Raw genomic sequence first — 72,089 nt, forward strand, 5'->3', positions numbered from 1 at the left:
TACCAACTGAGTTACAAGGGAAGTCAGTCAATAAAGCTTTGTGAAAGTGAAAATCACTCAGTGGTGTCCTACTCTTTGCGACCCCATGGACTTATACAGCCCATGGAATTCCCCAGGCCAGAATACTGGAGGGGGTAGCCTTTCTCTTCTCCAGGGGATCTTCCTAACCCAGGAATTGAACCCAGGTCTCCCGCATTTCAGGTGGATTCTTTACCAGCTGAACCATCAGGGAAGCCCAAGAATACTGGAGTGGGTAGCCTATCCCTTCTCCAGGGGATCTTCCTGACCCAGGAATTGAACTGGGATCTCCTGCATTGCAGGCAGATTCTTTACCAAGTGAGCTACCAGGGAAGCCTTAATAAAGCTTTAAATGGTCATTAAACCTCTCACCTGGGCTGACTGACTTATCTCCAGAGAGACCCCATGAGAGGGTAAGAGATGTTTGTTATAGATGTGCACATTGACATGTGATTAAAGGAGTGATCAGGACATCTACTCCAGTCATGCACAATTGCTAGGTGGCAAGAACCTTGATATCATGATGGTATATCTTATCAAGGTCTGTAATGATGAGACCTCACACATGAAGGCAAAAGTCCAGGTCTGTCCTGAAGGGTAGAATAATTTCTGGCACCAGTAGGTTGATGAAAAAGCCAGTCTTTTTTATGCAAAGACTTTAGCCATCTGATTTGAAGAGCCGACTCATTGGATAAGACCCTGATGCTGGGAAAGATTGCAGGCAGGAGGATAAGGGGACGACAGAGGATGAAAGGGTTAGATGGCATCACCAACTCAATGGATATGAGTTTGATCAAACTCTGGGAGATGGTGAAGGACAAGGAAGCCTGGTACGCTGCAGCCCATGGGGTCACAGAGTTGGCCACAACTTAGAGACTGAACGACAGCAATCATTACTCCGCAAAGTCAGTGGGCTTGATTCGTTCATTCCAGGGTTTCTTTCAATAGTGGTAATAAACTTGTGATTGTTCATCGTCAACTCCTCTGCTGACTACTGTTGGCTTTTTAAAGAGGCAAGTCTTGTTAGAGCTGCTTTCCCAAGGGATAAATTTTTACTTGCCCAAGATCCTCCAGTGTGTTGCTCTGTCTCTGGAAATCTGATTCCATTTAATCAAAATTGACCATACTATTGAAATTTCCCAGAGTCTGACTTTCCATCCTCCAAGGTGACTGGCTGCCTGGCTGATAAATCAGCCCTATTTATGTTGTGCATGTGTGCTCAGGCGTGTCCAACTCTTTGCACCCCTATGGACTGCAGCCCACCAGGCTCCTCTGTCTATGGGATTCTCCAGGCAAGAATTCTGGAGTGGGTTGCCATTTCCTCCAGAGGATCTTCCTGACCCAGGGATCAAACCCATGCCTCCTGCAGCTCTTGCATCTCATGCATTGGCAGGCAGAATCTTTACCACTGAGCCACCTGGGAAGCTCATTTATGCGGTTTGCTGTTGCTCAGTCACTAAACTGTGTCTGACTACTGTGGTAGTAGATAGTAAGTTAATAACAACAATAATATACAAAGTACACTTTCTGCGACATTAAGGTGAATCATCATAGCACCCCTGTGAGATGGGTTGAACTGTCTCCATTTCAAAGATGAGAAAACAGAAAGTAAGCGAGCACAGAATTCAAAAGCAGAAAATCAGGATCAGAACTCAAGACCAGCTGCTCCCAAATCCACTTTTGTCTGAGTGTCCCTGATGAGATGTTTATCCCTTATTGCAAACTCTGCTCATCCAAACCGCCATATGCTTTATATTAGATATCTCTGGAAAATACAATCTTAAGTCATTTTCCCCAAAATTTGTCTAATGATAATCCATCTGGATTCATCCCAGATGGCTTCATCTTGGCTTCATCCCAGATGGCTCAGTGGTAAAGAATCTGCCTGCCAATGCAGGAGATCAAAGAGAAGCAGTTTTGATCCCTGGGTAGGGAAGCTCCCCTGGAGGAGGAAATGGCAACCATCTCCAGTATTCTTGCCTGGAAAATTCCATGGACAGAGGAGGCAGTGGGTTACAGTCCGTGGTGTCACAAAGAGTCAGACAGGACTGAGCACAAGCACAAGCATGAGGAATCCATCTGTAGATTCTTTTAAAAATACAGGTTCTGGAACCCCAGCCCAAACCACTGAATGTGGCCCCATTTAGCACAGAGGCCAGGGAAGGTGCAATTTTTAAAAATTTTTATTGGAGTATAGTTGCTTTACAGTGTTTTGTTAATTTTAGCTGTACAGCAAAGTGAATCAATTATATGTATACATATATCCCTTCTTATTTGTATTTTCTTCCCATTTAGGGCCCCATATAGCATTGAGCAGAGTTCCCTGTGCTGTACAGAAGATTTTCATTAGTTATCTACTTTGTACATAGTATCGATAGTGTATGTATGTCAGTCCCAATCTCCCAAGTCATCTCACCACTCCCGTTCCCCACTTAGTGTCCCTTTATTCTCCATGTCTGTGTCTCCATCTCTGTTTTGCAATTAGGTTCGTCTGTACCATTTTTCTATATTCCACATACACACATTAAAATACAATATCTGTTTTTCTCTTTCTGATTTACTTCACTCTGTATGACAGTCTCTAGGTCCATCCACATCTCTGCAAATGGCACAATTTTGTTCCTTTTCATGGCTGAGTAATACTCCACTGTATATATGAACCACATCTTCTTTATCCATTCCTATTTTGATGGACATTTAGTTTGCTTCTGTGCCTTGGCTATTGTGAATAATGCTGTGATGAACACTGGGGTACAGGTATCTTTTGGAATTATGTTTTTTTCTAGATATATGCCCAGGTGTGGGATTACTGGGACCTGTGGTAGGGAAGGTGCATTTTTAATCAGGCAAGCCCATTTGTGAATGACCGTTATAACTCAGACAACTCCCCATCAGTGGAATTCCTACCAGCTAGAGCACTGGGAGAAGTAAATTATTGGAGGTAGGGGAGTTCTTGCATGCATGCTAAGTTACTTCAGTCGTGACTAACTCTTTGCAACCCTGTGGACTGTAGCCTGACAGGCTCCTCTGTCCATGGGATTCTCCAGGCAAGAATACCAGAGTGGGTTACCACAAACCTCCAGGGGATATTTCCAATTTCACCTAACACAATCCTCCAGGGAGCACCCTGGAAGAAAAGAGAAAAATGAGAGCACAAGTGTATAGGCTTCCCACCCGGGGGCTTCATCTTGGCTAAAGTTTCCCAGATGCCTAAATAATGATATTTTCTTTGAATAAGAACTGTAGAATCATACTGCTTGAGTTTGTATTTTTTTTTTTTTTTTGAGTTTGCATTTTGACTCCTCAATTTCTAAACTCTATGAGTTCAGACCAGTTACCTAACCTCTCTATGCCCCAGGTTTCTCATCTGTAAACCTGGGGGTGGTAATTGTAACTACCACCTAAGGATATTATCAGAATTAAACAATATAATATTAAGATAGCTGTCCAGTACATAGTAAATATTCTACAAATATTATTATTTAGTATGATGTTATATAATAATATCATAAATACTACTAATAATAAAGTTCAAGTTTATATATTTTTATGGCCCAAAAAACTTTGACCTGTCCACTTAATTTTTTAACCTACTATACATAAGCTTCTAAAATATGTCAGGCATTGTGTCAAGAGCTTTATATATAATTTAATTTTTTTTAGGGGGGTAGTAATTTAGACTCACAGAAAGTTGGGAAAATGGTGCAGAGAGATCCATGTACCATGCCCTCAGCTTCCTCTAATGGTAACATCTTACTGAAAGTAAACATGTTAGTTGCTCCGTCGTGTCTGACTGTTTGCAATCTCGTGAACTATATAGCTCGCCAGGCTCCTCTGTTCATGGACTTCTCCAGGCAAGAATACTTGAGTGGGTAGCCATTCCCTTCTCCAGGGGATCTTACTGACTCAGGGACTGAACCCTTGTCTCCTGCATTGCAAGCAGATTCTTTTCCATATCCATACATATAATTTTGTTTCTTAAGATGAAACTTTCCAGATGAAGAAACTGAAGCTAGGACAAACAGCTTACCAAAGGACAGAACTCTAGGTCTTCAATTAAAGGAAAAAAAAAAAAAAAAACCTGCCCTTAATTTTGTGTCTGGGGAATCCGGGACAAAGAAGAGACATTCAGAAAATCGGGTTTCTTCTTTTGAAGTGCAGCAAAAAATACGTTGTTGTTCAATTGCTCAGTCGTGTCCGACTCTTTGTGACCCCATGGACTGCAGCACGCCAGGCTTCCCTGTCCTTCACTATCTCCTGGAGTTTGAGCAAACTCATGTCCATTAAGTTGGTGATGCCATCCAACTATCTCATCCTCTGCTGCCCCCTTCTCTTCCTGCCATCAATGTTTCCCAGCATCAGGGTCTTTTCTAATGAGTTGGCCTCTTTGCATCAGATGGCCAAAGTACAGGAGCTTCAGCTTCAGCAAAAAATAAATAATAAAATTTTTAAAATACATATTTTCCCAAAATGTCCAGAAGAATAGTTGTGTAAACAAGTCCCGAGTTTGTCCTTTTATTCTATATCCTCATTGTCCACGGGAAATAAACAAAAGCGTTTGGGAACTGTCATCTCCAAATGAACAGTTTGTAGGGAGAAGAGCTCTCAGTGTGCTGAATATATGGAAACCCTTCACCATGTCTTTCTAAACTCCTCTGAAATGATAGGAACCTTGCAATGAGACAAAGACACATGAACTCAGGCTTTCAGCCTGGAAGCATAGCATAGGGAACACAAAAACTGTGCAGGCCTTTTCATTGCCCAAATACCTCCAGTGAAGCCTTTATGCTGAAAAGCATAAAAGTGAATTTGGCTCCCTGTTTAAAACCCCTGGACCAAATTGGATTTACTGTTTGAGTGCAGGAAACTTTATCAAGATTATGGAAACAGAAAAGAATTTGAGATGAACACACACTGTACATTTCAGTACAGGTGGCAGGACAATTAGAAATCTAGTTAAGCTACGGAAAATCTCCATAAATCTGGGAAGGATTTAGGCCTTGGTGTGCTTTGGTGCAACCCATCATCATATGCGTGTTGTACTCGGTCTCCCTGCATCCAGACTCCCCAGGTGCGGGGGAGATGATGTAAAGGAGAAGAATAAAGAAGTGATTTTTCTCTGATCCACCTTTTGTGTGGGGCAAACGATTAGGTGGCACTGGTGCCTGCAAGGGGAACTGAGCGAGTCCCCGAGTGCTGCCTCTGTCACTGCTTCACAGGCTTCACGTTTTCCTTTTAACTAAGAAACATAGGGACTTCCCTGCTGGTCCAGTGGCTAAGACTCGGCTCCCCATGCAGGAGGCCGGGGTTCGATCTTTGGTCAGGAAAATAGATCCCACATGCTGCAACTAAGAGTTCGAGTGCAACAACAAAAAAAAAAAAAAAGATCCTGTATGCCAAAACTAAGACCCAGTGTGAACAAATAAGTAAAATAAATATTTTAAAAAATTAAAAATAGATGGTGAATTTGTCAATGCTCATTCATTGGCTTGTCTTTTCTTAAAGTCCTTGAGGACAGGGACCAGTGACAATGGCCATTGAATCTGAATGCCAGTACAATATCCAGCTCTTAGGAAGTAGTAGGAGTAGTGTTAAATGCTCAGTCATGTCTATTTGTGATCCCAAGGACTCTAGCCCACCAGTCTCTGTCCATGGGATTCTCTAGGCAAGAATGCTGGAGTGGGTTGCCATTTCCTTCTCCAGGGGAACTTCCTGACCAGGGATCGAACCCAAGTCTCCTGCATTGCAGGCAGATTCTTTACCATCTGAGCCAGCAGGAGGTTATCTGTAGAATTAATGAGTTGTACTTCAATGGCAAAAGAATAGCATCTTACACTTTGAGATACACTAAAGTTTTGGCATATGAAAAAAAATGAAAATAACAAAAGTAACAGGTAACTACTTATATGCAGATGCTTGATTTTAGAATTTGAAATAGTTGATGCACCTCTGTACATTTACCTTGGATTTGTACACTTTAGATTCTTGCAAAAAGTCTTGGGTGGTTTTGTCTTGTGTGTAAATGCTATTTATTTAGCATAGATATTAAAGAAAACCTTCTGGGGAAAAAAAGTAACTAAGAGCATTCCCACAAAATTTTAAAAGCAGCTGAAAGAAATGGCAAAAAAATGCTCAGAAGCAAAGACTACCCTTGACCATGACTGCTCTGGCCATTTCATTATCATAGTCCCCAAAATAAGAAGAAAGAAAAAGGAGAAGGAGGAAAAGAAGACACTCATTTTAACTGACAAAGAATTGAGTAAAACTACTATGCTTCAATTTGGCTCAGTGGTGAAGAATCTGCCTGCTAGTGCAGGAGATAGGGGTTCAGTCTCTGGGTCAGAAATATCCCCTGGAGAAGGAAATGGCAACCCACTCCAGGATTCTAGCCTGGAGAATTCCATGGACAGAGGAGCCTGGCAGGCTACAGTCTATAGGATCGCAAAGTTGGATGTGAATTAATGACCTAACAACAGCAACAGCAATGTCAAATCAAGGGCTTTATTTGTCTATGATCTTAACTAGTAGTGAGCACACTTTTTCTGTGAAGTGTCAGAGAGTAAACATGTTAGACTTGGAGGGTCACATGGCCTATGTCCACTACTCAGCTCTGCAGTGGCTGCCTAAAAGCAGCCAGGGATAATATGCAAATGAATGGGAGAGGCTGTGTTCCAATAAAACTTTATTTATGCTGAAATTTGAATTTCATATAATCCTCATGTGTCATAAAAGAGGATTCTTCTGATCTTCCCCAATATTTAACAATGAAAAAACCTTTCAGGGTCTGCACAAAAATGGGCCTTAGGTGGGATTTAGTCCAAGGGCTGTAGGTTGCTGACTCCTGATCTAGATCTATTCTGCCCCTTACATCTTTTTTGGAGAGAGCCTTTTAGATTGAGGTAGATGAGAGCTCCCCAGACCTGTATGGGGGTCCGTGTCCCAACTTGTTCTTGGTTAGTCGGTAAATCATATCTGACTCTTTGTGAACCCATCAACTGTAGCCTGCCAGGCTCCTCTGTCCATGGGCTTTCCCAGGCAAGAATACTGGAGTGGGTTGCCATTTCCTCCTCCAGGAGATCGAACACAAGTTTCATGCATTGGCACGTGGATTCTTCATCATTTAGCCACAGAGAAGCCCTTGTCCCAACTTGTTGGGTCACAAATCCTTTCTTCCAGATATTCTGAGCTTCTGTTCTAGCCTTCAGACTCTGACAATAGGATGCCCATTTCCAATGTCACTTGAACTCTTTTGCTAGGATTCTGTCTTACTCAGTGATTACTGTTACCAAGAATGTGTTTCCCAGGTGGCACAGTGATGAAATAATATGCCTGCAATGCAGGAGACGCAAGAGACAAGGGTTTGATCCCTGGGTTGGGAAGATCCCCTGGAGAAGGAAATGGCAAGCCACTCCATTATTCTTGCCTGGGAAATCCCATGGACAGAGGAGCCTGGTAGGCTATAGTTCATGGGGTCACAAAGAGACACGACTGAGCAACTAACACTTCACTCACTCTCTTTTTCAGTGACTACACTTTCCAAGAATGGATAAAACAGAATACAGATTTAAAGGTAGCTTGCAAGGCAGGTTTAAAATCTGGACTATGAAATTGTTTCCCAACACCAGATCTCTCAAGGGGTGTCTATAGTGGCTCTACATTGGATATTGCCAACCCACATCTTACACAGGGTGAGGATGTTTGCCTCACCCTCTGCTTGGAGAGGTCAGACTGACAGAAGTCTTTTCTCCAGCCCAAGAGCACTGAGGAATGAAAGCCCCTTACCCTCTTTATCAGGGACTTCATGTGGTTAGAATGAAACACTGCTTTAGGGTACTTAGGAAATAGATTTTTGTCTGCTCGGGCAGTCCTCCAAACGAGATGCCAGAAAACACACCTTCAGTGTCAGAAAATGGAATTTTCTACAGGGAGAGCTTTGCAAATCTTAGGAAATTCCAAGCAAGTCCTGGAGATTCAGCCCTGGTACTTAGAGCAGACATAGCTCCAATCTTGGGGTGTCTGGGCTAGCAGCAGCCTTTACTGTACCCTTAAGGGCCAAACTAGAAAAAGAAGAGAGAATTTTGCCTCATCTGGGAATGACACCATCAATGACAAGAAGGCTCTGGATAGAGAGTGAATAAAAAAGGGCTTCCACCCTGATGCTGGGAAAGACTGAGGGCAGGAGGAGAAGGGGGTGACAGAGGATTAGATGGTTGGTTGGCATCACCTACTCAATGGACATGAGTTTGAGCAAACTCCAAGAGATAGTGAAGGACAGGGAGGCCTGGCATGCTGCAGTCCATGAGATTGCGTAGAGTTGGGTAAGACTTAGTGACTGAACAATAAAGAGATTGAGGGTCTAGGAAAGGGGACAAATACAGTGACAAAGCCCAGAAAGCATCAGTGATAGGGCTTCCTCCCAACCAAAGAGGACACAGATTTACTGGAAGTTGCTTCCAGAGTTCAGTTCAGTTCAGTCGCTCAGTCGTGTCTGACTCTTTGCGACCCCATGAACCGCAGCACGCCAGGCCTCCCTGTCCATCACCAGCTCCCCAAGTCCACCCAAACCTGTGTCCATTGAGTCAGTGATGCCATCCAACCATCTCATCCTCTGTCGTCCCCTTCTTCTCCTGCCCTTAATCTTTCCCAGCACCAGAGTCTTTTCAAATGAGTCAGCTCTTCGCATGAGGTGGCCAAAATATTGGAGTTTCAGCTTCAATATCAGTCCAATGAACACCCAGGACTGATATCCAGGATGGACTGGTTGGATCTCCTTGCAGTCCAAGGGACTCTCAAGAGTCTTCTCCAACACCACAGTTCAAAAGCAGCAATTCTTTGTGCTCAGCTTTCCTTATAGCCCAACTCTCACATCCACACATGACCACTGGAAAAACCATAGCCTTGATTAGATGGACCTTTGTTGGCAAAGTAATGTCTCTGCTTTTTGAAATATCAATAACCTCAGATATGCAGATGACACCACCCTTATGGCAGAAAGTGAAGAAGATTTAAAGAGCCTCTTGATGAATGTGAAAGAGGAGAGTGAAAAAGTTGGCTTAAAGCTCAACATTCAGAAAACTAAGATCATGGCATCCAGTCCCATCACTTCATGGCAAATAGAAGGGGAAACAGTGGAAACAGTGGCTGACTTTCTTTTTGGAGGGGCTCCAAAATCACTGCAGATGGTGATTGCAGCCATGAAATTAAAAGACCCTTACTCCTTGGAAGGAAGGTTATGACCAACCAGACAGCATAGTAAAAAGCAGAGACATTAGCCCCAAGCTCAAATTCCTGTGCTTTAGGGTGGAGTTCAAGGGCACATTCCATCTCTATCTGCAGGCCAGAACACTTGTGCCTCTGGTGTAATCAGAAAGAGAAGGGGAGTCAAGGCAGCCCTATGTAGGAGGCTGAACTGATGTCTGGGCCCAGGTGAGGCTGAGCTCACAATGAAGCAGTTCCCTTCAGGCTCTGAATTGGTGTGATCACCCCTGTGACCTTTGCCTAGCTCTGCCAGAAGTTAGGCGATTTTGTTTAGTTGGTTGATTGGGTGTTGTCTACTTGTTCCTGTTGTAGAAATGTTTAAAGTTTCAAAAGCAAACCAAACTGTGCACTCCTTTTTCCAAGCAAAAGCCTGGCAGGCAATCAGGGCTGGGAGTTCACTGTTCTCACAAGAAGCAGTTACCAACAGTTAGCAGAGGGCAGAGAGAAGTCCAGAGAGAAAAGGGTCTTCTCTCCCTTGAAGACTGACAAGTTGAAGTCAGAAGCCAATAAAGAATTGAGCCTCCTTAGGGATTCCCAGGTGGTGCAGTTGGTAGAGAATCCACTTGCCAAGGCAGGAGACCCAAGAGACTTGGGTTCGATCCCTGGGTTGGAAAGATTCCCTGGAGCAGGAAATAGCAATCAACTTCAGCATTCTTGCCTGGAAAATTCTACAGACAGACGAACTTGGCAGGTTCCAAACGAATTGTCAGGAAGCAAAGATGAGACCCCATGAGAGAGTAAATAAATATTAAACTTTTCATTTTGCAGAAGATGAAACAGACCTAGAGGTTAATCAAAAGGACTGGAAAAGCAAAGGACAGGAGGAAAAAAAAGAAAGAAATTACAGTAAAATGTAATAAATAAGAATTTAAATTTACATTTTCTTCATGGGTTCCAAGTGCTCTAACTCTTTAGGTGTGTTTTCCTTTTTCCACTGATTTTAAATGCCTCCAGAATATTCTAAATGTAGGTGGGTTCCTTAACGGAATCTCAAGACTCTCCTTGAGCCACTGTGTTTTCATGCTCTGACTGCAAGGAGATCCAACCAGTCCATCCTAAAGGAGATCAGTCCTGGGTGTTCATTGGAAGGACTGATGCTGAAGCTGAAACTCCAGTACTTTGGCCACCTCATGCGCAGAGCTGACTCATTGGAAAAGACCCTGATGCTGGGAGGGATTGGGGGCAGGAGGAGAAGGGGACGACAGAGGATGAGATGGCTGGATGGCATCACCGACTCAATGGACATGTGTTTGAATAAACTCCAGGAGTTGGTGATGGACAGGGAGGCCTGGCACACTGTAATTCATGGGGTCGCAAAGAGTCGGACACAACTGAGCAACTGCACTGAACTAAACTGAACATGCTGTTTTAAATTTTGTAAATACTATATCTGAATAGCTAATAAGGGATGGAGGATGTACACATATATGTATTTTTTTTCCAGAATTGTCTCATACATTACTTCCTGCTCCAGATAAGTGTTGGAATTTTTTTTTTTTTTTTTTTGGCTTCTTGGCATATGGGATCTTAATTTCCTGCCAGGGATTGAACCCAAGCCCCCTATGATGGAAGTGTGGAAGTCAACCCCTAGACCGCCAGGGAAGTTCCTAAAATTCTTTCATTACATTAAAAATTCTTTGGGAACGTCAAGTGGTATTAAATTATATTTACTAATTATTTGGGGTGACAGTGACATCATTATGTATTAAGTTTTCCTACTCAAGAGCATGTTTTTCTTTTTATGACATTCAGTGAGATTTTATGAATTGTTAAAAAAATCTGTATATGTGATGTGGAGCTTGCCTTTTCCTTATTAAACTTATACCTAGGAATTTTATAGATTTTGTTGCTATTTAGTATGAGATATTTTTCATTTATATTTTCTAATTGATTATTGATTCTATAAAGGAAAGCCATGGATTTTTGTGTATAAATCCTATATCTGATCATGATTGTGTTTCTGAAGTATCTCATTAGTTTTAATAGTTCTTTAGATGATTCTCTTGCGTTTTTTAGAGGTTAATATTACCCAACTGAAAAATGGCAAATCTTTCTTCTTTCTCAATTATTTATTCCTCTTGTTCATTATTCTTACTGCCCAGTTAGCTCTAGCTTAATGTTGAAAAGTATAGGTAATAGTGTAAAGTTCTGCCTTGTTCCTGTCCTTAACGGGAATACTTTGAAAGAGCTGTTGTTTGTTCCTTGTAAAAACATTTTCTTAAATTAAGCAATTTTTTTTTCTACTCCTAGCTTAGTAATGGTTTTGCTGATGTTCATTGTTTTATTTAATGTTAATAATAAATAAGCAATACATTTTAATGAACGATTTTTCAGCATATGCTTCATTTTCTTGTTCTTTTAATATAGTTGATTATGTTAACAGACTTCCTAATGATGAATCATCTTTGAACAACTAGAATAAACACTATTTTCCATGATATATGATCTTTTCACACACTGAATTCAACCTGATAATAGTTATAATAGTTTCAGACTTTTTTGAGAACTGTGAAAGTTCTGAGATTTTTTTTCTGCTTGCTTGCAAGCTAGGAAGTTAACCATAGTATCATATAGACTAAAAGAATACACAAGACCGTGGGTCAAAGACAGACAACTTTATTATTCACAGCACAACAAACAGCATAAGCATCAAGTTTCCATTGGTTTCCCTTGCTCCGTAAATCCCACAATACAGGAAGGTGCTATTCAGCCAGCAGGATTGTATCACATTTGAAAAACTCCAAGGTTTAGGAAACTGAATCTTTTATGAAGAGAACTACGCAAAGACAAGCTTCCCTGGTGGCTCAGTGGTAAACAATCTGCCTACCAATGCAGGAGACATGGGTTCAATCCCTGGTCCAGGAAGATCCCCTGGAGAAGGAAATGGCAACCCACTCCAGTGTTCTTACCTGGAGAACCCCATGGGCAGAGCAGCTCAATGTGCTATGGTTCATGGAGTCAGAGTCAGACATGGCTTAGCGACTGAACAACAATAAGAAAAGATACCAGAGAGAGACATCATTTTTATCATACAGTAAGCAATTTTCCCTCTATTCCAGCTGGAAGTTCTATCACTGTCTTCCAGGGTTTTGACTATGCAAGCATCCTTGAAATCATAGCCTGGAACAAAAGGGCAGTTTTTACCTCTGTTTGCAAGATGTGTGGAAACACAAGAGTTCCACAGAGCCTGTCTCTCAATAAACTTTTGTGTATATTGGCGTATATTTGTTTTTGGCAGCACTATATGGCATGTGGAAGTTCCCTGACCCGGGATCAAACGCTTGCCCCCTGCAGTGGAAACATGAAGTCTTAACCACTGGACCACCGGGGAAGTCCTATATTGGCATATATTTGTAAGTGAAATTTGTCTGAAATTTTCCTTGGAGAGCTAGCCAGTTTAAGAGCTATCTGGATTTTGCTGGCTTCATAGAACAAAAGAATAAGTTTTTATACTTACATGTGTTTAAAGGTCTCATTGGGGTAATATGGTCTTTGAAACACCGGTAGGGCTTCTTCCTATCATGTGTGAGTTTTATTAATTGACATACAGTATTCCTAGAAATGTTTCTATTTCATCTATATATAATTATTTACTTTTGTGTAGCATTCAAAATGCAGGAATTTACTAATGTGAGGGTTTCTTTTTTTTTTTCACTGAAAACTTTTTATTGACCTTTTGGATAGAAATGGGAGTTTATTTTGCCAAGAAGAATGATCCCATTGTACTTCTGCTAGAACCAGCGAGTGGCCTCCTCTTTGCTGATTCTGTGTTTGGCCCTAATGCAGCCTGTCCTGTGGTACTGAAACCTAGCCTATCCAGCACCAGGTAGAAGCCCAGGCTATAGATTTCAAGTCTTGTGTCTTTTTTTATCCCCAGATTCATCTGTTCTTGGATCCCCAGAGTTTCCACTATCTGAGAAGTTATTTTTTCTTAACTCATATTCTTGCACTTTCAGAACTGTCTCCAGGATTTCTTCTGCCTTGAGTGAGAGTAAGCTGAAATAATCAATAGATTTAAACTTCTAAAGACTTCAGATATTGAAATTATCAGATCCAGAAGATAATATATAGAAAATACACATTTTTATATATATTTACAACATGTTTACAAAATAAAAGATGGATTATAAAGCTAAGCAATTCACAAGAGACTATCTGAAATGCTAGGGTACATTTGGAAAAGAAACAAATTGGACTTCTTGAAATGAAAAGTGTGATTATTCAAATTCAAAGATCAATAGTAGAGTAGAAAAGGTAAGCAAAGTCCAGGGAGAAATGAAGAAAGATTGAGTAACCTGGAAGGTAGAACTAATAGCATTATGGAGGATGCAAACCAGAGAGACAAGGTGATGAAACACATGACAGGGAGAGAGGGAACATATGTAGAATGAGAAATATGACATACATTAAATCATAGTCCCAGAAACAGAAAATGGAGACGATAAAGGAGAAATAGTATTTAAAGAGACAGGGGCTTTCCTGGTGGTCCAGTGGCTAAGACTCTGCACTTCCAATGCAGAGTACCCAGGTTCAATCTCTGATCAGGGAACTAGATGCTACAAGCCACAACTAAAGATCTTGTATGTCACAATTAAGACCCACTGCAGCCAAATAAAAAAATAAATAAATAAGAATAAAAGAGAAAGCTATAGGGACTTCCTTGGTGGTCCAGTGGCTAAGACTCAGTGCTTTCAATGCAGGAGTTTTGATCCCTGGTTGGGATCCCTGCATGTCACGTGGTGTGGCAAAAAAATTGAAGTAAAATAAAGTGATAATGACCATGAATTTTCCAGGGTATATAAAAGACAAGAATCTACAGACACAAGGATAGCATATACCAAGCAGAGTAAGCAAAAACAAATCCATACCTATACATATATTAGTGAAACTGTAGAACACCAAAGGCAAAGAGAATATGTTATAGCAGCCAGAGAGTAAAGACAGATCCTCTCCAGAGGAATGACATTTATTCAGACAGCTTATAACAGGAACCAGAAGATATGAAATAACATCTTTAAATAGTTGAGGGAAACTCATGTCAACCATGATTTCCATACCTTGAATATATTCTTTCAAGTACAAGGGGGAAACGGTGGATTTCTCTACAAGTAAGAATTAAAGGAGTATGTGGCCAAAAGAGGGCTTCCCTGTTGGCTTAAACAGTAAAGAATTTACCTTTTATTTATGCAGGAGACCCAGATTCCTGGGTTGGGAAGATCCCCTGGGGAAAGGGAATGGCTACCCACTCCAATATTCTTACCTGGAGAATCCCATGGACAGAGGAGCCTGGTGGGCTACAGTCCATAGGGTCAGAGGGAGTTGGACATGACTTGGCATGCAAACAAAAATTGTCTTTACAAAATAATAAAAATACTGCTTAAGGACAAGGATACTACTTCTTCAGAACTTCTTCTATTTCATCACTGGAGAAAAGAGTTCAAGGAGCTGAATTTATTTTGCATCAATCTTCACCCTCCATACCAGAATGTAGGCTCCACGAGAATAGGGTCTCTGTTTTGTTCACTGCTTCTGTCCAACACACAGAACAGTGCCTGGCACATAGAAGGACTCAATAAGCATGCACTGACTATATGAATTAATGTGTAGTTTGACTGTAAATTCATCCTCACTATTCTGGTAACTCAGTGCAAGATGTCCCACTCCCCTCTCTGGCCAGGAGTCAATCAGAAACTTTCCCTTGGAATTGTCATCTTACGTAGAGTGACACAGATACTACAGTTGGCTGCATCTCCTTCCTCCCAATGATGGGGTCCAGAGGACATCTCCTGCTGAGACCATCAGAGCTAATATGATTCTCTCCCCCCAGAAGACAGTTTTTCAGGTTTTCTTTGATTTTGTGAATTACTACATACACTCCTAGTAAATTCCTTTTCTTTGCCTCAGTTAGCTGGGATCTGTCTTGTGTGTCACCAAGAAGTCCTCAAAGGATACGGTGTTGTTGGGGTAAGGTCTGCTGCCCATCTGATTCTCCTTCCTTAGTAGGTATTATTCTTGGATTTCTAGAGTTTTACAAGTGTCCAGTCAGTCAGTCCAGTCACTCAGTTGTGTCTGACTCTTTGCAACCCTATGAACCACAGCACACCAGGCCTCCCTGTCCATCACCAACTCCCAGAGTTTACCCAAACTCATGTCCATTGAGTTGGCGATGCCATCCAACCATCTCATTCTCTGTTGTCCCCTTCTTTTCCTGCCTTCAATTGTTCCCAACATCAGGGTCTTTTCCAATAAGTCAGCTCTTCTCATCAGGTGGCCAAAATATTGGAGTTTCAGCTTCAACATCAGTCCTTCCAAAGAACACCCAGGACTGATCTCCTTTAGGATGGACTGGTTGGATCTCCTTATAGTCCAAGGGACTCTCAAGAGTCTTCTCCAACACCACAGTTCAAAAGCATCAATCCTTCGGTGCTCAGCTTTCTACACAGGCCAACTCTCACATCCATACATGACCAGTGGAAAAACCATAGCCTTGACTAGATGGATCTTTGTTGACAAAGTAATGTCTCTGATTTTTAATATGCTATCTAGGTTGGTCATAACTTTCCTTCTAAGGAGTAAGCGTCTTTTAATTTCATGGCTGCAATCACCATCTGCAGTGATTTTGGAGCCCCAAAAAATAAAGTCAGCCACTGTTTCCGCTGTTTCCCCATCTATTTGCCATGAAGTGATGGGACCGGATGCCATGATCCTAATTTTCTGAATGTTGAGCTTTAAGCCAACTTTTTCATTCTCCTCTTTCACGTTCATCAAGAGGCTCTTTAGTTCTTCTTCACTTTCTGCCATAAGGGAGGTGTCATCCGCATATCTGAGGTTATTGATATTTCTCCCAGAAATCTTGATTCCAGCTTGTGCTTCATCCAGCCCAGTGTTTCTCATGATGTACTCTGCATATAAGTTAAGTAAGCAGGGTGACAATATACAGCCTTGATGTACTCCTTTTCCTATTTGGAACCAGTCTGTTGTTCCATGTCCAGTTCTAACTGTTGCTTCCTGACCAGCATACAGGTTTCCCAAGAGGCAGGTCAGGTGGAAAATCTCTTTCAGAATTTTCCACAGTTTATTGTGATCCACACAGTCAAAGGCTTTGGCATAGTCAATAAAGCAGAAATAGATGTTTTTCTGGAACCTCTTGCTTTTTCAATGATCCAGCGAATGTTGGCAATTTGATCTCTGGTTCCTCTGCCTTTTCTAAAATCAGCTTGAACTTCTGGAAGTTCACGGTTCATGGATTGCTGAAGCCTGGCTTGGAGAATTTTGAGCATTACTTTACTAGCGTGTGAGATGAGGGCAATTATGCGGTAGTTTGATGCGTAGGTCTTCCCCCACCCCCCTAAAAAATCCCACTTGGCAGTGGGTGAGTTTCTTCCATCTGAAGATTATAAATATCAACTAATTAATTGTTAAAAGAAATACAAAATGAGAGATAATGAAACCTAGAAAGACTCTAGTCTTTCTTTTAACCTCTGGAAACATTTCTTCTGTTAGTACTTTGGTTTATCTTCTTCCGTTTCCGCCTTCTATTATAAACCTTTGGTTTCCCTTGTGTGTGGGGTTTGTTTTTCCAATTTCCTTTTCTATCTTGTTAATACTGTACAACGGAAATGAAATATGTTTTCTATATTGATTTCATAACCACTGATTTTATGGAATTATCTTACCTTGTCTCCATACGACAGCATGAATAAGAGTCTTGTAAACATGATACTTTGTGCTCAGTTGCTCAGTTAGTACAACTCTTTGCAAACCCATGGACTGTAAGCCCACCAGGCTCCTCTGTCCATGGGATTCTCCAGGCAAGAATACTGGAGTGGGTTGCCATTCCCTTCTCCAGGGGATCTTTCTGACTGTCCTGTGGCTTCTGTATTGGCAGGCAGATTCTTTACCACTGAGCCACCTGGGAAGCTAGTCATGTCATTTTTCTACTTAAAACCCTTCAACAGCTCCCCAGTGTTCACAGAACAATGTTCACAATCCTCTTCCTGGCTGACAGTGCTGTGAACAGCTCATCTCTCTGGCCTTCCTCCCTCTGTTTCCCATTTTCCACCTGACTCAAGAACATGAGTCCCAGTGACCTGCCCCCTGTCCTTTCTCACCTTGGCTGCCTACTCATACTCTATCTTTGGCTGGAGTGTCTTCTCTTTATCCATTTGGCCAGCCACACCATACACGGTCTTCAAAGATTCTCCAGACCTAAGGTTATTCCGTTGTATCTATTTCCTTCATGGAATTGTAGTTATTTATGCCATTAGTTGTCCAAAGACTATTTGTATTAATGACTATGGCAGGACAACAGGTTTTATTTGGGGTACAAGATGATTATAATTAATAAAAGAACTATAGTGGAGATTTTCAGTGGAGATAACAAATGTCAAAGAAGTTTGGTCAAGGCAACAAAGAGCAAATCAAATCCAGAATTCCCACGTTATTGCCTGTTAGCACTGCCTGAAGTGCTCCAAGATGCTGCTTGTTACGGGACCTAAGGGACCCATCCCATAAATAATGATGCCTGCCTCATTGTTGGTTCAGGTGGTTAAGAATCTGCCTGCAGTTCGGGAAACCTAGGTTCAATCCCTGGATCGGTAACACCCCCTGGAGAAAGGAATGGCAACCCACTCCTGTATTCTTGCCTGGGAAATCTCAAGGACAGAGGAGCCTGGTAGGTTACAGTTCATGGGGTCACACAGAGTCGGACATGACTGAGTGACTAACATTTTGACTTTGAAAGCACTTCTGAAATAGTGCCTAGTATATAGTAAGCAGTGTGAAGTAAAAGTGAAAGTGTTAGTCACTCAGCCGTGTCCAATTCTTTGTGAAATTTGCTCCCAATAAAATGTGATTCTCAGTGTTCATCATTCTTTCTAATTTGGGAGACCAATTCTCTGATGAATCTAAGATGAATTGTTGACTTTCAGTTTGCTCAGCTTTTTCTTAGTGTGAGCATGGAACTGATAACTTCCAAGATCTTTGCTTGTCAAAAATGAGAAGTCCCTTAATTAATAGTTCTACACCAATGACTCATAACTTAAATTTCCAGCCTAGGCTTCCCTGAGCTCCAGAATCATATGTGTTCCCACTTGAATGTCTCAGAGGTATCTCAACTCAATATATTTTACCAAATTTATGATCCCCCATACATATACACACACATTAAATAACAGCTGATCTTTTGATTTTCCTCATCTCCAAAAGAGCTCCCTCACCAGCCAGTTTCCCAGGTTATAGACCTAAAACTCATCCTTGACTCATTTCTATCTTACACATCCAATGCCTCGTCAAGTCTTGTTGATTTTATTTTCCGGATACCTTTCACAAGAATTCGTGTCCCTGGACTTCCCTGGCATCAAGTGGGAAGACTCTGCCCTCCCAGTGCAGGGGGTCTGGGTCCCATCTTTGGTCAGGGAACTAGATCCCACATGCAGCAACTAAAACAAATAAAAAAACAACAAAGAATTCATCTCTTCCTCTATTGTCACTAGTGGTTCAAGTTGCTTGCCTGAACTGCAATAATATCCTACTTTTGTCTGCTTCATTACTGAAGACCCATGACCTCAAACAACCATTCATAATGCAAATCTGATTACATCCTCACATACTGCTCTACACAGCCCACAGCCCTGATCAGCCCCTCCAGAGTGCTGGGTCCTCTTCATCGTGGAGACTTTGTCAGTTCTGCTCCCTCTGTCTAGGTTGTGCTTTCCCTCCCCTCACCTGGTCCACACCTGCCCACTTTCTCAGATCTTGATTCAAGCCTCTTGCACTCAGGAAAACCCTTCCTATGCCCCACCTTTTATGCTCATAGAACTTACCCTGCCTCCCCACCCTGCCTGGGTGCACCTTCACAGCACTCAAGCCACTTCATAATGACTTATGGCTCAGACAGTAAAGAATCTGCCTGCAGTGGGGGAGACCCAGGGTCTCCCTGGGTCAGGAAGATCTCCTGGAGAAGGGAATGGCTACCCAATCCAATATTCTTGCCTGGAGAATCCCATGGGTGGTGGCGGGGGGCATGGCGACCACAGACCAATGGGGTTGCAAAGAGCCAGACATGACACAACTGAGCAACTTTCATTTTCAGCAAGATTATTTCCTTGTTGTTGGTCTCCTCCACTAGACTATAAACTCTAAGAGAGAGGGGAACAAGTCTATTTTACTCATCATTGAATCTCCAGCCTGCTCAGGACTTGGCACAAAGTAGCTGCTAAGAAATATTTATTAAAAGACTAAATTAAATGTCTCACCCACATTCTGATACCTCCCAGATTTACATAGCGAACCTGGTCCTCCCTCCTAATCAATCTATGGACTCCAGATCCTGCTGGAAAGTTCCTCCTGGAGGACCCACAGACAGTCCCCCCTGTTCTGTATTGTCTTGGATCTGGTGAATGGTACCACCCTTTACCACGACTTGGGGCAGAACCCTGGTGTCATCTTGGAGTCCTGTTTCTTGCTCAAGCACCACACTCCGGAAATCACAGTCTGCCCCTTCCTACCTCCTAAATGTCCCCCAAACCTCCTTTTGTTTTCTTCCTTATTATCGCAACACCATTTCAGATTCACATCACTTCTTTCTTGCTACAGTAACTTTCAGAGAGGTCTCTCTAAGAATATCTTGTCCTCCCAAAGAATTCTCGACGAAGAACTCTCTATAAAATAGAAATCTGATTCATTTCTATTCCATTCTATTCTGCCCAGTTCCGTTCTATTGAAGGGTTTCCACCCCCTCCACTGCCCTGCTTGCCTAAAAACTCTGCTGTATTGTGCCCTGCCTCTGAGGGCAGCTTCTCAGTTCCCGTAGGAGCCATGAACTCTGGTTTCCAGACCTCCATTCTACTTCCGCAGCCTCCACCTCCCCATACCTCTTCCCTTCTTCCTGCCCCCTTGGCCTCAACAGCTCTTACTCTGGTCAGGGGTGGGGTCTCTCCCAGAGATTCCCACAGCACCCTGCACTTCTCCCATCAAAGCACTTTGTGCTGTTACCCCTTCTTGTCTTCTCCTCCTTCCCTAGAATGTAAGCGCCATCCTTACAGCGACCTTGATTTTCACCAGGTCTTCGATCTTTGGGTTGGGAAGATCCCCTAGAGGAGGAAATGGCAATGCACCCCAGTATTCTTGCCTGGGAAATCCCATGGACAGAGGAGCCTGGCAGACTACAGTCCATGGGGTCGCAAAGAGTCAGACACAACTGAACTTGACTTAGCACACACACTGAGCAAACACAGCGAGTAGGCATAGAAAACGGTTAGTAAAATAAAAATTAAAACAACAAAAAAAGAAAAAAATAAAGAAAAAAAGAAAGTGGTTAGTAAAAAGTGCTGAATGAAGGGCCACTAGATTTGGGAGAATCAGAATGAATTATAATGCTGCCCTTTTGGAAGAATCATAGCATGTAAGATGCTGGAAAGGAAGATCATTATCTCATAAGTGTCAGCCCCACGTCTACTTTAGCAATGGCAACAGTTCTATTATTAAGACATGTATGTTCTCAGTAGTTCCTGAATCAAGAAACTAGACATAGCAGGACATTGGGCACACAGCCTGGAAAGGCAGGGGCTGGGGTTCCACGGCTAACATTACTCCATCGTGTGTCGGCTGCACGGAAGTTAATCCCATCGAAGGAAGGCTTTTAAAAATCTCTGCTGAAGTAGCAATTCCTTGGCACTTAACCACCAGTAGGCAAAAAAAGGTGTGGTATAACAGCTGCTATGGGTGGGTTTTTTTTTTTCCTTTCCCAGACCTAGTGAAGGGGGAGAACTTGAAAGTCTTCTAGTTGAAGCGAGTGCTGGGGGGCAGCTGATGGGTTGATGATCAAAGACTCCAGGTGTTTGGCTGATACTCCAGTCCCCAGGAGAACACAGGGAGGTATGAACGCGGAAAGAAGGAAGCGATGTGTGGGGAGATGGGGACGGCTGCATTCTAAATCCAGGCTAAACATAGCGAAAATTCTTGGGGTTTTGCCCGCTTAAAACTGGAGGAGAAAGAGAACTTTTCTTTTTTATGTACTGAGTGGCGATATCCCAAATGGGCAAATGAGGTGTTTCATCAAAGTCTGGGCAAAAGGAATGCTCTGTGCCTCAGTTTCCCCACAAAGGAAGGAGGGAAAACATACTTTTGTTTTTAGATCAATAAAACAATTATTTTACTTTAAAATAGGAAGAGGGACTTCCCTGGAAGTCTAGTGGTTAGGACTCTGTGCTTCCACTGCAGGGGGCATGAGTTTGATCCCTGTTCAGGGAACTAAGATTCTTGCATGTGGCACCACTTAGCCAAAAATAAAAATAAAAAATAAAATAGGAGGAACAGACATAAATGGGTTCAGTTAAGATGGGAAAAACAACTTATAAAGGGCATCTCGAGGGGACTTGGTGGAAAAGGGGGCTGGGAGGGTGACATGCTCAGAGGACAGTTGCTCCAGAGATGAGCCTCTGAGAGAAAACCTGAAGAGATCTGGGGAATTGAGCTCTTGTGGCAGAAGGAATAACTGTAAAGACCCGAAAACAGAAGAGATTGGAATATTTGAGGGGCTGCAAAGTGGTAAGTGTCTGGAGCCAAGAAAAGGGCATTGAAGGGTAAGGACGGGAACTAGTTTAAGCAATGCCAAAAAGACCTTTGGAGTTTGCTGGTAAGGAAAGTTTCCCGAAGATTCTAAGCAGGAAAGCAATATTGTCATACCTCTTATTTAAAAGATTGTTCTGGGTTCCAAAGAGAGAAGGAGCTCAGAAAGGTAGGGATGGGTGTGAGGTGCAGAGTTGGGAGCCAGGAGTGGAGGCTGGGAGGCCAGTTTGGGGCTGCTGTGACCTCCAGGCAGGAGGCATGGTGCTGGCCCAGGAGTCTGTGGGAAGTCCTGGGCTGGAGACTAATTTTGGATCCTAGAGCCAATAGTCCCCTTTTCAGGCAAGAATATGGAATGAGAAGGGAACACAGGAAGCAAAGTAAGAGTTAGTAGGTGTTAGGAACATTTATTAACTGACTCACTGGCTCATTGGAGGTGGGAATAAGTGAACTTCCCTTTCCTGTGGGACTTCTATGGCCTCTAACAGCCAACTGTTTGCCAAGATTCCCACTCTGTTTTTGCCTTTCTATGCCTGCATGTGTGCTAATTCATATGTGTTCAGTCGTGTCTGACTCTTTGAGACCCCAAGGACTGTAGCCCACCAGGCTCCTCTGTCCATGAGATTCTCCAGACAAGAATACTGGAGTGAGTTATCATGCCCTCCTCCAGGGCATGGCAAGAGACCCTTCGGGACCCAGGTCTCTTGCGTCTCCTGCATGGGCAGGTAGGGTCTTTATCACTAGCGTCACCTGGGAATCCCTTGCCTTTCTATAATATGAGGTTAATAATACTCTCCAAGACTGTTGGGCAAACAAATAGGTAACATCGACCTCAGACTTTCTGAGAAGAAACAAGCGGAGCCTCTGTGAGTGGATGCTGAGGCCCTTCTGGAAGCTGGGGCTTCCCTGATGGCTCAGATGGTAAAGAATCTGCCTGCAGCACAGGAAACCGAGGTTCAATCCCAGGGTCGGGAAGATCCCCTGGAGAAGGGAATGGCTATACACTCCAATATTCTTGCTGGAGAATTCCATGGAGAGAGGATTCTGGTGGGCTACAATCCATGAAGTCGCAAAGAGTTGGATACACAGATTCAATATAAAATAGATGCATTAACCCTCTCAATAGCCCTGTGAAGGAGCTGTCGCTATTATCGATTTTATCCAGGAGACTGAGACCCAGGGAGTTTGCATCGACACGTTTGGGCCCCGGCTGCAGTCCCTGTGGGTCAGTCCAAGTTGGGGGAGTTGGAGGTGAGCAGTGATGTGATGGGGTGAGTTGGCATCATCTTCGGGGCTGAGAGGCAAGAGGTCCTTGTGCTTATTAATGCCCAGCTTGCTGATCCCAACCTGGAGCAGAGGCACCTGCCTTGTGGTTTGCTTAATACATTTCAAGAGAGTGAACTTCGGACTCAACGGGCATGAATTGCAGCAAACTTCGGGAGATAGTGGAGAACAGAGGATCCTGGCGTTCTACAGTCCATGTGGTCGCAAAAAGTCGCACACGACTTAGCGGCTGAACAACAAATTGGGGAGGAGGAAACTCCAACATGCTTGTGGCCTTGAACCTCCTTTGAAGAGCAGGGGACCTGGAGCCATGAGTATTGATGCCGATGTTGGCGTGGCTGGAACACGGCTAGTGCTGGAAGGGCAAGGGCGTGGGGGAAGTGACTCTAGTCATGCACCAGGGCCTGAGGCCTTGAAGACAGCTCTGCTTGAAGGTGGCTGCTTCTGTTTCTTCTGTCAGTCCAGAAGCACCAGGGCTTTGAATGAGGTGCTTGACTCCTCCCAGCAGGAACACAGCAGAGGGAAGGGGTGAAGGAGCCCTCCGCGGGGCTGCAGCCTCTCAGCCCAGCGTTGGGAAAAGACCTGCTGCTCTTCTAGGAGGCAAAGCCATTCTGCCTCCCTCACCGGAGGCTGGCAGCTGGTGGGGGAAGTTCAGCCCCACCCTGTGAATCCTCCCTTGTTGTCGTTTAGTCTCTCAGTCATGTCTGACTCTGTGACCCCGTGGACTGCAGCCCGTGAGGCTCCTCTGTCCTCCACTATCTCCCAGAGTTTGCTAAGATTCATGTCCATCGAGTCGGTGATGCCATCTGAACACATCATCCTCTGTCGTCACTTTCTCCTCCTGCCTTCAATCTTTCCCAGTATCAGGGTCTTTTCCAATGAGTCAGCTTTTCAAATCAGGTGGCCAAAGTATTAGAGCTTCAGCTTCAACATCAGTCCTTCCAGTGATTAGTTAAGGTTGATTTCTTTTCAGTTCAGTTCAGTCTCTCAGCCCTGCCCGACCATTTGCAACCTCATGGACTGTAGCACGCCAGGCCTTCCTGTCCATCACCAATTCCTGAAGTCCACCCAAACCCATGTCCATTGAGTCGGTGATGCCATCCAACTATCTCATCCTCTGTTGTCCCCTTCTCCTCCTGCCCTCAATCTTTCCCAGCATCAAGGTCTTTTCAAATGAGTCAGCTCTTCACATCAGGTGGCCAAAGTATTGAACTTTCAGCTTCAACATTAGTATTTCCAGTGAACTCCCAAGACTGATCTCCTTTAGGATGGACTGGTTGGATCTCCTTGCAGTCCAAGGGACTCTCAAGAGTCTTCTCCAACACCACAGTTCAAAGGCAACAATTCTTCAGCACTCAGCTTTCTTTATAGTCCAACTTGCACATCCATACATGACTACTGAAAAAAACCATAGCTTTGACTAGATGGACTTTTGTTGACAAAATAATCTCTCTGCTTTTTAATATGCTGTCTAGGTTGGTCATAACTTTCCTTCCAAGGAGTGTCTTTTAATTTCATGGCTGCAGTCACCATCTGCAGTGATTTTGGAGCCCCCCAAAATAAAGTCTGCCACTGTTTCCACTGTTTCCCCACCTATTTGCCATGAAGATGGATTGATTGATCTTCCCTACCCTGTGCACATCTGTTCTCAGCCCCAGCCCTGCTTGCTAAGGATCTGAATGGGTCTAGTCATCTTAGTATCTTCAGTGCCCAGCACCTGGATGCCCAAAGGGAATTAGAGAGTCAGGTAAATTTCCAATTTTATTTTCAAAGTCTGAGGTTTCAAATCAGCATCTCTGTCTAGCTTCCCTCAGCAACTTCAAAGCCTGAGAGCTGGTGATCTGCTGCAGGCTAACCCTATAAAGGAGGAAATCTCAAGGAAAAGTGACTTCTCTCTGCTTACCTTCCTGTGTCCCTGAAGAGGAGCTCCAAACACAAAAGCCAACCTCAGGGAGTTTACAAATGAGGTTCCTAAAGAGAAGTGTATAGGTGGCAGGGCAGAAACCTGGGTTCTAAGCCCACATCTGCAACCAGAAAGCTGTGTGACCTTGGGCAAGTCACTTAACTTCTCTGTTTCTCCTCTTCAAAATGGAGAGGCATTACAGTATTATAGATTAAGGGCAGGTAGGCTGTGACATCAAATGGCCTGATTTTGAATCTTATTTCAACCACTTACCTGCAGCAACTGTTTAGATTTTTGACCTTGGCTCGGTTATACAAACTTCTTGGGTCTCAGTATTCTCAATAGTAAAATGAGTAACAGTGTCTACTTCAAAGAGTTGCTGTCTTAAATTTTATATATATAGTATATACAGGCTTCCCAGGTGGCGCTAGTGGCAAAAAAAAAAAAAAAAAAAAAAACCCACCTTCCAATGCAGGAGAGGAAAGAGACAAGCGAGATTCCTTGGTTGGAAGATCCCCTGGAGGAGGACTTGGCAACACACTCCAGTATTCTTGCCTGGAGAATCCCATAGACAGAGGAGCCTCGCAGGCTACAGTCCACAGGTAAAGAGTCAGACACGATGGAAGCGACTTAGCACAGTATATATACATGTATTTTAGGACAGTGCCTGGCACCCAATAACTGAGTTATTATTATTGTAATGCTTACTTTTTTTTTAAATGATAAAGGACTGTCCTCCACGCCTCCCAGGGGTTTGGCGTTGATCCCCAGACATCATGAACTAAAAGGCTGGGAGGAATTCCATAGGTATCAAGTCTTTTTTGACCTTTTGTTTTGTTTTGTTTTCAGACCAGATAGGAAATTCCTTCTTCCTTCTGTGGTGCCAGCCACCCAGCCACGAACCCAGCTGACTGCTTTCCATGACAAAAGGCAAGGCCACAGGCCCCTGGGTCTCTACCCCAGAACCAGCAAATCCCTGCCTCAGGAAACAAGCACAGGTTTCTTTTTCATTAAAAACCTCAAGGTTTTAGCTACTGGAGCGGCTCAGGAAGACAAAGGGGGGAAAACAACAGCTTTAGGCTCTTTCCAAGTTCGAGAAAGTCTGAGGAAGGCAGAGAGTCACCGTGGAGGAGCTTCCTCTGAAGGTCAGTGGCGGTCTTTCTTCCACAGGGGGCCAAAGTTTGGCCCTGCCTTTTTGCCCCGAGTGCAAGGAGGAGCTGGGGGAGGAGTTTGGGGGCAAAGGCGCACAGTTTTCGAAGCCCCTGGGCTCCCCGGCTGTCTTTTCCCAGTAAGCTCAAGAATGAGATGAAGGATCTAAAAGTATCAAGAAGGAAACCTGAAACCTACTTATTAGTTTTTCAAACTCTCCTTTGCCCCTTTCTTATTCTTAAAGATACACTAGGTCCTAGAAGGCAGAAAGTGTTAGTCACTCACTGGTGTCTGAGGCGTGTCTGACTCTTTGCTCCCCATGGACTGTAGCCCGCCAGGCTCCTCTGTCCATGGAAACCTCCAGGCAAGAATACTTTAGTGGGTAGCCATCCCCTTCTCCAGGGGATCTTTCCGACCCAGGGATCAAACCCAGGTCTCCTGCATTGCAGGTAGATTCTTTACCATCTGAGCCACCAGGGAAGCCCAGAGAGCTGAAAGGTAGCTGCTTTAAGTTAGCCATGTGCCCAGAGGTCCTCGGCTTGGGCTGCAACTTGACACCAGGCTCTGGTCTAGGAGAACCCTGGAGAAAGAAGGGTGCTTTAACTACATGGGGTGGGGTGGGGGTAGGGAGAGAGGGACATCTTTTCCTCTGTACTGTCTCAAACAACAGAAATCACAATCTAGCTCAGGTCCAGAATTTCTGACCTGTTTCCCAGGGAGAACATGTCACAGATGCAGGAAATCGGTGCCAACTGGAGTGCTGGTGCAGACTTTGACCTGGAAACATCACAGGCAGAGGCAGCTCTGACTGTTTCCCTTTAATCCCAGGCCCAGCAGGAGCCACAACTTGCCCCCCAGCACATCTTCTTTGGTTCCTGTGAGGACTGAGCCACCCTGCTGCCCATTGTGGTTGTTTGGGAGATCAGAAGTGGATCCTTCTCTTTGCCTTTGTTCTCATAAATGCCATCTTTCTGGCATTTCATGGCTATCAAACACCCACATCTAGATGCTTCCAAATATAGGTTCATCACATTCTTTTAATATGTTTTTCTTTCCAAGATATCCTTAAGCCTGTCCTCCCCACCACCATCCCTATCAAAGAATAATAACCCAGACAGTTTACTATTGTTTGGTCAGAATTATTCCCAGTCTAGGCCTCTATTAGTAGACATAATTAGATGCCAAGAAGGAGGCTACCATAAGCATTTTTATAACAAGCAACTAAAATATGGCAGGCGTCTACCTCCGACGTGACAGGCAAACAGATAAGCCTCAGTTCTGAGAAATGCCTCGATGATTGGGCCAATCCTGCTCACAACTCATTTACAAGTCATTCTCCCCCAAACTCCCCTCCCATCCAGACTGCCACGTAGCATTGAGCAGAGTTCCATGTGCTATACAGTGAGTAGGTCCTTGTTGGTTATTCATTTTAAATATAGCAGTAAGTGGATACATGTTTATATATGGCTGAGTCCCTTCGCTATTCACCTGAAACTATCAAACATTGTTAATCGGCTATACCCCAATACAAAATAAAAACTTTTTTAAAAAAGAGAGAAAAGCCATTTCACAGGACAGAAAGTGTCTTGTACCAGAGACCTTATTCATTCTGAGCTCCACTATTAAGGACTGTGTGGGGGAGTGAGGGGCCTCCATCTTCTTATTGGCAAATTAAGAGGGTACTGGTCTAGATCAGTGGCTCTCAATCAGATCTAATTTTGTGCCCCCCATCCCCACCCTGGGACATTTGTCAATGTCTCAGGGCCTGGGAGCAGGGGCTGGGGGGTTGGGGCGGTGTGTGTATCGGGGGAAGGAAGAGGGGAAGTGCTTCCAGCCTGCTACTAAATGTTCTGTGATGCACAGGGCATCTTCTACAATGGATGATCCAGCTCCAAATATCTACACTGCTCACGTTGAGAAACCCTAGGCTAGAAACCTTATCTTTCAAGTTTTTTCTAGTTGGGGCCAAATTCAAGTTTCCTAGTGACTTCCTTAGAGACTATGGCCTGTACCCTCCATGAGGACCAGCACTGAAAGCCAGAGTTCCCCCTGAGGAGTGTGGCCAGCTGGAGTGATCTTGTGTGTTAGTTGCTCAGTCGTGCCTGACTCTTTGTGACCCCATGGACTGTAACCCATCAGGCTCCTCTGTCCTCCATGGGATTCTCCAGACAAGAATTCTGGAGTGGGTTGTCATGCCCTCCTCCAGGGGAATCTTCCTAACCCAGGTCTCCCGCATTCCAGGCAGATTCTTTACCAGCTGAGCCGTCAGGGAAGCCCAAGAATACTGGAGTGGGTTGCCATTCCCTTCTCCAGGGGATCTTCCTGACCTAGGAGGATTCTTCACCAGCTGAGCTAGACAGAAACATTACTCTGTTAAAATACAAACAAGACGCTCATGTCTAGAGATCCTCCAGAACTGATTCATTCCAATCCCTTAGGATGTGGGCAGGTAGAACAAGTCCAATAAAGAAATTGGGATCGGGGGAGAATCGATATATGTATATGTATAATTGAGTCTCTTTGCTGTTCCCCTGAAACTATCACAACATTGTTAATCGGCTACATCCCAATGCAAAATGCTTTTGTTGTTAATTGCTTGCTCTCTCAACACACAAAAATCGGGTAGCAGTTTCTGTGCCATGCTGCTTACAGCTCTATTCCTTTATAGAAAGAAGTTAAAGACAGGAAAACAAGATGCCTAAAAAGGAGCCAGAAGTCATCCCACTTAAAGTTTATTTTATGTGATTTCCAGCATGCAGTGTGCTTTCTTGGGAAAAAAAAAAAATTGTCCCAGTTCACATTATAAATTAATTTACAAATATAGAATTGTGTTAGAAACAATATTTATAAAAGTTCATATAATTTTTCTCATACAAAAATATCCATAGAAAGTGGGTTTTTTGTACACACAGCATGAGGGTAGGTAGTTTCTTTGGTTGTCTTCCTGTATAATATTTAAAAAGTAATGTTGACATTATTTATACCTCAATAGACTATTTTTTAAAAAAAACAATTTTCTATATGTATTATTTCAAACTTCCAATTTAACAACAATGCTGTGAATCTCAAATAATATACAGGGAAAAGTTAACAATTTTTTACAATTAATTTGTGTTCCTTTTCCTAAAAAAATTAAAAACCAGCAATGTTCCCATCAAAGACCAAACAACATGGTACAAGGGTAATTCATAGGACATTAACTTCATCTTAATGCATCACTATTCCAATAAAATCACACTACCTGCATTAACACTTTTTGGATAAGTTCAAACTGTGGCTGAGTGTCTTACCACATACAGACATTCTGTTGGGCACCAAGACGGTGACCATAAACTCTATTCAAATGATGACACCTCCTGAGAAGTAAAAGGGAGTGTTAAAATATATTACATTAAAAATTTTTTTGACCACAAATGTTTTCTTTTAAAAATAAAAATTCCATTTAAAAACTATTTTTAATAAAATACTAAAACTTTGTTTCAAAGATGAAAAACCCAGGACATAAGCTAAAAAAGACAGGATACCAGTTAACTAGGAGGGTCACCAGAGACCTCCGAAATATGGCAGCAAAAGTAAGGAAGAGCTGGTGTCCATCCTTCCTGCTCAGAACGTCCCAAGTGATACTGATTTCAGCCAGAATCTTTGGTCAGATGAAACCTAGCTCATTCCTACTCCTTAGACACCACTTAGTCTGCCTATGCATGTTAATGCCTTTGTTTTTCAAGGACTAGAACACAAAGATTACAAGCACAGACTCTGGAGCCAGACTGCTTTAAAATTGGATCCTGGTGAGAGTTCCCTGGTGGTCTAATGATTAGGATTTGGTGTTTTCTCTGCTGTGGCCTGGGTTCAATCCCTGATCGGGGAACTGAGGTCCCACAAGGCACACAGTGCAACCAAAACAAAACAGAAAACTAAACGCACACACACAAAAACAGACAAAAAAATAAAAAAACTAGATCCAGGCTTCATGACTTACTGTGTGGACCTAACATCTTGGCAGTTTATTGCCACCATACAGAAAATGAGGGGGAGTAACAAATACCTTTGTTCCAAGGTTGTTGTGAGGATTAAATGAGCTAATACATGGTAAGTGTCTAGAACAATGCCTGGCACAGAGGGTGTGTCTGGGCATTTCTACCGCTATTAATGTCTGACACATCCTTGACACTAAGCATAAATAGAGGTGATCTGTGAGCTGGGTAGAGAGCTTAAGGATTTGCTGTGCTTTCTGGCACAGTATCTGAAAAACTTTCCATTAGCCACAAAGAAGACAAATGGAGGTTTCCTGGAAAAATGCATGGCTCTGACTTTTCTAGAAAAAACAGATTGCTGCCAGGCAGAGAAGACCAGCTGCCCACAGCAGCCTGCAGCGGGTCGGTCCCAACCATTCCCTGCTGCTTCCAGTGCCAACTGTTACTTTTTCTGACCCAGTAACTTCATTCACTTGTTTTTGCAGCTGAAGTCTGTGCCCACTGGACTCTGACCCTGATAGGCAGTGATGAACAGACAGATATGGTCCCTGCCCTCACAGGGCTCACGGATACCATCCCAGGGCAGACTGGACTGGATTTCTCTCCAGGGAGGCCCTTTATCCAGAGAAAGCTTGCCGGGTAAAGGAAAAGTTTGCATCCACACGCTGTTCCGAGTGTGGTCAGTGGACCTTGCCGGGAGCTCTGGAGAAAATGCAATCTCAGTTCCTGCCCCAGACCTACGGCCTGGAGATCTGTATTTTCATGAGATCTCAAGTGTGTAACAGTTGAGTCTGGGAATTGGGGCTCTATACCTCGGAGCCCTCCCGAGGGTAGATGAGGCTGTTGACCATGCTGAAGTTGTAGAAAGGGCTGCCAAAGGAGCTGCTCGGGGCCCCGCTGGTGCTGGCGGGGAAGGGGCCGTAGTAGGAAGATCTCTGGCTGCTGCTGCTGCTGCTGCTGCTACTGGAGGTGTGACTCAGCTGTAAGGGGTCTGACGAGGGCTCCGGGACGGAGCTGGGGGGGAACACACCGCCTGAGGGCACCTGGGGCCCCTGGATCCCTAGTGGGCGGCCGCCAGGGAGTGCCCGCTGTGTGCTCCCACTGCCACCGACGCTTAGGGTGCTGAGGCTGCTGAAGAAGCTGTTCAGGCAAGGGGTGGAGGAAAGCATGGACACTCCCGGTGAGGAGGCAGTACTCTTGGTGTCCTCAGGAGGCTCTGGGGACTGGGAGGGTCTCAACGACGCAGGGGCGCTGTCTCCGTCTGGCTTCCCACCCACTCCAGACCCCAGTCCCGGGGAGAGCCCTTCTTCTGATTTCGAGGTCGCCACAGCCACCGAGGGGGTGCTGTTGGCTTCTGAGCGGCGCTTTCGCTTCCGACGGAAGTTCCCATTGTCAAACATCTTCTCACAGTTCGGATCCAGGGTCCAGTAATTACCTTTCCCTGCAAAGATGAGAAAGATGGGTTAGAGGAGGCGTACATACCCATGTTATCATTTAGTCACTAAGTCATGTCCAATTCTTTGGCAACTGCATGGACTGTAGCCCTGCCAGACTCCTCTGTCCACGGGATTCTCCAGGCAGGAATACTGGAGTGGGTTGCCATTTCCTTCTCCAGGGAATCTTCCTGACCCAGGGATCAAACCCGCGCCTCTGGCATTGGCTGGTGGACTCTTTACCACTGAGCCACCAGGGAAGCTCCACATGCTCAGCTTTGGGTCTGAGATGAGGGAGGCAGGCTCTCATGAAACTTGACAGAGATGCTCAATCCACTCTGTTGTTTAAATTCATCCTTTCAGGGCAGATGGCACTACCTGAACTTGAGCCTCTGTTTATCTATAAAAATAGGGATAAGAACAGTACTCACCTCACAGGTTGGCCGTGAGGGGTAAATGATAGATCTCCGCAAAGAAGCCATACACAGTGAGCAGTGAAAAGAAAAAGGTATCTATTATCATTATCATTTGCTGAAAGGGTATATTAATTGCCCTGAAAAAATACTCCACTGGAAAAATGCAACCTCCAATACCCAACCCTCTGCCTTGTCCAACAGAAAGGACAAGTTATTACTGGGCAATTGACTGTTTGAAACACACCTTGGATGGCATCTATTTGGAAGTACAAGGAAGCTCCACACCCATTCCTCACCTTGGGCAAGAGGCACCCTTGCATGTCTTCCCAGCTTTTCCTCCACCAGGCCCCATTTAATGCAAGCAGTGCATAATGCATCTCAGAGACCAGGGCCCCATTTAATGCAAGCAATGCTAGTCCCCTGCTTAGAGAAAAAGCCTCACTATCTAGCACAGTGGAAGTAAAAAAGATCTGTCATCTTTGAGGATTTTTTCACCCAATGGCTCTCATCACTTCTGGTAAAAAGAATCTTTGGCATTTGCAAATACCGTAAAGCACTTATCTTGTAGTGAGTTCTTCACATCGATAACTCTAGTTACTCCTCACGGCTCTTTGGAGACGGGTGATATCATCGCCTCCATTCTTCAGATGGGGAAATTGAGGTGCAGATTGGTTAGCAACCTGTCATTTTCCCAGTTAGCAACAGTGTGTGCGTGCTTAGTTGCTCAGTCCTGTCTGACTCTTTGTGACCCCGTGAACTGTAGCCCACCAGGCTCCTCTGGGCATTGGATTTCCCAGGCAAGAATACTGGAGTGCCTTTTCCTTCTCCAGGAGATCTTCCTGACCCAGGGATCGAACCCACATCTATCTACTGCATTGGCAGGCTGATTTTTTTTTACCACTGCACCACCTGGGAAGCCCAGTTAGCATTGGTAGAGCCAGGATATAAGCACATTGTCTCTAGACTCAAGCATTCTTAACCACTACCACACCTTTCCACATCCATTACCTCCACCAACACATTTTCTGCAAATAGTTGCAGAACAAAAACTTAATTCACGTAACTACCATCTAAACAATCAATCATACCTACTCCTACCAGAATATTTATATTGTGTCACCTAGCTACCAAAAGCTTTGACAAGACACTGGCTTGAGATCCTTGACCTTCTTAGAAAGTCCAGGAGTGTACGTGACAATTGACAGGATCACCTCAGGTGATTTAGAGGCCAAATCTGGCAGATACATCTAGAAGAGCTGCGTGCCTTGCCCAGTAACCACTAGCCACACGTGGCTGCTGGACACTTGAAAAGTGGTTCGTATCAAGTGAGATATGGTATAAAACACATACATAGGATTTTGAAGACTTAGTACCAAAAGAATAAGCTCATGGATAATTTCTTATATGCGTTACATGTTGAAACGACATTTTGGGTTACTTTAAAAAATAAATTCTCTTTTTACTTCTTAAAAAGTAAAAAGATTTTTTACTTCTTAAAATCTTTTTACTTTTTTTCACATGGCTACTAGACAATTTTTCAACCACTTGTGGTTTGTACAGCATTTCAACTGGAAAGCAATGCTCTTCATTGGAAGGACTGATGCTGAAGCTCTGATACTTTGGAAACTGATGTGAAGAGCCAACTCATTAGAAAAGACCCTGATGCTGGGAAAGATTGAAGGCAGGAGGAGAAGGGGACGACAGAGGATGAGATGGTTGGATGGCATCACCTACTCATTGGACATAAGTTTGAGCAAGCTCTGGGAGATGGTGAAGGACAGAGAGGCCTGGAGTGCTGCAGTCCATGGGGTTGCAAAGAGTGGGGACATGACTGAGCAACTGAACAATACAACTACTTCAGAGCATTTACAAAATTTACACAGAATCCTGTATCCCTCACTGATCCTTAGCCATTTCTGCACCAGGGGCTGGTCTCCTGCAAGACAATATTTTCCACCAATGCAGGGGGCAAGGGATGGTTGGGAGCGGGGCCGGGGGGTAGTCTAAGTGCATTACTTTTATTGTGCACTTTATTTCTATTATTATTACATCGACTCCCCTTCAGATCATCAGGCATTAGATCCCAGAGGTTGGGGACTCCTGCTGTAGAAGGCTACGGAACAGTTTTCTCTTTTCCCTAACCTGGTTCTCACCCCACACCCGTATTCCTGAGCTCCTTCCGAAAACCTCCTGTAAGAATCTGTTTCTGTCATTGTTGAGCTTTCCTTCACCTCATTCCTAGCTAAGAGGGAAACCACTAACAAGCCACTATCACCCAGCCCTCCTCAACTCCGGGGCTTAGATCCGCACAAAGCACATTTGGGGTTTCCACTTTTACATTTCTAAACAGATAAGGTTCGAAACGCATCTACGTACAGCGGGTCCCAACTCCCAGTCTCTACCCACCTCACTCTCCTGAAATGTGATGGGATTCTCGGCTCATCTGAATCTCTTTACAGCCATCCCTTATCTGAGAGCCCACCCGTGTTCTTATTCCTAATCCGTTTACCGGTAACTCGACCCTCCCTTCCAACCGCCTAAGGAACACCACTCAGGAGTGATTTTCGACTTAAGGATTCAGGCTTTTGACTTTTATCCCACCCTGGCCTGCCTCTGCGTGTGCGTGAGTTGCGGGGTGGGCGTAGTGGGGGGCGGGTGTGGGTAAGGGACCGGCCGGGAAGCACCTGTCCGCCCTCACCTGGGTCGTCCTCGTCGCGGGGCACCTTCTTGAAGCAGTCGTTGAGAGACAGGTTGTGGCGGATGGAGTTCTGCCAGCCCGCCTTGCTGCGCTGGTAGAAGGGGAAGCTGTCGGCCACGAACTGGTAGATGTGGCTGAGCGTGAGCTTGCGTTCGGGCGCGCTCTGGATGGCCATGGCGATGAGCGCCGAGTACGAGTAGGGCGGCCGCACCATCTTCATCAGGTCCTCGCGGCTGGCCATGGACAGCCAGCCCAGCTCCCCGGGCGCCGCGGGTCCGGCGGGTGAGGCGGGCGCGGCGGGCGCGGGCTGCGCGAAGGGCCGTTGAGCGCAGGCGAAGGTGCCGGCGGCGGTCGGCGGCTGCAGGAAGGGTCCCGGCGCGCCCCCCGGGGGCGGCGGCGGCGGCGGCGGGGCGCCCAGGTACGCGGCGGCGGCGGGGGGACCGCCCACGGCCGGCCCGTTGAGCCACAGGTAGGGGTTGGCGGCGGCGGCTGGCGGCGCGGCGTAGTCGGTGAGTCCGTAGGGCGCCCGGGCGGGTGCGGGGGCGCCTGGGGCGGCGGCGGCGGCGGCGGTCGAGGGCAGGCCGGGCTGCGAGTAAACGCCGAAGTTGTCCCCGCAGTAGAGAGCCATGTCGGCGGCCGTCGGCTGGCGCGGCGCGGCGGCGGCGGCGAGGGGCGAGCGGGGCTGACCTCTCCGCTCGGGCAAGAGCATCCCTTTGGGGGCCAACCCTGCAGCCCTGGCTCGGCGACTCGGGTCTTCGGCGAGGAGGGGCGGGGACTGATGGGTGAGCGCGGAGCGCCGACGAGCCGGCCTCTTATAACCGTCGGAGGCGCGGCTCCTCCCGGGCCGGTCGCGAGGCTGGGCGGCTGCCCGCGGGCCCCGGCTCTCCACGCCCCCGCCACGCCCCACCTGCCCGGGCGCGCATCCCGGCCCAGCGCGCGGAAACCTCGGGCCGCCCGCAGCGCCTGCCCCGCCGCTGCAACCCCTCCTCTCCGGGCCGGGGTGCCGCGGAGGGAGGCCGGGAAGAACCGGGGAAGCCCGGGGACGGCCGGCGCCTCCGAGATTCAAGCAACCGGTTCCCCATTCCTAACCATTGTGTCCTCAGCACAAGAACGAAATAAAATAACGAATATCAAAACAAAGAGAAAATCTCCAGGACAGTCCGACTGTTCTAAAAAGTCTGTGAGTTAACTCTGGGTGGCCGCTTAGCCCACCTGCCTGCCACCCCCCACCCCACCCCACCCCCCGACGCCACAACCTTTGATATTTCGACCTGGAGCCTCTACATCTTTTGTGATCAGTTGCGGGATTCACGTCCGATCTCAACTGGTCGAGAATAATAGACGGGATTTACAAGTCTTTGGAGGTACACCGTAGATATTAAGGAGCATTCATGGTGCGTCCCCTTGTCCTAGGGAATTCTTTGAATAGAAGGACCGAAATCGGTTTTTTAATTTCTCTAAACATAGCGATAGGTTCGTTCCTATCCGGGAAACAGATACGCATTTTAGGTCCAGTTTGTGCAGACTTTGGGTGTGATTTTTTTGTCTTCGAAAACAGAAGGGTAAACGTTTTCAAAGACATTTAAATAAGTGGGTTCGGAATTAGCATTTTAAAGCCAACTGTAATTTAAACTGCGGGAAGCGCTCGTTTACAAAAAACGGTCTCAACGAATTACGGCAGACGACTTGCCCTCTACTTTAATGAAGTTTTCTAATGCAGCTCCTGCCTGGAAAAACAAACAAAACCAGCAAAATACTGTGGAGACTCCAAGTGCCGCGCCAGCATTATTTATTGACTCCAAACGATAAGAAACTTGTTTCTTTTACGGTTAAATTGAGTTCTAAATATTTTCTTAAGCGGTGACAGGTCTGAGATTCTCTTTTAAGGGAGAGAGGTGAGGGAAAAAAAAAATTTTTTTTTCCTATTTGTCAGTTGCAGACTGACGGTTTAGAATATTTAATAATTCGGAACCCACCTCCCCCACCACCCCGCATTTATTTTCGTGACAGTTCCTTATGTATTTTCAGGAAAATGATCGTCTCCTGTTATAGTACTTCTTTTTTTTTTTTTTTTATAGTACTTCTTAAAAAATAAAATCCCGAGATCTTTAGGCAACTTGGGTACCTAAAATGCAACTCACACTTCAAATGTAACAGTTTTTTCTCCTCTTTTGTGAACCCGGGAAGGAATTCTTGTCACAGTTTCTTTCAATCTCCTTGCAAATGGTATAGAATAGAGTAGTGTTTGCCTTAGTTGTATTTTGAGTTAGTTTAGGTAAGCACAGTGCTTTTGTTTTCCTTCCCAAATAGCCCAGATGAAGTTGTTTTGATATTTTTCTTGGGATGTTAATAAGGATGGCAGCTGTAAGTCAAGAAATTGGAAAGCAATTTTTAGTAACTTAATAAATGCTCAAATTTAATATTTTTTCCCTAAAGTTTAAACAAAAAAAGAGAGAAAAAGTTCAAAAGAAAAGCTGGCAAACTAGATGGTAATAAATTAGGAAAGATGGGAACCTTAAGAATATAATATTCTTTAGCAAGTTGATTACCCATACATACTTTGCAGTCTTGCAGATTTTTTTTTTAGTTCAACTCTTAACCCTATATTCCAAATTATTCTGAGAGGCCATGATTAAAGATCATTGTTTCTTGCTTTGGTTAAAGGTTCTGCTTACAAGAGATATTTTGTTCCTTGACTATGCATTATCTTTTCCCGACGTTAATTTTATTAAATTAATGGAGCCACCTAGCGGCTCTTTGCTCTGTTACAGCAGATATCCAGATAGGGACCTGTGAAGTGAACAGTTCACCCCTGCTTAGGGTTGGATATCATACTTTTTTCTATTTGTTTTTAAATCACATATTAATTAGCTAAGCTTAAGACTATCATTGGTCACAGTCTTGGTTTTTAATGTCAACATTAAAATAATATCTTAAATCCGTGTGTGTGTACTCAGTCGCTCAGTCCTGTCTGATTCTTTGCGACTCCATGAACTGTAGCCTGCCAGGCTCCCCAACCCAATGGGACTTTTCAGGCAAGAATACTGGAGAGGATTGCCATTTCCTCCTCCAAGGGGTCTTCCCAACTCAGGGATGGAACCCAAGTCTCCTGTGTCTACTGCATTAGCAGGTGGATTCTTTACCACTGACTGAGCCACATGGAATTTTAAACAAATTTTTAAAACATTTGGTACACTTGAAAAAAAAAATAGAAAAGCAAATAGAATAAAACCTAGGCATAAAATGCAAGTTCCCTGTAATAATGTTTTGTTAAATTGCCTTTTCACAAAAGAATATAATTGAGACAATTGATCAATGTACCTATACCAGTGTAAAATGGTGTAAAAGAAAGGTAGATGTTAAAAAAAAAAAAAAAGAAAGGTAGATGTTGTGTGTTTTCATCACTGGAAAATAAAACATTTTGGGAAACTGTTCAACCTGAAGAAAATCTCTCATTTATTTTCCACTGATATTTGGTAACATTCTTGATGCTTCCTTGCACAACAGTAATTTACAATGCAATGTAGTCATTTTTAACAAATACTGTAATAACATGTAAAATTCTTTACACTCATTGATTTATAGCATAGAAATGTTGGCACTATGGCATTTGCTAGTATTTGTCCATATTTTTGTTGTTGTTTAGTCGGATCTAACTCTGCAACCCTATGGGCTGTAGCTTGCCAGGCTTCTCTGTCCATGGGATTTCCCAGGCGAGAATACTAGAGTGGGTTGCCATTTCCTTATCCATTTCCATATTTACTGAGGAAGAAAAAGGTAACATAAATTGGAAATAACCTCAGTGCTCTTAATTCCTTACAGCTGCAACTTATTTATGTGTTTTTGCTGTGCTGGGTCTTAGTTGTGGCTCACAGGATCTTCCTTGTGCATGCATGGGGGACCTAGTTCCCAGACCAGGGATCGTACCCAGGCCCCCTGCATTGGGAGCTTGGAGTCTTACCCACTGGACCACCAGGGAAGTCCCGTGATTGCAACTTAGAACAACATTGAACTGTGCACAGTCAGTCCTTCTCAATCTCAGTGTCGTGTTTTACTTTGTATCATCTATGAAAAAGGCCACAGGCAGAAATTATGAATTCTACCCATGTCCCCCACCTGGCTTTCTGCCTTTCACTATAGTTAGTATACCTGTCTTGACTTTTCATAAATTAGAGGCCCTTTGAAGACAAATCGTTATATGTAATTCAGTTTTTGGAAGACTTTGCCCACCAGAAGATAAACAAATATCAATTTTTGAAAAATTCATACCTCCTAAATTAAGGAACGACTACTTACAATTGTCATATTGGAATATAAATAAGCCCATTCAAAGATTAGAAAACACACACACACACACACAAACCAAACATCCAAAATGGAGCACTGGGGCCTGGAAATTTTTTCTATAGCAAAAAAGAATAGAAGCATTACTCAGGTATACGGAAAAGTCCAACTCTGAAAATGATTTACTAGAGTAATGGAAAATATTTTAGAAAATGCCCGCTTTTTTGGTCTTCAATAAGATGTAAGACATTTGGCCTTGAAGAAACAAGAAGTCACTGTAAAATAAAAACCAAACTCTGGTGCAAGTAGAGATGAAAAAGGAACAGGAGGAGGTGAGAGGAGAAGGCAAGAACTGAATCAGCTATATGTATACAACAGAAACTAAGACAATATTTTAAAGCTACTAGACCCCAAATGAAAAAAAGAAAATACATTCAAGCACACATGCAATGTTTGTAGCTCATCAATAGAGAATATTGATTGTGGTCAATTTTTAATGCAAAAAGTAATTAGAGACGTCTGCTTGTTGTTGTTCCGTCACTCAATTGTGCCTGGCTCTTGGTGACCCCATGGGCTGTAGCCAGCCAGGCTCCTCTGTCCATAGGATTGCCCAGGCAAGAACACTGGAGTGGGTTGCCATTTCTTTCTCCAGGAGATCTTCCTGACCCAGGGATCCAACACATGTCTCCTGCATTGGCAGGTGGGTTCTTTACCACTGAACCATCTGGGAAGACCAATTAAAGACTTAGCAGCTATTAAAAAATTAAAAGAAAGTGGGGAAACTCATTGTAATCAAAGAATACAGTTTGGGGGGAAATGAAGTAAGAGTAACTACCACATAGGCTAAAATATGTAAGATTTTTCTGGTGAAGAAAGGATGGATTATTGAAGAAAAGATGTTGCATCTATGGGAGCTGGACCCACCACCTCATTCCTTACTTTTTCCAACTGCTGACCACTTAATTGGTTCTCATTTGGGGGTTTCCCTGGTGGCTCAGACCGTAAAAATCTGGCCGCAATGCGAGAGACCTGGGTTTGATCCCTTGGTAGGGAAGATCCCTGGAGAAGGGAACAGCGACCCATTCCAGTATTCTTTTTTGTTTGTTTCACTCCAGTATTCTTGTCTGGAGAATCCCATGGACAGAGGAGAATGATGGGCTATAGTCCATGGGGTTGCAAGGAGTTGGACACCACTGAGTGACTCCTATATATATATATACTATATATATATGTGTGTGTATATATATATACAAACACACATATAGCAACTGGTAGTGTCATTAATGAGGACCACACTGAAGAGCCTCCGTCCCCTCCCAGTCCATCACTGCAGATGCAGCAGAAGTCAGAGGTGCTGTCCATCAGTATTTAACAAACATTTAGGCTCTACTTACTAAATCTAAGAGCTGATGGGAAACTGAGGCAGCTCTTTTCCACTCGGAGAGCAGGCTTTTCACCAACTTAGCATCTATTTTCTTTTCCAAGAACACATTTACCTGTAAGCTGTTCATGTTAACCTTGGCCAAGTTGCCCCAGCTGGTCCCCCTACTAAGCCACCTAGGAGTCAAAGAAGACTGGAGTGAGCTGCAAATACAGGGGTCTGTGTATGCTCAGTCACTCATTGGGTCTGACTCTTTGTGACCCCATGGACCATAGTCCGCTAGCTTCTCTGTCTATGGAATTTTCCATGCAAGAATACTGGAGTGAGTGGTCATTTCCTCCTCCAGGATCTTCTCGATCCAAGGATCAAACCCACATCTCCTACATCTCCTGTATTGGCAGGAGGGTTCTTTACAACCGCTGCCACCTGGGAATCCCAGATACCAGGGGTGGGGTGCAAAAGTCAAGTGCAGGGAGGCTCAGAAGCAGGGACTACCTGGCCATAGGCCAGCCTACCCCCTTGGCTTATGGCACTCTTCCCACTGCGAACATTAGGCACAGGATGCCTAGCAAAAAGGATGACTCCTTGGGATTCTTGTGGGCTGAAGCCTCTGAGGATACCACCGAAGTTCTGTGTACTTAGTCCAGAAGAATAAGAGAAATAATTTGATCCAACAGACCCTTTGAACAAAGTTACTAATACATCACTGCCTGCTTGAACCTTACACCTCTTCCCAGTGCTTCACTCTCCCCTCCCCAATCCTCTGGAATGTTTCACTGGCCTCTGGCTCTAGCTGATTAGCCCCATTCTTGAGCTTCCTCAGCTAACTTCTCAGACCCTTCCTTGTGCTCCAGACCTGTTCCCAGAGTGTCTTCAGCTCTCCTAGGAAGACGTGCCTGATAGTGTCTCTCTGTGCTCTGAAAGCATCCTGGCTCCCTGGGATCCTCCCATGGTGTCCTGAGGCTACTTTCCCCCCAACTCCTCCCTCCTCAGGGCACAAATGCCCTCCAGCCCTCCTGTCTTGCTGGATGGCTTCAGCATTGGCTTGGTAGGCTCATCCAATTCTCTGGACTCTCATTTCTAATAACCAGTTCCTCCTCTCCAGTTCAGTCACTCTCTATACTGAGTGTTATTTAAGGCTGGGGACTGTGTCTCTGTGACTCTGTGGCTCACTTTTTTTGAGTGCTTACAATTAAGGAAACATGTACTAAATGCCTGGTATTGTGCTAAGCATCTTACATGCGTTATCTCATTTACTTCTTACAGCAATTCTGTGAGATAAGAACTGTCAGTCCACATTCTACAGATGAAGTCTCAGAGAGAGAAGTTAAGTAATTTCTAAGTGTGCAGCCAAGATTCAAAGCTGATTCAGAGCCAGGCGATCAAGCCACGAAGCCCAGGCTGGGAGCCCTCGGCAATAATTATATATGCTATGCTCAGACGCTCAGTCATTTCTGACTCTTTGTGACCCCACGAACTGTAGCCCACCAGACTCCTTTGTCTATGGGATTTTCCAGGCAAGAATACTGGAGTGAGTTGTCATTTCTTTCTCCCAACCCAGAGATCGAACCTGGGTCTTCTGTGTTGCCTGGGGATTCTTTACCAACTGAGCCACCAGGGAAGCCTCATCATTAATTGTCTCCTCCAGTATTTCCCCAGTGGCTGGTTCAGTGCCTGTCACTGGTGCATGCTCAATTATTGTTTGTTGCTTAAACAAATTAAAAAGTTAAAAAGCACTAAATGATGTAAAATGGAAATAGAAGTCTCACCCCTTCAGCCTCCTATCGCCTATCAGTTTCTTATGCTTTCCTCCAGAAAATGTTTGGAGGTACTTAACCTGCACAGATACATGCCTTGAGAGCAGAGTCCATGCCATTCAGATAGCTCTGCACCTTCTACTTCCATTAATATGTTTTGGAGAACTTTCCAAAGCAGCCCATGTGTCCAGATGTCTGCCTCATTTTGTCCTCCTGGTGTTCCCCTTCATGAGATGTTCAGTGAGGACCCACCAGTATTGTTTTGTAAGAATGGTCTACAGCCTGTGTCTGTTTTAATGTGGTGATATCCCTCCATACTTGTTAGGCAATATTTTGAATTTAACCTACTTTAGATGGAGATTACAACTACCTCTTTTAATGAAAATGGCTTAAAAGCAGAGGCATTACTTTGCTAACAAAGATCCTTATAGTCAAAGCTATGGTTTTTCTAGTAGTCATGTACGGATGTGAGAGTTGGCCCATAAAGAAGACTGAGCACCGAAGAATTGATGCTTTTGAATTGTGGTGCTGGAGAAGACTCTTGAAAGTCCTTTGGACTGCAAGGAGATCAAACCAGTGAATCCTAAAGGAAATGAATCCTGAATATTCATTGGAAGGACTGAAGCTCCAATACTTTGGCCACCTGATATGAAGAGCCAACTCATTAGAGAGACCTGATGGTGACAGAGACTGAGGGCATAAGGAGAAGGGATAGACAGAAGATGAGATGGTTGGATGGCATGATTGACTCAATGAAGATGAGTTTGAGCAAACTCCAGGAGATAGTAAAGGACAGGGAAGCCTGGCGTGCTGCAGTCCACGGGGTCACTAAGTGTGGGACAGGACTTAGCGACTGAGCAACCACAACAAGTAAATTTCTAGCTGGGATTTTCTGGGTCAAAGAGTACATACCTTTAAACATTTGATTCTGACAAATGTTTCTTCAAGAGGATGCCCCAGTTTATACCACCAGCAGGTTCATTTTGGATGCCTATTTTCCTTCCCTTTTGCTAAAGCTGGATGTGTTCAAGTCTTTTTATTTACTGATCTTAAAAGCACAGAAGGATATCTCAAATGTTTCAGTTTGTCTTCCTTGATGAATGAATACCTAGTCACATGTCATGTTAATTTTTTCGTTTTGTGAACTATCTATTCTGACCTTTTGCCATTTTTCTCCTTTTTGAAAAATGGATGTGTCTGAGCTCTTTGTGATTAAAGATATTAATTTTCACCCCCAGGTGTTGCAAATGGTGGTTTCTTTGTTAAAATTATCTCTTCTGTTGGCATCTATGATAACGCTCTGTCCTGTCTTTCTTCCTTTATCTTCTGCATTTTCCTAAAGGATGTCTATCTATTTCTCATCTCATCCTTTGAATATTGTTTTTTCCCCGCTCAGGTTCCTAATTCAGTCCTCTTCTTTTCCTCCCACACATTCTTCATGAGCTGCCATATCCACTCCTGTGGCTTTATTTGTAATGGTTCATTGCAGTTGTTACTGCCTGCTTAATAGCTCTGTAAAGAAGAGCTATACTTGCCAACTTGTAAGAATTGTGTGGGATTGGCCACTGGACAGGGAAAATCTGGAGACTCAGACTTGGCCCTTGCCCAGAGTTACTTTTTCCTACACCAGTGATTTGTTTGAGGTGGGTGAATGATTTAAGATAGGTCACTTAAGTCAGAGAAGGAGAAATATCATATGACATCCCTTATATGGAGAATCTAAAAAGAAATGATACAAATGAATTGACAGAACAGAAACAAACTCACAGACACAGAGAATGAATTTATGGTTGCCAGGGGGAAGGTTGGAATGAAGGAATAATTAGGGAGTTTGAGATGGGCATGTACACACTGCTATATTTAAAATGGATAGCCAGCAGGGACCTACTGTATAGCACATGGGACTTTTCTCAATGTTCTGTGGCACTGGAAGGGAGGGGAGTTTGCAGGAGAATGGATACATGTATATGTATGGCTGAGTCCCTTCGTTGTTCCCCTGAAATCATCACAACATTGTTAATCGGCTATACTCTAATACCAAAAAAAAAGTTAAAAAAAAAAAAAAAAAGATAGGTCACTTAAGATCATCTTCAGTATTTCTCTTTGGATTATCAGGAAAAAGTTCCTTTCTTCACAAGTCTTGGTTCCTGTACAGAGGATGTGGTCCTGAAATGACCATCGTTGGTACCATGACGCTGCAAGTGACATCACGTAAAGCTGAATGACAGGAATGAAGACATGTCCTGGATCCGAGATTTGAATCCCTTTATTCAGAATCTTCCTTCATCCTGTTGAACTTCCTGTTTTCATTAGCCAACAGATTTCCATTTTGATTTAACAAGTTAGGATGTGACATTATGGGCTGCATTGCATTCCCCCTAAACCACGATGTTGACTTTCTACCTCCTTATACCTCAGAATGTGACTATTTGGAGAAAAGGTCATTACGGAGGTAATTAAGGTGAATTAGGTTCTTAGGACAAGGAAGCCCTAATCCAAAATGACTAAATTTTTTATGAGAAGAGATTAGGACACAGACACACATGCAAAGGAAAGACCATGGGAACATAGGGAGAAGACAGTCATCTAAGCCCAGGATAGAAGCCCCCAGAAGTGACCAAGCCCCCTGACACTTTGGTCTTAGACATCTAACACCCAGAACTATGAAGAAATAAATTTCTGTGGTTGAAACCGCTCAGTCTGTATTGAGTTGGCCAAAAAGTTCATTTGGGTTTTGCTGTACCATCATATGGAAGAACCCAAATGACGTTTTTGGCCAACCCAGTACTTTGGCAGCACTAGCAAACACACACAGGTAGGATTTTATCCATTGCAAAAGAAAGATTGAGTGCTGGTAACTCCCTGTGAGGGACAGGGAGGCCCAGCGTGCTGCAGTCCATGGGGACGCAAAGAGTCAGACACAACTTAGCAGGTGAACAACAACAGCAACTCCCATCCAGTTCACTCATGTGAGGTCCCGGCCCAGTCACCAGCTCCTACTGAATATTTATTTCCTCTTCATTTTCATACAAGTCACCTTCAATACATATCTAAGCATCTCATCATTATCCTCTTAAAATCCACTTCTCCTCCATATTCCCGTGATGAGACCTCCTTCCCCCCATTGACCCAGTTGTCTAAACCAAGAACCAGAGGTTCTTCTACCTCAAGGACCAAGTCAGGCCATGGCTGTTCTTTACTCTTTTTGTCCTGCTGGCAACACCAAGAGTCAGACCACCATCATCCCTCCCTTGGATTTTTGCAGTTGGCTCCTAATTGACCTCCCTGGCTCTTTTTGTCACTTCTAATCCTCTCTCTTCCCCATAATGATTTTACATTAATAGAAGAGCAAATGTCATCATGACACTGATTTTAACTATTTAGTGGTTCCCACTGCTCTTAGGATAAAGTGTAAACTCCATAGCATGGTGTAGGTGATGCCGGGAGAGGCAGCTCATCTTGTTAGCCAGCCTGGTCTCTACTCCATACTGGCTCTGCTCTCAGTGTTTCCACTAAATCTAGCCCTTCTGATGTCCTCTTCAGGATTCTAACCCATTTATGCCAATTATTAATATTTTCTTTTAATTGATTCAACTTCTAAATTCCATTATTTGGAAGGAAAATCATATAGCATTATTACTAAGTATATACATATATATACTTAATTATATGATCATATGATAATTATATGATTATTATGATTGTATGATTTATATATCACTGCCATAGATAAAAGGTACACAATTTAAATTAATTTTGTTTGTTAATATTGCTGGAAAAATTGTTACCTTCAATAATGTTAAATTTCAAAAAGATTAAAAATAAAAACATGAAATATGTAATATAAGTAACTATAAACTTAATTCCATTAGCAAAGATTGAAACCTGAAAATAAATTCCTCAGTAAAAAGAACAGCATGACTTATGATCAGTTTAGTATCAAAGTGATGTTCAGTTTAATGATGTTTATTTTTAAAACAAGATTAAGAACAACACTGTGAAATAAATGGGACATTGTAAATTATACTTCAACTTTAAAAAATTAAGGTGAGGGAGGTTCAAGAGGAAAGATATCTATTTATATCTATATATATATCTATGATTGTGGCTGATTCATGTTGTTGCATGGCAGAAACCAACACAACATTGTAAAGCAATAATCCTCCAATTAAATAAATAGGATTAAGACAAAATTATATATTAGTAGGAGAAGGCAATGGCAACCCACTCCCATACTCTTGCCTGGAAAGTCCCATGGATGAAGGAGCCTGGTAGGCTGCAGTCCATGGGGTCGCTAAGAGTTGGGCATGACTGAGCGACTTCACTTTCACTTTTCACTTCCATGCATTGGAGAAGGAAATGACAACCCACTCCAGTGTTCTTGCCTGGAGAATCCCAGGGACGGGGGAGCCTGGTGGGCTGCCGTCTATGGAGTCGCACAGAGTCAGACATGACTGACGTGACTTAGCAGCAACAGCATATATCATTAGGGCTTCCCTGATGGCTCAGTAGGTAAATAATACGCCTGCAATGCAGGAGACACAGGAGACTCAGGTTCCATCCCTGAGTCAGGAAGATCCCCTGGAGGAGGAAATGGCAACCCACTCCAGTATTCTTGCCTGAAAAATCCCATGGACAGAGGAACCTCATTGGCTACAGTCCAAAGGGTTGCAAAGAGTCAGACAAAAACTAAGCATGCTAGCACCCTACATTAAACACCACACTTGTTTTACATTAATAAAACAAATTCTGGTTTTTTTAATTTTTTTTAACCAGCATGAAGAATTACAGCTTACGTGTGTTAGCATGGGAATGGAAAATGGTATTTAATTGACCCATTTGATAGGTTTGGCTAACTTATATTCAAAAATGTTTGATTTAAGAAGGCTTCTGAAGTAATTGTTAGAATCTATTACAAATTTGTGAAGGCATAATCCAAAAAGTAGTAGAGAAATTATTTCTTGGGCTCTGACCACTGTTGGATTATGCTTATAAAATCCTTTTTATCAACACCAACAAATGTTTCTTCATCCCTGCAAAATACTTTCAGCAAGTATTTTGGATAAGTTTATAAACAGGCTCATCTATGAATTCAAGAAATATTTATTGAGCATGATAGACCCTGATTCTGGCTCCAGACAAACTTTATAAACTATAAATTTCTGCTCCCATGTAGCTTCAAATGATGAGAATTTTCCCACCCACATGATGAAGAGACCCAGGGGACCCAGACTACAAGTTTATAATCCGCAAGGTCAGTTTATCTGGTTTGGGAATTCTGAAACAAGCTTGTCCTTTAAGGATAAATTAGGCTTTCAAATGAGGAAAACTTATCTAAAGATAGGCTAATTTGCAAGTCCTCACCCAATCATGCATATGATGTCCATGAAGATAGAATTTTCTTCTAGAAAGACTTAATTCTCCTATCTTGAAAAGACAAGAATGGAGCTTCAGCCTGTGTCTTTCAGTCTCAAAAGGTTGAGACTGTAGTGATCTATGTCTAATGAAAATTCAAAGTTGCTCAGTTGTATCTGAGTTTTTGCAACCCCATTGCCTGTAGCCCACCAGGCTCCTCTGTCCATGGATTTATCCAGGCCAAAATGCTGGAGTGAGTAGCTATTCCTTTCTCCAGTCCCAACTCAGGGATCAAACCCAGGTCTCCCGCACTGCAGGCAGATTCTTTACTGCAGGCAGGCACCAGGGGAGCCTGTGCCTAATATATTTGACAATTTTATTTGCCTCCTGGAATCTTCCTGCCTATTTCCTATGGCTGAGAGTTCCCCAGTGTACACAAGATGAATAGTTTTGGGAGTTTGAGGAGACAACCTGAAGGGAGTCCATTCACTTGTTAACCAGCCACAGTCCTAGAACCCTCCAAGCTTTTCCCAATGCATCGTTCCCAAGCTTTATCATGGTTTGCCGTGAACTGGTCAATAAATTTAAGTATATTCATCTTATTTTATTTATTTTTGGCTGCACTGTGCGGCATGCAGGATCTTCCCGAGCAGCCAGGGATCGAACCCATGCCCTCTGTGGTGAAAGGGCAGATTCTTTACCCTGGACCACCAGGGAAGTCCCTGGTCAATAAATGTAAAACCCAGTTCTTTTCTTTAGATGTATGAGTAGACAGGTCAAGATGTAACCATGGCCTTAATTCAGCCTGTGTCTGAGCTGGTTTTGTAATATCAGTAGCTTCCTCAGTTTGCTAGATTCCATTATGTATAAAACCTTTGGATCAGATATATTTTACTGACTTACTGCACCTCTTCTTAACCAACCTCCAGTTGAACCCAGATTCACTCTTCTAATTACAATTCCCATAGTCTTTCTATCCTAGGGCCCTTTGCTTTGCTTGTACCTTTTGAGATTGGTAATTGCCATAAAGAAGTCTCAGACTGAAGAATTGATGCTTTCACATTGTAGTGCTGGAGAAGACCCTTGAGAGTCCCTGGGATTGCATGGATATGAAATGAGTGAAATTCTGAAGGAGATGGGAATACCAGACCACCTGACCTGCAAGCAACAGTTAGAACTCGACATGGAACAACAGACTGGTTCCAAATAGGAAAAGGAGTACGTCAAGGCTGTATATTGTCACCCTGCTTATTTAACTTATATGCAGAGTACATCATGAGAAATGCTGGGCTGGAGGAAGAGCAAGCTGGAATCAAGATTTCTGGGAGAAATATCAATAACCTCAGATATGCAGATGACACCACCCTTATGGCAGAAAGTGAAGAAGAAATAAAGAGCCTCTTGATGAAGGTGCAAGAGGAGAGTGAAAAAGTTGGCTTAAAGCTCAACATTCAGAAAACTAAGATCATGGCATCTGGTCCCATCACTTCATGGCAAATAGATGGGGAAACAGTGGCTGAGTTTATTTTTGGGAGCTCCAAAATCACTGCAGATTGTGATTGCAGCCATGAAATTAGAAGACGCTTACTCCTTGGAAGGAAAGTTATGACCAACCTAGGCAGCATATTAAAAATCAGAGACATTACTTTGTCAACAAAGGTCTGTCTAGTCAAGGCTATGGTTTTTCCAGTAGTCATGTATGGATGTGAGAGTTGGACTATAAAGAAAGCTGAGCGCCAAAGAATTGATGCTTTTGAATTGTGGTGTTGGAGAAGACTCTTGGGAGTCCCTTGGACTGCAAGGAGATCCAACCAGTCCATCCTAAAGGAGATCAGTCTTGGGTGTTCACTGAAAGGACTGATGCTGAACCTGAAACTCCAATACTTGGCTACCTGATGTGAAGAGCTGACTCATTTGAAAAGACCCTGATGCTGAGAGGGATTGGGGGCAGGAGGAGAAGGGGGCGACAGAGGATGAGATGGTTGGATAGCATCGCCAACTCAATGGACATGGGTTTGGGTAGACTCTAGCAGTTGGTGATGGACAGGGAGGCCTGGTGTGCTGTGGTTCATGGGGTCGCAAAGAGTCAGACACGACTGAGCAACTGAACTGATAACTGAACTGAAATGAGTCAATCCTAAAGGAAATCAACCGTGTATATTAATTGGAAGGACTGATTTTAAAGCTGAAGTTCCAATACTTTAGCCACCTGATACAAAGAGCCAACTCATTGGAAAAGACCCTATTCCTGGGAAAGATTGAGGGCATGAGGAGAAGGGGATAGCAGAGGATGAGATGGTTAGATAGCATCACTGACTCAATGGATATGAATTTGAGCAAACTCTTGAGACAGTGGAGGACAGGGGAGCCTGGCATGCTGCAGTCCATGGTGTCACAAAGAGTCAGACACAACTTAGCATCTGAACAACAGTTGCCTTTCATGTAATAGGCACTCTGTGAATGGTTTGGGAGCATGATGATGATGATGAAAGTGTTGGTGACTACCTTGATCCTTTGGCTTCCTCTTGACTCTAGATCCACTCACCTGGGGCTGAAATTGGAGAAGCTGTGCTGACCTTTTCCCATCCAGTGTTTCTTTGTCCTGTGGCAGAGTCACCCTGGAAGCATGTTAAATGGAGATTCCTTGGCTCCACCTCATGGAGACTGAGTTTCTATAATAGGATGCCTGCAGGCTTTACACTTCTTAACCCCCACCCCTATTGATCCTCACACTGGAATTTGGGGACATAATCACCTATTCAATACTTTAAAAAATGAGGGCAAACATTCCTTTATATTTTTAAATTAAGAAAAAAAACGAACATTTTGGCCGCACCACACAGCATGTGAGATCTTAGTTCCTCGACCAGGGACTGAACCCTGTGCCTTCTGTGGTGGAAGCTCAAAGTCTTAATCACTGGACCACCAGGGAAGTCCCAAACATTCCTTTATAGATACACTTAAGTGATAAAGCAATGATTCTCAAGTTGGGGAGATCAGAGAGAATCATCAGAATCAATCAAATTATTTTTCAAATTATAGGAGTCCTTGACCTGATCTCCATTTGGAGATGACATGAAGAGCCACAACCAGCAAGCATGTGCCTATATCATTCCTCAGAAGTGGGGAAGCAGAGGCAGAGGGTAGGGATGCAAGATATGGAAATAATCAGGTAATCAGGAGCACTTCATATGAATGTGTTTATCTATCTATCTATATATATATATATATATATAGTGGTTTTAAAAAAATTTATTGAATATAGTTGATTTACAATGTCATGTTAGTTTCAGATGTATAGCAAAGTGATTCAGTTATATCTATATACACACATATTAATGTATCTCTTTGTTTTTAGACTCTTTTTCCATTATAGATTATTACAAGATATTGAGTATAGGTCTCTGAGCTATATATATATATATATATATAGCAGGTCTTTATTGGTCATCTGTTTTATATATGAGTGCTAAATTGCTTCAGTCGTGATCAACTCTTTACGACCCTATGGACCGTCATAGCCCACCAGGCTCCTCTGTCCATGGGATTCTCCAAACAAGAATACTGGAGTGGGTTGCCATACTCTCCTCCAGGAGATCTTTCCAACCCAGTGATCGAACCTGGGTCTCCTGCATTGCAGGCAGATTCTTTACCATCTGAGCTGCCAGGAATATATAGTAGTGTGTATATATATATATATTTTTTTTAATTCCCTGGCGGCTCAGAAGGTAAAGAGTCTGCCCGCAATGCGGGAGAACCAGGTTCTATCCCTGAGTCAGGAAGATTCCCTGGAGAATGGCAACCCACCCCAGTATTCTTGCCTGGAAAATCCCATGGACAGAGGAGCCTGGCAGGCTACAGTCCATGGGGTCGCAAAGAGTTGGACAAGACTGAAGCGACTTCACTTCTTCATTCTCCCAGTGTAGTTAATAGTGCCCACTCTCGCTTTAAAAAACTGTCTATATTGGAGGATTACTCCCCATTGTTCACTCTGCCTCAAGAAAATACCTCTCAAGCAGGGGTTCAGCCCATGGACTGCTTTTATAACTCGGAAGTGAAGTCGCTATGAGGCAAAATTGAGTACCTACGACCGAACACCTGAAATGTTAATGACTGGCCCTTTACATTCCCGCACTTCCTGCCACTTCCTGCACAAATACCTTAGCCTAGTAACTGATTTCCCATTCTTTTCCCCACTGCAACCCTTCATACCAATCCTAGTAGATAATCGCTCTACCGTGTGTATATTTTTAATCCCAAACTCTTAGTTTATCCCTCCTCACCTTCCCCTTTGGTAATTGTAAGTTTGTTTTCTGTGTCTATGGGTCTATTTCTACATAAATTTGGGGGAAAAAAGAGGTGGTCTTAGAAGGAAAGGAAACCTCCCAGATAGAGTTGAGAGGTGAGAATGGAGTGAACCTGAATACAGAGGGCACAGGTCATTGTGGGATGCTAGCTGCATCTGCCCCTCTAAGGCAGAGCCTCTCATGAACCTCTGATAAAGGGCCTCAGAAGCTTTTTTGGTGACAGAGCAGAATGTTTCATCTCTCTGGTTTCTGTAGCCTGAGAGACTCAGTTCTGGTGTCAACTTAGCAGCTTATTAAGCTTAGAGAGTGGTATCATCAGTTAAAGAACTACTTGAAGCTCTGAATCTTGATTTTCCCAGGTATAAGATGTAGATGACAATACTAAAATCATTCCAAGGACTTCCCTAGTGGTCCAGTGGATAAGAATCTGCCTGCCAATGCAGGGGACACAGGTTGGGTCCAGGGTCGGGGAAGATTCCACATGCTGTGGAATAACGAAGCCCATGTGCCACAACTATTGAAGCCTATGTGCTCTAGGGCCCACAAACCACAACTACTGAGTCCGAATGCTGCCAGTTCGCAAGACCAGACACTCCACAGTGAGAGAAGAGAGACTGTGCTCTGCAAGAAGAGAAGCCACTGCAATGAGAAGTCCATGCACCAAAATGAAAAGTAGCCCCTACTAGCTGAAACTAGAGAAAGCCTGTGTGCAGCAGCCAAGACCCAGTGCAACCAAAAATAAATAAATACATAAATTATTTTTTAAAATAGAATCATTCCAAGGATTGTGTAAAATACTAAGCAGTCAATAAGTGGTAGTTTTTATCATTGCCTATTTTTTTATTTTCTGAATTTATAAACCTGGGAATGAAGTGCACTGCCTTCATTCATGGATAAGACACAGCTCAGAAACACAAAGTAAAGATCAATGGACACTTCTCTGCTGGATAAATTTTTTTAATATTGTTTCTTTATTTGGCTGTGTTGGATCTTAGTTGTGGCATGTGGGATCTAGTTCCCTGACTAGAGTCCCCTGCATTGGGCGCATGGAGTCTTAGCCAGTGGACCACCAGGGAAGTCCCTTAGAAAAATTAAAATATGAGGTTTCCCCCTTGTAGAGCATTATTTGGACCAATCTTAATGCGGGAGACCTGGGTTCAATCTCTGGGTTGGGGGGAAGATCCATTGGAGAAAGGAAAGGCTACCCATTCTAGTATTCTGGCCTAGAGAATTCCATGGACTATATAGTCCATGGGGTCACAAAGAGTTGGACATGACTGAGAGAACTTCATTTTCGCTTTCACTTTATTAGGGGAGACAGTATCTGGCCAAATGGTTGCAAATGCAGTATATAACTTATGAAACTTTTTAATTTAGGGGGAAAACAAAACCCTAATGAAGTGATAAAGATGTGCCAGGTTCTGGACAAGGCATAAGAAATAGTTTCTGCCCTCAAGTTACCCCTGGCTAAGGAAAAACAAGCAAAAAAAGGGAAGTGATTAGGTTGAATCTGTGGGAGTTGTGATAATACTTTGCTCTAAGATATTAATAACTTCTTATCGATTTCTAAGTACTCCATTTGTTTTGGGGATACTGAGCCCCTTGTCTATGATATGAGTTACAATATTTTTTCTCATATTGTCTTTTGACTTTGTTTCAGTGATTTTTTTGGGTTTTTGTTTTGTCTTTTACCATTCAGGTGTCATTTTTATATCATCAAATATCATTATCTTTTTTAAGGGCTTCTGAATTTCATGTCATAGCTGTCAGTTCTTCCCTATTCTGAGATTATAAAATAATGTTTTCTTCTAGTTTATTTATAGTTCCATTTTTTATATTCAAAGATTTGATACAGATGAGAGGTAAGGATCCAACTATTTTTTCCGGAAGGCCACTTGGATGTCCCAACATCATGTATTGAATATTCCCCTTAATTTATTTGGGCCTGTAGGTAAATATAAAACAGTTTGATGTTGAGTTCTGAGAAGACAGAGTCATTGATTTTCAGTAATGATGGCACTGAGTCTTCAATAAAAGATTAAACGATGTTGTATAGTCTCTGTCAAGAGGCAAGAGGAGGAATAATTTATACAGGACAATTGTAAACACTCATGTTAACATTTTTGTTTTGTTGCCTCCCCCTCCACCATCTTGGGCTTCCCAGGTGGTGCTAGTGGTAAAGAACCCACCTGCCAATGCAAGAGACATGAGAGACACTGGTTCAATCCCTGGGTTGAGAAGATCCCCTGGAATAGGAAATGACAACCCACTCCAGTATTCTTGCCTGGAGAATCCTATGGACAGAGGAGCCTGTCGGGCTACAATCCATGGGGTCACAGACAGTCGGACACGACTTGAAGCGGCTGAGCATAGCCACCATCTCATCTTAGTTCCCAGGCCAGGGATTGAACCCACATCTCCTCCAGTGGAGATGTAGGGACTTCTAACCACTGGACCACCAGGGGATTCCCATTTTGTTGCCTTTTCAAAGGCAATTATTTCAGAAGTTTACATCTTATTGACCCAAAGCCAAGATAAATTCAATACAAAGTGTAAAATGAAGCACTCTTTTTTAAAAAAAAAAAAAAAGGAAACTTAAATTTGAATCTCTGTACTTTTTTTTAATAGTTATCTATTTGGCTTTGCCAGGTCTTAGTTTTGGCATTCAGGATCTTTGATCTTCATTGCAGCTTACAGGATCTCTAGTTGTGGCATATGGGATCTAGTTCCCTGACCAGGGATCAAACCTGGGCCCCCTGCCTTGGAATTGAGCAGTCTTAGCCACTGAACCACTGGAGAAGTCCTGAAGCATTCTTCTTTTTAAGCTCTGAAACAATAAAAATTTCTTAGTATCTAAACTTCTTGGAGGAGGGCATGGCAACCCACTCCAGTATTCTTGCCTGCAGAATCCCCATGGACAGAGGAGCCTGACAGGCTGCAGTCCCTGGGGTTGCAAAGAGTCAGACATGACTGAACAACTAGGCACAGCACAGTATCTAAACTTAAATATGAAAACCTCGGAGAAAACCTTGTAGTGATGAGCCACTGACCAGCAAAAGCTTGCCCGTGTCCAGGATCAACTGACCATTATCCTAGATCAGAAGCCCTGAGTATTTAAGGCGTTGGAATTCAATGATTAGTTATGAAACTCAGGGTAGGAAGAAGCCTCCCAGGATAACTTACAGGCCCATCAACACTGCGAGAGACTGTTTCCTCACAGTTTTGTTCAAGACTGAATGTAACCCATGTTTACTAATCTAATAGATGAAAAATGTCTTGCTTACTGTTTCAACTTTCACTTCTTTATTTTATTCATTTATTTCTGGTCTTGCTGGGTGGGTCTTCATTGCTACATGCGGGCTTTCTCTAGTTGCAGTGAACGATGGCTAGTCTTTATTGCAGTTCTCGGACTTCTCATTGCAGTGGCTTCTCTTGTTGTGGAGGATAGGCTCTAGGTGCCCCGTCTTCAGTAGTTGCAGCACTAGGGGCTCAGTAGTTGTGGCTGGCACACAGGCTTTAGTAGCTCTCAGGCATGTGGAATCTTCCCAGACCAGGGATCAAACCTGTGTCCCCTCCATTGGCAGGCAGATTCTTATCCACTGTACCACCAGGGAAGTCCAAATTTCAGTTCTTTAACTATGAGTAATTTTGTATGTCTTTTCGCATGCGTGTTCTTTTTTTCTGTGAAGGGTGTCCTTTACATATTTTTGTTGGATTTTTTGTCTTTTTGTTATGCATCTATATGAATGTCTGAATTCTGTGGTAGAGAAATCACTTAGCCTCTCTAAGCCTGATTTCTCATCAGGAGAATGAGAACAATGTTAGTGACAATTGTTAACTTGTCCTGAGCAGCTCCTGCTCCCCTGCTGATTGGTTGGTCTTCCCAGGGAGCATTTCCTAGCATCTCATTTCAGGGCCACTAGTCCATAAGGCATCTTTGTGAAAATTAGAAAAAGGCACTGCTTTCTCAGGCTGGCATCACCCTGCACTAAGGCACCTGACTTGGAGAGCAGGCACTGGGTATCAGACCTAATTATTGCCTTAATAGTTTGTCCTTATACAGGGCACCACCTGCCTGCCCCACTGTTCGTAGCAATGCTGTAGCATCTAATTTTCATAAACCCTAGGAAGAAGGTACTATTATTATCCCCATTTTAGGTCACTTCCCCAAAGCCACACAGCAAGTCGGTGATGAATTTGGAGTCCGTGATTAATCACTGTGTTGTATTGCACCTTTATACAGGGTTATAGTCAGTAATTTTTTTTTTAATATTTATTTATTTGGGTGCACTGGGTTAGTTGTGGCACTTTCATCTTTGTTGCAGCCTGTGAGATCTAGTTCCCTGACCAGGGGTTGAACGTGGGTCCCCTGAGTTGGGAGCATGGAGTCAGCCACCGAGCCACCAGGGAAGTCCCTATAGTTAGTCTTAATCAGGACAGTCCTTATAAAGCACTCAGCACAGTGCCTGATACATAGTTAATAAAATGTATGTGGAAATCCCCTGGCAGTCCAGCCGTTAGGACTTGTCACTTTCACTGCCAGGGCCTAGGTTCAGTCCCTAGTCAGGGAACAAAGATCCTGCAAGTCAAGAGGCGCAGCCAAAAAAAAAAGTATGTGATGTTAGTCTTTCATCTATCCTGTGTTGCAAATACTGTTTTCCAGTTTTGGCATTTGGCATTTGATTTGACTTGTGTTTGCTAACCTATAAAACTTTTAGATAACCAAATTTCTTCATCTTTTCCATCATGGTTGGCATTATGAAGACCAAATGATTAAATAAGACAACTACTTCTCTGTTAATTAAGGGACAGGCTAACTTAAGGAAACCCCCAAATGCAATATTACAGTGAACTTCTGTCACATGGAACAGTCCTGACCTGGGGTGTGACTCTGCACCAGAACCTTCCCAGTGACCCAGGAACTTTCTCTATCAGAAGAGAGCATGATAGACCTTACTTCCCTCATGGTCCACTGGTTAAGAATGTGGCCATGGGGAGGGAAAACAAGCAATCTCCCTTAAAGGAAGCAACTTTTATTTCCACTGAAATCCCATTGGAACTTAGGTGGACACCCCATGGCTGCAAAGGAAGCTGGGAACTGTAGTCTGTGGGAGGTCTGTGCCCTTCTAAAACAATAGATCCAGTGGGCAGGGGCATAGCTCTTGTGCAAAAAGAAAAAAGGAAAGCATACCAGGGTATAGTTGGTAGTCAGGATCACACCTCCCCAAGTCCTACATCCTCAGACATTAAACCCACTGGTAAAGAATCTGCCTGCAATGCAGGAGACCTGGGTTCTATCCCTGGGTCAGAAAGATCCCCTGGAGAAGGGAATAACTACCCACTCCAGTATTTTCACCTAGGGAATCCCGTGGACAGAGGAGCCTGGCAGGCTATAGTCCATGGGGTCACAAAGAGTCGGACATGACTGAGCCACTAAGTTTCATCCTGAACTTACTTCTGGATAACTTTTGTTCAGCAGCAAGAATTTCAATTCTTATAGATGCAGTTCCCCCCCCCCCCACCTCCTGTCCCCCACCTCCACGCTCCTTTGTTGGGGATAATTATAAGAGGTAACTCAGAGTTAGGAAAAGAAAAGAGAAATAATACGCCTTGCCTCCTGAGGGTCTTGGCAAATTCTCCTTCCTGGGCCTGGACCACTTTCCCGTCTTTCAGCCAGTTAATTGCTACCTGTTCTTCAGATGCCAGCTCAAAGCTTCATCCTCAGAAAAGCAGCTCTAGCTCCTTCCCCCCTCTCCCTCCCAATGTAGGTGAGGGCTCCTTTATAATCATCTCACATTACTTTTTTTTTCCAATGTATTTATTTATTTTTGACTGTGCCGGGTCTTTGTTGCTGCGCGGGTTTTTCTCTAGCTGTGATGAGCGGGAGCTACCCTCTAGATGCTGTGCGCAGGCTTCTCATTGCAGTGGCTTGTTGTGGAGCATGCATTATAAGGCATGCAGGCTTCAGTAGTTGTGGCTCCCGGGCTGTTGGGCAGAGGCACCATAGTTATGGTGCACAGACTTAGTTGCTCTGAGCCATGTGGGATCTTCCCAGAACAGGGATTGAACCCATATCTCCTGCAATGGCCGGTGGATTCTTTACCACTGAGCCACCAGGAAAGTGCTCATATTACTAGTATTCATAGTACTTTCACAGCCGGTAACTAATGTGTAATTGTGTGACTATTTGGTTGATGTGTCCTTGTAGTGCTGGACTCTGAACTTCCAGGGACAGGGGCCATATTTATTGCGCTTACCTCCAGAGATGGAGCTCCATAAATATTTGCTGGATAAATGAATGAATGTTGAGAGAGGAAGGCCGTGGAGCTGTGAGAGAGAGGAAGGAGGCAGAGAAAGAAGTAGCTGACATCTTAGGATGTCATGAATGAGCTGGCAGAGGGGAAGGGCTGAACTTGGGGAAGGGGCAAACCCATTGGTCGTCAATGAGTTTGATGAGTTCCAGTTCTGTACTCTGGTTCGAAGTTGTCCACATGCAGGGCTGAGAAGGTGAACTCCCTTCCTGGGCAAGTGAGTGCTGATGAGAAATGCTTGCTCAACTCTGGTGATAGGGTTGAGGCTTCTGTGCCTCCATCCAGCAGAGGCTTGGACCCTTAAAAACTGTTGAATTACTAAAACATTATGTATTGGAATTTTCCTAGCCTTTTCTGTGAAATAAAATTACTTATTCCATAACTTCATTCATTGTTTCTGGAAGGAAGCTAAATTCTCAGTCAGAGACTCTTTTATACAGTTTGCTATTTAGTCTAAAATGACACTGACACTTCTTTTTTGCCTTTTAATTTTTTTAAAAAATTATTGATTTATTTTAATTGGAAGATAATTAGTTTAAAATATTGTGATGGCTTTTGCCATACATCAGTATGAATCGGCCGTAGGCATACATGTATCCCCTCCATCCTGAATCCTTCCTCCTACCTGCCTTCCCACCCCACCCCTCCAAGTCATAACAGAGCACCCGCACTGGTTATCTATTTTACATAGTTGTATTTTACATAGTAGTGTTAGTCGCTCAGTCATGTCTGACTCCTTGTGACCCCATGGACTGTAACCCGCCAGGCTCCTCTGTCCATGGAATTCTCCAGGCAAGAATACTGGAGTGGGTTGCCATGCCCTCCTCCAGGGGATCTTCCTGACCCAGGGATCTAACCTGGATCTCCTGCATTGCAGGCAGATTCTTTAACTTAAAAGCTACAGGGAAGTCATCTCTCTTACATACAGTAATGTATACGTTTCAAAGCTATTCTCTCAAATCATCCCACTCTCTCCTTCTCCCATGACACTGACATTTAAGGGAAATCTGTAATAGGAGTGGTGGTAAAACAAAAGTAATTAGGATTCCATGGTTTCCTATTGTTGATATACTTTTTGATACTATTATTGACATTTGACAAGTGTCCTAGTCAAAAAGGTATATAGCCTATTGACTATTAAATTAAACTTCTGAGATATAGATGTGAGCTGCATTATATATAATATATCTATGTATCTATCTTTTTTTTAAACCTAGATTGCTCAAAGTTTCTGCCTCTTTTGTAGGAATGGTAAGTCCTCTATGAGCAAATATTTTAATTAAACATTAAGAGGGAAACAGCAAGGGTTTACTGCATAGCACAGAGAACCACATTCAGTATCTTATAATAAACTATAATGGAAAAGAATTCAAAAAAAGAATATAGAAGGGGCTTCCCAGGTGGCACTAGTGGTAAAGAACTTACCCACCAGTGCAGGAAACATAAAAAAAGAACATAGATACATACATATGTATGTATAGCCAAATCACTTTGCTGTTCACTTGATGCTAATACAATATTATAAGTCAACTACACTTCAGTAATAAAGTAATTAATTGATTAATTAATAAATACAAAAAAATATTGCGGCTGGTGGAACACTTGGAAAGCATGCCATAAAGGTAGTTGATGTTGAATCACTTATAAAATGAAACCACAGAGAATCTAAAAAAGTGTACTTTCAGTCTTCTGTTTTTTGAACTTTCTCATTTGATGTCTCAGGAAAATAACAGTGAGGCATGCAGTCAAGACTTCTGGAGAATCAGAGGTTTGGGGTTATACTCTGGTGGTTTCTTTTCTTTCTTTCTTCTTTTTAAAAAGATCTTTTGGCCTCGCCTCAAGGCATGTGTACTCTTAGTTCCCTGATCAGGGATTGAACCCATACCCCCTGGCATTGGTAGGACAGATTCTTAACCACTGGACCATCAGGGAAGTCCAACCCTGGTAGTTTCTTGATCTTCTCTTCCTTAGTCTTATTTCCATCTCTATCACCAGGGAATGTGCAGAGCCTGTGGCAACCTACTCTGTGAAAATGCCTCCCTACATCCAGGGATCTATCTATTAATGACCAATGAAGAATTTTTGCACTTTATTTTTGAAATATGAAAGCACTTTATTTAAAAAAATAATAATTTTATTAATTTTTGGCTGGGCTGGGTCTTCATTGCTGCATGTAGGCTTTCTCTAGTGGCAGTGAGCAGGGGTTGCTCTAGCTGAGGTGTGCGAGCTTCTCATTGCAATAGCTTCTCTTATTGCAGAGCCCAGGCTCTAGGGCATGCAGGCGTCAGTAATTGTGGCATGTGGGCTCAGTAGTTGTAGCCCATGGACTTAGTTGCTCTGTAGCATGAGGGATCTTCCTGGATCAGGGATCAAACCTATGTGTCCTGCATTGGCAGGCAGACTACCACTGAGCCACCAGCGAAGCCCTGAAAGCACTTTATAATAAACCACCTTCCTGCCCGTTGTTCAGGTTTTCTCTTTGCAGATGATCTCAGCTTCAAGGAAGTGAGGGGGAAAGGCAGCACAGAAGAATCACAGCCTCTCAATCGTCAGTCTGTTCTGTTGCACTCTGTATAGCGATGGCTCCTATAAAAATCATTAGAAGAGAAAGATATGATTCTGACTTTCCCATACAACACATCTGCTTGGTTTTATTGCCTGAAATTAGTCCATTTTTATTGTGGACATTATTAAAGGAGAGTACTTGGGGAAAAGTCATTTGAAAAAAGACTTTCATGTTCCTTATATCCAGTGATATGCTTTTCAGTTGTGGTTTGAGGAAGACTCTTGAGCATCCCTTGGACAGCAAGGAGATCAAATCAGTCAATCCTAAAGGAAATCAACCCTGAATATTTATTGGAAGGACTGATGCTGAAACTAAAGCTCCAATCCTTTGGCCACCTGATGCAAACAAAGAGCCATCTCACTAGAAAAGACCCTGATGCTGAAAATGATTGAAGGCAAAAGGAGAAGGGGGCAGCAGAGGATGAGATGGTTGGATGGCATCATTGACTCAATGGACATGAGTTTGAGCAAACTCTGGGAGATGGTGAAGGACAGGGAAGCCTGGCATGCTGCAGTCCATGGGGTCACAAAGAATGGGACACCACTTAGCGACTGAACAGCAACAATATCCAGTGATGCTTTGGTACTGTTTGCTGAGTAGTCTCTGGGAGAACATTTGCATTGCAGCTGCTTTACAGTAGGTGGTGTCCCTGCTACCAAGCATATGAAAATGCATCTCAGTGTCCTGATATTTTTAATTCTCATCTGGCAAAAAAGTTAGGTCTGACAAGAGACCTACTTTCAAGTCTATGATTTTTTTTTTTTTTTTAGCTGTGCCAACGGCACATGGGATTGTCCCCAACCAGGGATCAAACCTGTGCCCCCTATAGTGGGAATACAGCATCTTAATCACTGGACCACCAGGAAGGTCCCCTAATTTCAAATTTAAATAAACTGTGGAGGTAATGTCTGGGAGCCCCAGGGCTAGAAGCACCAGCCTCAGATGATGACTCCCAAAGCCATCTTTCCAATGTCTGTGTTAACACATTTCCGAAAGAAACTGAAATCAGGGGCTTGGCTTGGTCTGTGTCTCCAGCCTTGGAGGAAGCATGAAGACGAAGCCTCCCTGTGAGCCCTTCGCAAAGCAACGAGGCCCTGGACAGGAGCCCAACACCTTTGTCAGATGTGCTTTCTCTATTGTTCTCCAAATGGCAAGGGATTAAGATGAGGGGGTTGGAGTGGCAATTTTTTTTATTCTTCCTAAGCCAGAAGAGACACTTTTCTTAGAGAGTTGTGGAAAGGAATGCAGAGCACTAAGTGCGTTGGGAGAGTTATCTCAAAACACCTGGAGTGTGTGTCTAATCCATCCTTTAAAACAGCTGACTGCTGCTTCCTCATAGCTGGCCCCCCTGGCCTGGTCCAAATCCCTCCCTTTCACGGCACTGTTCCCCTGGCCTCCAAAGCCTTATTCTTTTAATTTGAGGAAGGAAAGGAGTCTCATGCCCACAGCTACAAGTGGGGTTTGTTCTTCTTGTTGTTGTTGTACATACGTTCTCACAACACAGGCCTTCCATTCCCGCTAATCCTCTTCTCAGGGCCAGAGCTACTCTCTTCACTCGTACCTGGTGGTGGTGGTCCGTGCTGAGTCGTGTCTGACTCTTTGTGACACCGTGGACTGTAGCCACCAGGCTCCCCTGTCCATGGGATTCTCCAGACAAGAATACTGGAGTGGGTTGCCATGCCCTCCTCCAGGGGATCTTCTCAACCCAGAGATCGAACCTGGGTCTCCTGCTCTGAAGCCAGATTCTTTACCATCTGAGCCACCAGGGAAGCCCTGTATAACACACAGAGGAACAGGGGTTTCCACCAACTTGCAAGACAGCTGTGGCAGGCAAAAGAATGCTGCTCCAAAGATACAGATATCCCCAGATTACCTGGCCACTGTGACTGTGTGTCCTCACTTGGTAAAATGAACTTTGGAAGGAATTCCCTGGCAGTCCAGTGGTTAAGACTCTGGGCTTCCACTGCAGGGGGTGCTGGTTGGATCCCTGGTCTGGGAAATAAAGGACTTCCCAGGTGGCTCAGACAGTAAAGAATCTGCATGAAGGAGACCTGGGTTCGACCCTGGGTCAGGAAAATCCCCTGAAGAAGGGAATGGCAAACCACTCCAGTATTCTTGCCTGGGAAAGCCCACAGACAGAGGAGCCTGGCGGGGGCTACAGTCCACGGGGTTGCAAAGAGTTAGACACGACTGAGAAATTAACACACATGCACACACTGGGAACTAAGATCTCACATGCCATGGAGCAACTAAGCCGGAACACCACAACTACTGAATCCCCTGCTCCAGAGTCCATGCACCACAACTTAGATCTCTCATGTTGCGACTAAGACCCGATGCAGCCAAATAAATAAATATAAAAATAAATAAATAGAAGGGAGGCAGGAGGATCAGAGGCAGAGATGTGACAGCAGAAGCAGAAGCTGATGCTGAAATGATGTGCTTTGAAGATGAAGGAAGGAACCACGAGCCAGGGAATATAGGTGAGCTGGAACAGGCAAGGCAATGGGTGAAATTCTCCCCTGAAGCTTCTAAAAGGAATGTAGCCCTGTTGACACTTTGATTTTAGGACTTCTGACCCCCAGAACGGTCAGATCATAAATCTGTGTTTTTTTTTTAGGCCACTCAGCAGCAATGGAAAACCAATACCAGAGGACAGGGGCTAACAGCGCTGCTCGGCTGGACTCTATTCTAAGTGCTTCTTTCCACAAGCAACAGAGCTCCGTCTCACAGCCACGCCATGAGTAACTGTTATTACTAACTGCATTTTACAGTTGAAGAAACTGAGACAGAAGGATTTCAGGGCCAAGATCCTATGGCTTGGACGGTCAAGGTCAGTATTTTTAAAGCGAGTTTCTCAGGATTCAGAATGTGTGTACTAAACCACACACTCTTTTGTTTCCCAAGAAGGTGAAAGGCTTCAGGGATGGTCAGCAAGAAGAAGGTGTATGAGCCACATGCCACCCCAAAAAGACGTTTTACTCTATAGCTTTGCCATCATTTCCCACAAAATATCCTAGAAGACGAGACAAAAATGAAGACCCCTCTCATGGTATCCTTTTGCCCTCTGCCCAAGGAACCAACTTACCCAGATCACAAAATGTTGCATGCTAGGTCACTTCAGTTCTGTCCATTTCTTTTGGGACCCCTAGGACTGTAGCCCGCCAGGCTGCTCTTCCCATGGAATTCTCCAGGCAAGAATACTGGAGTGGGTTGCCATGCCCTCCTCCAGGGGATCTTCCTGATCCAGGGATCAAAGCTGCATCTCTTAGTCTCCTGAATTGGCAAGTGGGTTCTTTACCACTAGCGCCACCTGGGAAGCCCAGGTCACAAAACAGCCTAGTGTAAAAGAACAAACATGTGGCAACTGATTACACATGAAGATGGGTTGTGAACTATTTTTTAGCAGGAGGTGCCTACACTATAACATGCAATAAGAGATCCTTTACATGTGACAATGAGCTTTTAATTGTCTTTTAAAATTTTATTTTGAAGCTTGTTGAGTGAGTAATGATCACATTTTCTGTTAGGACAAAATACTCAGGTGTGTCATTTAGAATACTGATGACCATTTTTGTATGAAAACACACATACATGCTACTTTAACAGAAAGGTTAGAAAATGAAGTTAAAAGAATGTTCTAGAAACTATAATTAAAGAAATGAAAAACAGAAAATAAGAAAGTATCAAGCCAGAAGATCCAACATCCAGTCATATGAATTAAAAAAAGTAGTTAAGAAAATGGAAGAAAGGAAAGTATAAAGAAATCATACATGAAAATTTCCCAGTTTTGAAGCTTCAGGTATCTCAGTTAAAAAGTTCCATTGACAGGTCAGGACATTGAATGATACATTCAAATTCCACCAAGGCACATCATCATGAAATTTCTGCATTAGGAATGGAGAGAATATTCTGAAAGTTATAACAGTAAAAGCTCAAAGTCACACACAGAGGATTGCATTAGATAGCAATGATAACTGGATAATTGAGGGAGAAATATAGAAGTGTCTTCAAAACTTGGAGAGATAGCCAAAAATGGGAAACAACCCAGGGGTCTATTAACTGATGAGTAGATGAATAAAAGTGGTATAGCAATACAAGGGAGTATATTTGGCAATACAAAGAAATGAGATACTGATACATGCTACAACATGGATCAACCTTGAAAACATGAAGCTAAGAAGTTAATTACAAAAGACCATATATTGTAAGATTCCATTTATAAGGCGGAGGGAGGCAGGAAATGGAAGTGACTGCTAACAGGTATGGAATTTCTTTGGGGATGATGAAAATTGTTTCAACTGGTATCTTGAGGCTATTCTGTGTTCCAAAGTATCATTTCCACTCATTTGTCTGTTATAACTTTGCTGTTTTGTGTGCTAAAATCTCTTGTTTTCAAGAATCATCAGAGTAAGACTTCTCTCATGGTACAGTGGGTAAGAATCCACCTGCCATTGCAGGGGACACAGGATCGATCCCTGGTCTGGGAAGATTCCACATGCCGCACAGCAGCTAAGCCTGCGGGCTGGCTACTGAGCCCACGCTCTGGAGCGTATGTGGTGCAACTACGGAAGCCCATGTGCCTAGAGCCCGCGCTCCGCAGCAAGAAAGCCACCACAATGAGAAGCCAGGGAGTACCAAAGAAGAGCCGCCCAACTAGAGAAAGCCCACACTCAGCAACAGAAAACCCAGAGAAGCTAAAAAAAGAAAAAGAATCATCAGACTAGATGGAAGTGTCTTTTGGAAAGGGTTGCCTTTATTATTAACTAACATATCAGTTATCAGTTAATACTGTTACGAGGGTTTAGCTGCCTTATGAAATATAAGAATCTCCCAGACCCAAGTCTGTCAGCCATGGGTGCTTGTACCCACTCACCTGTCCTTCACAGGCCAGTTATGACAATGGAAACAAGTCTTTCCAGGTGACCAAGGAAGGGGTCAAGGCACACAAGTAGGGAAGGCGCAAGCTCTACTTGCAGCGGAGGTAACAAAGAGAACAATATATCTCGTATTTATCTATGCATGCAAAGACATTTCAAAAATCATTTGATTCATTTATCTACCTATCATTTTGCTTAAATGATACACGGTAATGAAAACTGGATGCAGGTACTCTGCCAGGTGCAGGAATACAGGGGTGAACAAGCCATCGCCCACCCCTGGCCAGCTTTTGGTCTCTTGAGAAAAGTAGAAAGATGTTTGAGACCTGATTCCTCATATATTTGCCAAACTTGATCTATCCCAGATCACTCTTCTGTCAGTCTACCCCTTTAGTGCCATTAACTGAATATTTTTAAAGTAGCTGTAGCAGGTGTTAGGGGTTAATTGTTCCATGGTGTGTGGGATCTTAGTTCCTCAACCAGGGATCAAACCCATGTTCCCTGCAGGGCAAGGCAGATTTTTAACCACCAGGGAAGTCCCACCATTACTTGAAGAGTAAGGCAGCTCTTCTTTTCTTGGTAAAATATGTTAGATGGGAGGGTTACATGAGCTGGGATGGGCCCCCTTTGACTGTCTGGAATGATACAGCCCATGAGGTTTGGCTAAGCCTGCATCATTCAGCAAATACTTTTTGAGCAGCTTCTATGGGCCAGGTTTATGGAACAACACAGAAGAGGTTCCTTCGCTTTTTCTGGAAGGGTGGGTGAGGGGGAAGGCGAAGGGCAGGCCTCTCTCTGAAGAATGAGAACTAGACAGCCAGGCAATGAGTTGGGGAAAAGGTAATTTTCAACACACTGCATTGGAGGCTGACTTTATCAAATCTACTTCACAGAGAACGAATCTAGCTCCCAGATACTGAGGTCCTGAAGCCTTCAGTTGGCAAAGAAGACGTTCAGCCCCACCCAGCCCCCTCCACCTTGGCCATTCTGTCTGCCAACCCACTGTGTCAGCTGGACGTGAAAATGCAGAGAACCATGCCGTCAGACTGGAGGGTGAGGGAGAGGTCCAAACTGAACATTAAAGGATGAGAAGGAGGTAGAGAGGACCCAGAGCCACAGGGTGAGGGGTCTCCTTCCTTCTCTGCTCCTCTCTGGCCATTTCCTCTGAGCACTGCACCTGCCCAGGGAAGATGACCCCTGCAAAGAATGGAGTCTTATTCTTGCGTCAAGAGGAGGCACAGATAAACATTGGCACTGTATTTTTTTTTGGCACTGTATTTTTTTAATGTAATTATTTTTGGCTGCACTGGGTCTTCACTGATGCACACAGGCTTTCTCTAGTCGTGGCGAGCAGGGGCTACTCTCTAGCTGTGCTGTGAGGACTTACTGTGGTGGCTTTCTTTTTGTAGAGCACAGGCTCCAGGGGGTGCAGGCTCAGTAGTTGTGGCGCACAAGTCTATTTGCCCCGCAGCATGTGGAATCTTCCCAGACCAGGGATCGAACCCATATCCTCTGCATTAGCAGGTGTATTCTTAAGCACCAGACCACAAGGGAAGTCTTGCACTGGCTTTTGAGCATTGGAGAAGAGTGTGAGAATCTCCTCTAGCCAAGCTTGCCAGCCAGGGATGCTTGTGTCTCCTTAGCTGGCCTTCAAAGGTCAGTGACAGGTGATAGGAATATATCTTTTCAGGTGGCCAGGAAGGGAGGACAGAGGGAAAACACACAGCTCTCTGCACGGGAGAGAGGATGGCTCTCGTGTTGTGCCTGGAAACATTAATGCCCATTCATAAAAAGCTGGGCTTTCACAAAGTGCAAGGCCCTCAGTCTGTCATCAGGTGGGTGGGGAAACGGGACTCCCACCTGAGCCATCCTTCTTCTTCAAGATGCTTCACCAACCGAGCCTCTGAGAACCATAAATAAAGACCACTGCGAACTGCTTTTCTGTCTGACCCTTTAACCTGAAATAAAAATAAAGCTTGGAGAATGTCATCATGACTCAAGGTTCCTTTATGGGCTCCTCCTTCCCTTACCTGTTGACAGGTGGCTGCCAGAGACCTCACAGTTACCTTTGATTTAGCTGTAACAGCATCTCCACACTTAGCCAAGGTCTGCCCTGTAATCCTCTCTGGAGCTGAAGTCAATCTGTGTGGTAACCTGAGAGCCATCTCTGGGCTGCGGATGATGTCACTGTCTGTTAACACAGGACTGGAATGACCAAGAAACTCATGCTCCGGACAATGGAGTGGGAGGTCACTCTCAAAACCAGAGGTCGGCTCAAATGTTAAGCAAATTTTCAAAGTAAAAAGGAAGATTTATTCCCATACACCCTTTTATAAACTCCTGAGGTAGTTCAATGCTTGCTTTCAGAGAATTAAGAATGGTTTTATTCTGAATCAGAAATCCGTATCTGAGAAGTCTGAATGTATTATGGAGATAAAGGTGGAAAATTTGAAAATTGGAGCCGAAAATTATGGACATAAATGAGCAAAACCTCCAACTGGATTTTAAACCATTATTTGTCTCCACTCAAGCCCTAAACTGAGTTTGTATTAGTAAGTGTTACCCTTGCATTTGTTTGTCTGAGTACAGTTCTGGGTAGAGAAGAACGTTTTTTTAAAAAATTATTATTATTATTATTTGGCTGAACCACAAGGCATATGGGATCTTAATTCCCTGAACAGGGATTGAACCCACTCCTCCTGCAGTGGAAGCTCATTCTATTAACTACTGGACCTCTAGGGAAGTCTGGAAAAGGATTTTATTTGTCCTTAACTTATTTGGTGTCCTGGAGGGAATCATATAGAAATTTCTTTGTGTTAAATAATATCTACTAAACACAGCAAAACTAAGGTCCTTTTTTTATAGGACAAATGAGCTATATTGCTTAAGCCGTTGACAGGGATGTGTGTGTGTGTGTGTGTGTGTGTTCACATTTTGCTTTGTTTTAAATGTGGGGCAAGGATTAAACAATTTCTGGCTTTACATTTTATGACCACATCTAATTCAGTGTTCTCCTTCCCTACTGTATGTCTATTAATGCTATAATAAATTACCACAAATTTAGTGACTTAAAGCAACACAAATTTATTCTCTTGCAATACTGGAGGTCAGAAGTGTAAAATCAAGGTATCACTAGGGTTGCATTCCTTCTGGAGTTTTCAGGGGAGAATTCGTTTCTTTGCCTTTTCCAGTTTTCAGAGGTCACTTGCATTCTTAGGCTCGCAGTCCCTTCCCTCCATCTTCAAAGTGCACCACTCCAAACTCTGCTTCCATCCTCCACTTTTTTTTTTTTTTTTTTTGACTCTGACCCTCTAGCCTCCGTCTGACAAGGACCCTGGTGATTACAATGGGCCCACCTGGATAATCCAGGGATAATCTCTCACTTGGAGATCCTGAACTTAATCACACTTGCAAAATCTCCTTTAACATGTAAAGTAACATATTGCCAAATTCTAGAAAGTAGAACCTTAGTATCTTTGCAAGGCCAGTATTCAGCCTACGCACCAACTATTGCAAGTATTTACAAAACTGGGAACTGGAAGTAGGGCTTTCAGGAGCAATAGTTAAGATGCAGGCAAAGAGTTGTTTATGCACCTGGCACGCTCTCCTTAGCTCACTGGAGATAGCAAGCTTATCTGTCTGAACCTCAGCCCAAAGCCTTCTACCTAGCAAAGTCACCACTGCTCTGCCCCTCGCTATGGCATGGTTGAAAGGGATAGGACTTAATATGACTTTAAGTGAGACTGTTTAACAGTTTCCTCAGATGTAAAAGGTGAATAAGAAGACGCAAGAGACTTGGGTTCGATCCCTGGGTCGGGAAGATCGCCTGGAGTAGGAAATGGCAACCAGTTTCAGTATCCTTGCCTGAAAAAATTCCCATGAACCGAGGAGCCTGACGGGCTACTGTCCAGGAGTGACAGAGCCGGACACAACTGAGCACACACAAAAGGTAACAACACGCATTCCACAGCGCCTCCAGCGGATGAATGAGGTTGGTGCTAACAGCGCTTCATAAACTAAAGACTGGGTAGAAGTATATTTCAGTCAGACTCGGGGTATAAACTACATAACTGGAAGACTGTTAGAGGAAGAGGCTTGCGAGCCATCATTACTAACCCTCATGACAGATGTGATGTCTCAGGTTTATCTGGCTTCACCTGGCTGGACTATGGCTGGAACCTAGATATCTGGACTCCTGGCTCGGTGTTCTTCCCATTGCATGCTGATATAATGGTGATGTGCTAAACTCTGTACACAGTGATCCATTTACTGGGCTGCTCTCTCCAGGTTTGTCCTGGGTCCCCCTCCATCGTCACTGCCAACCAGACTTCAGCCACCACCCTCCTGCTGTGTTATTTAAAGGGTGAGTAAGGCACCGTAGAGTCTGCTTGCAGTGCAGGAGACTCAGTTTTGATCCCTAGGTCCGGAAGATCCCCTGGAGAAGGAAATGGCAACCCACTCCAGTATTCTTGCCTGGAAAACCCCATGGACAGAGGAGCCTGGTGGGCTACAGTCCACGGGGTCGCTGAGAGCCAGACACGACTGAGCGACTTCACTTTAAGGCGCCATGTGTCTCCCTCTTCTCTGTTTCTCACACTGAGTGTTTGCTTGATCATCTCTTCTCCAGCTCCTACTTTGTTTCAAATCCTTTAGTGATCTCTTGCTTTTCACCATTTTCAGCCTCTCCCTAGTTGCCTCTGCCTCCAAACTCAAACAATGCCACTGCATTTGTCATGTGCAGGATGATTAGTTCCTAATCACAGCTTTGCACAGTATTTAAAATGTGTCAAACCTTTATTTTACACTTGATTTTTTTATTAAGTAACAATTTACATACGTTAAGTTCAGCGTGTTTTTAGTGTACAGGTCTGTGAGTTTTGACAAACATATGTAGAGGTGTAACCTTTGCTTTGCCAACAAACATCCGTCTAGTCAAGGCTATGGTTTTTCCAGGGGTCGTGTATGGATGTGAGAGTTGGACTGTGAAGAAAGCTGAGTGTTGGAGAAGACTCTTGAGAGTCCCTTGGACTGCAAGGAGATCCAGCCAGTCCATCCTAAAGGAGATCAGTCCTGGGTGTTCATTGGAAGGACTGATGTTGAAGCTGAAACTTCAATACTTTGGCCACCTCATGCAAAGAGTTGACTCATTGGAAAAGACCCTGATGCTGGCAGGGATTGAGGGCAGGAAGAGAAGGGGACGACAGAGGATGAGATGGCTGGATGGCATCACCGACTCGATGGACATGAGTTTGAGTAAACTCCAGGAATTGGTGATGGACAGGGAGGCCTGGCGTGCTGTGATTCATGGGGTCGCAAACAGTTGGACATGACTGAGCAACTGAACTGAACTGAACTGAACTGAACCACCCCCACAAATGAGGAATGAAACAAATTCCTTATGGACAGGTTTTTTAGTATTGTATCTGAAAAATCTTTGCCTATCCCGAAGATTTTCTTCTATATTTTTTTCTGTAAGTTTTATAGCGTAAGATTTTACATGTTAGGTCTGTGATTCATTCTGAGTTAAATATTACAAGGTATAGAATGAGATTCTATTGTTTACCTTATATACTATAATCTTGCTAAACTTTAGTTTTTGGAGCCCTTTTGTATATTCTTTTTTATTTTTTACATAGGTAATTCTGTTTTCTGCAAAAAGTGACAATTTCTTCTTTTCCAGTATCTATGGATTTTGCTTCTTTTTCTTGACTTATTGCATTAGCTAGGACTCCAGTGACATTGAATAGGACTGGTCAGAATGGATATCCTTGCCTTGTTTCCAATCTTAAGGGGAAGGTATGTAGTTTTATACCATTGAGGAAGATGTTAGCTGTAGGTTTTCTAGTTGAGGAAGTTCCCCTATAAGTCTACTTGACTAAGAGTTTTTGTCAGGAACATGTGTTTAATTTTGTAAATACTTTTTCTGCATCTTTTGAAATGATGATAGGGTTTTTTCTCTTTAGTCTGTTAATTTGATGAATTATTAACTGATTTTCAAATGTTAAACTCTTCACTCCCAGAATAAACCCCATCTAGTCCTGAAGAATTATCTTTTTTAAAAGACTATTTCTGGATTTGATTTTCTAAAATTTTGGTAAGAATTTTTATGTCTATGTTCATGAGAGATATTACTATGTTTTCTTTTCTGGTAAGGTCTTTATCTGGTTTTGATATAAGGATAACGTCACTTCACAAAATAAATTGGGAGATGTTTCATTGTCTTCAATTTTCTGGAAGAGTTGGCATAGAATTGGTGTTTTCTTCCTAAATGCTTGATAGAATTCACCAGTGGAGCTAAGTAGGCCTGAAGCTTTCTTTGTGGGAAATTTTTAATTATGAATTCAGTTTCTTTAATAAATATAAGACCATTCAGGTTATTATTTCTTCTTAAGTATGTTTTAGTAGTTTGTATCTTGCAAGGACTTTGTCTATTCATCTAAGTTGTTAAGTTTACTGACATGAAGTTATCCACTTTTTTTTTATGGCTGCCCTGGGGCTCTGTTGGGTTTGGGCCGGCTTTCTCTAGTTGTGGCAAGCAGAGGCCACTC

At 43.5% G+C, this 72,089-nt stretch overlaps 1 protein-coding gene across 1 annotated transcript; it reads right to left on the bottom strand.

Moving 5' to 3' along the window:
- Positions 1–28,895: 28,895 nt before the first annotated feature.
- On the bottom strand, positions 28,896–35,456 carry FOXI3 (forkhead box I3). The gene is made up of 2 exons (XM_043916580.1): positions 34,701–35,456; positions 28,896–31,594 (listed from the first exon to the last, which is right to left on the bottom strand). Exons 1-2 carry the CDS (start codon positions 35,407–35,409, stop codon positions 30,960–30,962), a joined length of 1,344 nt encoding a protein of 447 aa, XP_043772515.1. The 5' UTR covers positions 35,410–35,456; the 3' UTR covers positions 28,896–30,959.
- Between the last annotated feature and the right edge of the window lie 36,633 nt (positions 35,457–72,089).

The sequence above is a fragment of the Cervus elaphus genome, chromosome 11 (assembly GCF_910594005.1).
Source record: "Cervus elaphus chromosome 11, mCerEla1.1, whole genome shotgun sequence".
Taxonomy (NCBI): domain Eukaryota; kingdom Metazoa; phylum Chordata; class Mammalia; order Artiodactyla; family Cervidae; genus Cervus; species Cervus elaphus.

What these genes read in the sequence shown, in the direction of transcription:
- FOXI3 (XM_043916580.1), bottom strand. Translation starts at nt 35,409, where the DNA reads ATGCTCTTGCCCGAGCGGAGAGGTCAGCCCCGCTCGCCCCTCGCCGCC. An exon ending in CCGCGACGAGGACGACCCAG is followed by an intron (nt 31,595 to 34,700) that starts GTGAGGGCGGAC and finishes TCATCTTTGCAG; the next exon opens with GGAAAGGTAATTACTGGACC.